The sequence below is a fragment of the Lissotriton vulgaris genome, chromosome 7, assembly GCF_964263255.1.
Source record: "Lissotriton vulgaris chromosome 7, aLisVul1.2, whole genome shotgun sequence".
NCBI classification, from domain to species: domain Eukaryota; kingdom Metazoa; phylum Chordata; class Amphibia; order Caudata; family Salamandridae; genus Lissotriton; species Lissotriton vulgaris.
Window position 1 is genome coordinate 1,593,758,341 of NC_141695.1, and position 72,089 is coordinate 1,593,830,429.

The window sequence follows — 72,089 nt, forward strand, 5'->3', positions numbered from 1 at the left end:
ACTGTTGCACTCACTGGAGTGGGAATTGTCATGTTTATGCCTATGCTATCCAACGCTTTCCCTACTGTTGCACTCTGTGGAGTGGGAATAGTAATTCTTACCCTTCCGCTATCCAACGCTTTCCCTACTGTTGCACTCACTGGCGTGAGAATAGTAATGTTTACTGCTACGCTATCCAATGTTTTTTCTACTGTTGCACTCACTGGAGTGGTAATAGTAAATTTAACACTCTCGCTATCCTATGGTAAATATATTGTATATTTTATTATTAATACTATGTTTATATATACATAGGTATATATATATATATATATAATATATACATTTTTTAAATTATATTAATTATCTATTAGTTTTAATGTTATTTAAGTATTTTAAGTATTTTAAGTTTGTTATATTTATTATTTTATTAATTTTAAATTAATTTTAAGTATTTAAAAAAGTCGATATTTTGACTATCTATATTTTTTACATCGATATTTTTGATTCAATATTTTTGTACTTACCTGTTTGGAGATAGGAAGTCGATATTTTAGCATTCTATATTTTTAACTCGATATTTTTATATATCGATATTTTTGACATCGATATTGTGTCAGTGATCCGCTGAGCATGTCTCGAAGAGACAGCGCAGGCGCTGCCTAGGCAAGACCTAAAAATACCTGGCTGTACAATGAGCAACAAGGATTCGTTACGAGCCTACAACCAATGCAATCAATAGTTTCCCAGACTTCTTGTTTACACTTCAGTTACAGCTAACCAAATAGGGGTTCAGCATTGTTTCCTGTGTCCTCATTCATCACCCTTCATTATTTATCTCAGTACAGTTGTAACAGACTTATGCTAATGTTTCCTAGTGCAATGAATACTGGATGCTAGTTATGAATTTGTGGAAGAGGAATCTAATAAAATATGTCTAGGCCATCTGATCTAATTTGCTTGCATCTTATTCAATGGCTTTCCTTCCTATACTTGTGTTTTTCCCTCTGTGGAGCATAGCTCCTTTACAATCCTTTGATTGAATGATTTACATCCTTTCTCTGCTCACATTCAGGAACCTTTTTTTTTTCTTTAGCACTTCGTGGCAATGCATGTATTTTCTTTCTTGCTATCTCAGCTGTGCGGCTTCCCTATCACATTTGCACCCCTCTGGTCTTCATATTGCCCTCTTCGACACAAGCTCGTCCGTTGCTTCCCTTTGTATCTGTTTTGACATTTATGTCATAATTTTTTTTTATTTAAACACCCACTTCCACCCTTGCTCCCTCCACCTTCTTCCCTTTTAATCTCGCATTTAATTTTCCCTCCACCCTGCCTGATGTACCATTGCTCCTCCCACCACCACCCAATGTGCTTTATGTTATTTTTCCTCCCTTAGAGGGCCTGGCGTGTGCAATTTGATTCTGGGCAGCTTTGTTTTTTAACTCACTTTAATACACATTTAACTTATTCTTTTTTATTAACTGCTCCAAGATTGGTGTCTGCCAACTTGGAATGGTAAATTAAAAACAAAATGTTGTTGCATCCATGATATCATACTGTATGTCTACAAATGCATGGTGATTCTATGTCAGGACCGGAGGCTCCGATTATGCTTTTCTTCCTTCGCTTTAATTTTTATATCCAATACACAGCAGCCAGAAAAGCAATAAAAATGACTTTTTTTCTCAACAACATTGAGAAAAACAGCATTTTCTTCTTAATCCAAACAAGCAAACTTGCTCAAAAACATCACCTCCCATGAGTCCATAGGGCAGTGCAGCAGCAGAGTTCTTCCACAATGTCCATAAGCCATAGAAAGCTCCTCCATCTTGAGAACTCCTCCTCTTTCTTCGCAGCTTCGCAGCCCAGATAAGTCACTCTTTCCTCTTGCTGTCTTTTTTTGCCAGATTTGTGCATATTTGGTTACCGCCTGGTCCTGGTTTGTTAAGGGCGGGGCCCGGATTCGTTGTGGGGATTAGTTGTGTGGTTTTGCTTTTTCAGATTCCCCTGGCCATGGGAGCGTTTTGCTCCCTTCGCGGCTGTACCAGTTTGTTTGTTTGCGGTCCTTTGATCTGGCCGCTAGGGGGAGCACCAGCGTCTCGTTCGTCTTGCGGCGCGTCTCTTCAGAAAGGGAGATGAGCGGTCCTGCGAGCCTTGTCCCCACACTGCCACACCTTGAACTCCCCTTTGGGGGTCCTTATTTTCCCACACTCTTGTTACTTCTACGCCCCGGTGGGGGTCCGTATTTGCGGCGCAACCGCAGTGAGTGCCTGTGGGTGTGTCTGCATTTAGTAGTAGCTGTTCGCGCCCGCTGGGTGGCGGTCTACGCCCCTCAGGCATCGGAGGGCCTGCGCGCGCGTGAGGTGTTTCTCTGCGGCCTCTAATTGCGATTTTTGTACCGTGTTCACAAATTTTGCGGTATTTTGAGGGCCGCCCATAGCCTTGCCTGCACTTTACCCCCCAAAAGCAGGTTTTCGCCTTGTCAAGTATAAGAGGCTCTGTAGCACTTTGTTGAGAAGTTCCCCTAGGAGCCTGCCTGAGTGTACTGTCTTGTTGGTCTGTGTAAGGCCCCCCCCCAACGCCAAAATGAGCCAGTCAGAGTTTGTTTTTGAAGCAGTAGACAAGTCCATCTTCAGATGGTCAAAGGACGTTGTGGGCCCATGGAGGAGCGTCTGTCGAACCGCATTATCGTGGAGTGCGCAAAGTTGGCGTTTGCACATTCAGATCCTTTGGGGGTCAGTTGCTGCGGCCCCCCAGGAGGGGCCCCCAGTACCTAAGAAGAGTCTCATGGAGGGGGATTTTGGGGGGTCGCAGGGGGTAGACATGGACGCTTTTGATCGCCTGAAAAGTGCTTTCCTTGCAAATACGTCTGTGCCGCCACCTGCCCCAGCCCTGGATCCTGCGGGATCTGGGGCCCTGGACCCTCCGTCGCTGGAGGTGGATTCTCCAGGGGATCCTGATGATGATGGTGAAGGGTCTTCTCGGTCTTGGCGCCTGTCCTGTTCTGCTACTGAGTTGACCCAGGATTCCTCAGGCATGCTTGACCCGGATGAAATTATTCATCCGCGGTCGACAGCCTGGCCCCCTGTGGACACAGTGGCGAAATTTGTGGCGGGACGCCTTTGGAAGCCTTTGGAGGAAGAGGCAACGGGGTGTCTATGAGCAGAGTGTCCCCACCCGACTTTGGATGGGAAGGTGGCCCCCACTCCGGGCTGGACTCCAAGATGGCCACCTCCTTGGCCGGTAAGGGCATAGACCGCTCCTGGCGTTCCTGCCAGGATAAGCTGTTGGATGCGGTCGGGCCATTAACAACAATTTTAGACTTGGCGGAAGAGGCCAAGGTTACAGGGTCCACCATCTCACCTAATGTTCTTTCGAACTGGTCATGCCAACTGTTCCCTCTCGACGGAGCGGTGGTGTTCCCTGTTAATTAAGTTGGACCCCAAGCTGGGTGACCTGGTGTCATCTAAAGCGGGGGCAGTGGCACAAAGGGGGCTCTTCGAGGACGCCTTTGTGAAAGAATTAGGGAAGTTTGTGGCCCCTTTCACGAGTTTGGACAAGGCCCAGTCCAACATTAAACTCGTGTTTCAGTCTCCTTTTTCTGGCGGGGCAGGTCGTGGCAGGGGCCGCGCAACCGGCCGTGGCAGTTAGCAAAACCCCGGCAGGGGACAAGGCTCTGGGAGAGGGCAGTATAACTCTACGGCCAACTTTACCAACATTTATCCGACCACAGGTCAGAAATTTCGGGGCCGCAGAGGATACAGAAACAACGCAGGAGGGCCTGCTTCCAACAGTAAGTCTCATTCCTCCCTCTCAAGTCCAGATTGGGGGTCAGTTGGCGGCCTTTCACGAGACCTGGCGGGCTATCACAAGCGATGCTTGGGTTCTTCAAACAATTTGGGGGTTCCACATAGAGTTCTATGATTCACCCCGACAAACAGGTTCCCCTCGTCCTATCAGTTTCTCAGAGGCCGATGCGCGTCTCGTAGATGAGGAGATTTCCGAGCTCCTACGCAAAGGGGCAGTCTGTCGGTCGGACCTGCACCCCAGTGGCTTTTTGAGCAATATATTCCTGGTGGAGAAATCGGATGTGGGCGGCGTCCGGTCATCAACTTGAAGGAGGGGATAAATCTCCTTAGGGATGTTCTCCTTCCGAACGACTGGATGGTACGGTTGGATCTCAAGGACTCATATCTGGTGGTCCCGATCCATCCTCCCTATCGCCGTTTTTGCAGTTTAAATGGAAGCAGCAGGTGTACGAGTTTACCGTCCTTCTGTTCGGTCTAAGCTCGACTCCCTGGTGCTTCACAAAGGTCCTCCACCCAGCGGTGGAGTTCTTACGAAGCCAGGGTGTTCGGATGATCGTCTATTTGGACGACATTCTTCTCATGGCCCAATGCCCTCACAAGTTGACCTTTCAATTACAGCAGACAGTTTCCCTTTTACAGGGCTTGGGGTTCATTATCAACGGCTACAAGTCGATACTACTCCAGACTCAGAGGATAGTCCTTGTAGGCTTTGTGTTGGACTCGGTCCACGCGGCTCTGAGTCCTCCTTCTGGGAAGATTGCCAAGATTCACACCTGCCAGATTGCCCGGGTGGTGGGCCTTCTCTCCTCTTCCATCCAGGCAATCTTTCCAGGGCCCCTGCATTTTCGCCTTGCTGCAACGCCTGAAGGCGCATCATCTCTGGAGAGGTTTGACCTACGACCAGATGGTCCCTCTCTCGAAGGAGGTCAGGGAGAAAATGTCCTGGTGGCTCTCCCATATGGACGCCTGTAATGGCAGTGCCATTTTCAGGACTGCCCCCGACATTGTGATAGAATCCGACGCCAGCAGATCGGGGTGGGGAGCCCTCTGCAGTGCTTTCTCTACTGGCGGCGCTTGGTCGTTAGAAGAGCAAGCACTGCATATCAATTGTTTAGAACTTCTGGCGAGTTCTTTCGCGGTCTTGTGTTGGACCAGGGACAGAGTTCGGTCCTGCATCCTTTTGTAGATGGACAATGTCTCGGTGGTGCGTTACATCAACTGCCTGGGTGGTCCTCGGTCTAAAGCCTTGGCGAACTTGGCGAAGGAGTTTTGGAGTTTTTGCCTGGAACACCACATATCTGTGACGGCAGAGTACCTTCTGGGCCAGGCCAATCAGGTTGCCGACTGGCATTCCGTCACCTTCGGGATTCCAGCCTGTGGAAGCTGGACGTTCAGGTTTTCCGGTGGCTGGACAGCCTCTGGGGCCCATTCTCGGTGGATCTGTTTACATCCAGGCTGGACCATCAGCTTCCGAGGTTTGTCAGTTGGAGGCCGGACCCTCTTGCACAGGCAACGGATGCCTTTCTGCAGGAGTGGGGGAAGGAGCAGAGTTAATTTGTTTCCCCCATTCTTCGTGATTGTGCGATTAGCGGCCCAGGTTTGCCATCAGAAGGCAGAGGTGGTGTTGATAACACCGGTTTGAAGGTACCAAGTTTGGTTTCCTCACCTTCTTCTGAATCTGTTTAGGGAGCAGCATCACCTGATCACCCAGGTTCTCTCCACCTCATGGCTTGGCGGTTTCAGGCGACGCTGGTCGCTCCCAGGTCTTTCACACTCGGCTGAGTCCCTCTTATCTAAGGTCTGGGTCTCAAGTACCTCCAAGTGGTATCGAGCCGCCTGGACGAAGTGGCTACATTGGTGTCTTCGACGGGACTTGGATCCCATGGTCGCGGGCGTCATTCCCATACTAAATTTTAGGACGGAATTGGCGATGGGACGGTTTGGCATACCTAACCATTAATGCTATGCGTTCGGCTATTTCAGCGGCCCACTGTCCGGTGGACGGTTCCCCGGTGGGCGAGCACCCTTTTGTTTGTCAGCTCTTGAGGGGTATTCAGTTGCCTTTGCCTCCAGGTCTTGTGGGACGTCAATGTGGTTCTCAATTTATTCCTATCCTGGCAACCAAATAAATATCTTTCCCTGAAGGAAATTTCGGCTAAGTTAGCCATGTTGCTATGTCTAGTTTCTTGTCGCAGGGTCTCTGATGTGCATGCCCTGCACATCACTGCGAGGGTGTTTTTTTTACCCGGATGGTTTTCCCCGGAGGGAGTGAAGTTTACGATTGGCCACCGGACAAAATCAGCTTTGAGAGCGATTTCTTACCCGGCTTTTGTGGATGTGCCCAAGCTTTGTGTTGTGCATTGTCTGAAAGTCTATGAAGAATTAACCTCTGAGTTACGCCCTCCGGGCGAGAGACAACTTCTTATTGCTTTATGGAAACCGCACAAGACAGTCTCTTCCCTCACCATTGCTAGGTGGGTGCGTTGGGTCATGCAGGAGGCGGGTATAGACACTAAGCAGTTTGGTGCTCACTCCGCTAGGGGAGCTATGTGCTCGAAGGCTTTTTCCCTGGGAGCTCGCTTGGAGGATCTCATGCGAGCTGAGGACTGGATTCCACCTTTAAGCGTTTTTATTTCAAGCCGGTGGTGGATGTTGCAAATTTGGTGGTAAGTAAGCTTTGAACATAATCGGAGCCTCCGGTCCAGACATAGAATTGAAATTTGCCTAGGTTAGTGACAGTAAGTTTCCATTCTATTAGGGACACGGCGGCGAGGATTATCCCTCCCGTTACACAACTGGTGCGAACCCACCCATATTTAAGTAAGTAATTTGGTTTTATGGCTTTACTGTTATATGCGTTTTTGTCCACGTTGATGGGCTTGCATTCACAAGATGTTGGTGCTTTATTCTTGAGTTGGGGTCCTGAGTAATCTCATGTAGTTTCCTTATATTACAGGAAATGATGGAGCCAAACAGGATCAGTAGCATTCAGGCGTGACTCGGGCGAAGAAAGAGGAGGGGTTCACAAGATGGAGGCGCTTTCTATGGCTCGTTTGGATTAAAAAAGAAAATGTTGTTTTTCTCTAAGTTGTTGAGAAAAAAGTCATTTTATTGCTTTTCTGGCTGCTGTGTATTGGATATATAAATTAAAGCGAATGAAGAAAAGCATAATCCTCGCCTCAGTGTCCTTATTAGAATTGAAACTTACCGTCACTAACCTAGGCAAATTTCGATTCATGCACACATATACGTCACCATGCTGGGCCACTGTAGCGTCATGACGCATATGTACACATGTGTGATGACACTTGCCATTATACTTTCTTTTTTTTTAGATTGTTCTTCTGCTCTGTTGTTTTTCAGAATCAACAAACTAGCTTTTATTTTCCTTTTGCCAATGCGGGTGGCCTCCCCTTAAAAAAAAGCTTGTGTGTTCTTTTCCCTTTTAGTTCGATTGCTGCAATTGATCCCTCAGAAGTCATACGGAAGGCTATATTTCTGGGTCATTGACAATTTACTTAAAAGTGAAATTTCAAAGTGTGCTTTTTCTTTACATTCTAGTCTATGTCCTTTGAAGCCCATAGTCTCACTGTTCCAGCCATACGATGGATTGGCATTCTTCCCTCAGACATAGTCAGGTACATGTTATTGTGAAATGTGGACACTTAAGTTGCTAAATAATTAAACCTTTGATATATGTTTGTACAAAGTAAGCATGTTTACCCATTGCTAAATCACATCAGTCCTATGTTTAATAGTTCAGATTCTGAACCTTTTGAAACAATGACATACTAAAATGTGCATCGTCCAAATGCATTGTTGAATAATCTATTTAGATTGTAATTGAAGTTACAAAGTTCCTGATAATAATTAGTGCTGAGATCCATCTAGTTTATGCTGATGTGTTTTCCTCCCTCAGCCTAACATATTGGGATTTACTCAGTACAGTTTGAGATGCACTACCTGCCTGCATTGCCCCTCCCTCTTCCTGGAAGCCCCGCTCCCCACTACGTTTTGACTTATGTTCTGTGTATCAGTGATGTAAACAGACTCCAATGCCAAGAGTTATACATCCTTTCTCATATTCCTCCAAGGACTATGAAGGGTTCAGAGGTTTAAGAATACTGGCCTCCTTTGTTGCTGCATTCAGTATTCTTCTGTGTAGGGTTTATTATATATTTATCTATTTATCAATCAATCAATCAGGGGTTTATAGAGCACGCTACTCACCCGTGAGGGTCTCAAGGTGCTCGGGGTGGCTCCGGATCAGTCGAAGAGCCAGGTCTTAATGTCCTTTCTGAACGTGTGCAGGGTCGGGGAGTGTCTGATGTTCACAGGGAGCAAGTTCTAGGTCTTGGCTGCGATGTAGGAGAAGGCTCTCCCTCCTGTTCTGTTTCTGCGGATGCAGGGGACCTCTTTATAGTATTTGTAAAGAGCAATTGTCACCAAACTTGCATCCTGGCACTGATAGCCTATGTGTATGCAGAGCACTTCTGGAATAAGACTCACTCATGGGCGGGCAGAAGAGATTCATTTGGGAAAAGTCAGGTCTTCAAGGCTTTTATGAACTGCAGCAGTTCAGTTGATGACCTGAGAGTAGATGGCAGCTTGTTCCAGAGCTCGGCCGCCTTGACTATAAAGACCACACTCATCTTGTCTCGTCATAACAATTTCTTTATACAAATAAGAGTCACAAAAGTTGAATGAAGACTTCTTCCAGGAGTTTGTCTTTTCAATCTTTCAGTTGTAGAAGCATAGGAGCCTTGACCTGTAAAGCTTTAAACACAATGCACATGGATGTAAAAGCAATCCTCTGTTTCAGTGGAAGTCAGTGAAGTTCCTTCAATGAACTGGATGCAGGGGGTTTTCAAGATCTATTTAGTGCCAGTTTAGCTGCTGCCACTTGGACTCTCTGTAGTCTGATGATCAGATAATATGAGCTCCAAGTAGTATGACACTGCGCACAATGAAAGATTTTGCTTGGGTAGGCAGTAGTGGTAGCAGCTTGCTGAGGCCACGGAGGAGTGCAAAGCAAGTACCTGCGATTTTTTTGACATGACTCTCCAGAGACAAGTTGTCGTCAAATATGACCCCAAAAATTGGAAGGAATTATCATGGGGATTTTATGTGCAGAGCAGCAAAGGAATTCCATCTTATTCCTGTTAAGTTTAAGGGAGTTTGAGTTCATCCAATTTACAATGTCCGACAAGTAATTCTGGAATGCAGCCACTATGTCCTGCTGGCTGCTCTAGCCAGAAGGATTTTGTGGTTCACTGTGTCGAAAGCACCTGCTAAGAGGAACAGAATCAGGACTGTTGACTAGCTGCTATCTACCTTCATCCATAGCTCGTCCTTTGCAACGAGTAGAGCTGATGTAGTGCAATGCCCTGGCTGGTCTGAAGTCAAGTTGTTCATCCTCTAAGAGAGAGTGAGTTTCCAGACATTGGAACAGCTTCCTGCTAACATAGCACACCAATATTTTCCCTGGTAAGGTAAGGAGCGATATGGGTTTGTAGTTCCTCAGGACCAAAAGGTCCACTGTAGATTTTTTCAAAAAGGTAGTTACTATGGCCCGCTTCCACATCCTTGGTACAACGTCCATCTCCAGGGATTGGTTACATAGCTGCAGTGTGTGGGGAGGTAAGTTGACCTACCATCTCTTCCCAAAACCTAGGGAAAAGGATCGAGGGGAGAACCTGATGAGGTTGACATGGCAATGGTTCAAAAGCATTCCTCAAAGATAGGTTCAAAGGTGTCAAACCTATGAACAAGACTCTTGAGGGGGTCCAACCTATTGTGTACCACAGTGATACATAGCACTGTTCTGGGATGAGTAGCTATTACTGTGGCTGTATTTCTTTTATGATGTGAATTATACCGACCTGAGGTTATCAGCTGAGAGGGAACTCCATTGTCCTCCGGAACCTCGCTGATCTTTTTCTGAAAGAAGTCAGATAGATTATCACAAAGCTCTTGCAAGGGTGTTTTTCCTGTTTCACACATTCTGGATTGGATAGTTCCCGAAGGATGTAAAAAACCTTTTTGGTGCTGTTTGTAGCTGCAAGGTTTAATATTGGCATAGTAGTCAGCCATTGCTTTGCAGACCTCTCTTTTATATTAGTTTAAAGAGTTATTTAAGCATTTTTCGGTCTGCTTCGGTGTGTACGCTATGCCATTTTTTTCAAGTTTCTTGCACGATAATTTAAGAGCTTTTAGTGATTCATTATACCAAGGTGCAGATGGTTTGTGGCAAGATTTTAGGTGAGAGGAATTTCTTTATCTAATGTTTCTAGGATCCCCTTCTCAAATGCAATATAGTTGGTCTCTACTGAATTTCTGAGGTCAAATGTATTAAAAAGGTTTTAAACCGGTCCCAGAGTTGGCTTGTTCAATTTATGCCTTTCACTTCCTTTTCTCTTTGTGAATGCAGCCTTCTTTATAAGGCAGAGTTCCTTTATGAGTAGATGAAAAGATATTAGAGCTTGACGGTCCAACAAAAGGTTGTGCTTTCTTTCATGGAGATCAGCCCATCAGGAGAAAAAATAAGATCCAGAGTATGGCCAGTCTGATGGTTGGGGCCTTGCAATAGTTGCTGCAATCCCAACATTTCACAGAAGCCCTGCAGTTCTTTAAATGGGAGTGATAGATCCCCCTTCGCCCACAGATTGCAGTCCCCCAGTATAAAGGAATTAGAATGTGCAAAAGCCACTTTGGGAAAGACTTCTATCAGTGGATGAAGATGTGGATTTGGGGAAGCTGGGGGTCTGTGACATAGATCTCCTGAATAAAACACATCCATTTTTGGTTTTCAAACTGAATCCCAACACTTCTGTGCCTCCTAGCTCATGGTACGGGATGGGCACAGACGGACTTCCCTTAGGCATGCTTTCAGCGTACCAACGCCGCAGTTGCATCAACTTTTGGCTTAAGCAGTCTCCTGAGGAAACTAGACCAGCAACAAAAATGTCAGTTGGAGAATATCCTGCTCTGACTGGCGAGGACAAAAGTTATCAAACAGAATAAGACACTGTAAAAACTGCTTTTGCTTCCTTATAAAAAAGAAATAAAAAAATGTGAAAACAGCTGTGTACAAAAGTTACACTCAGAGCAGCAACAATGCATCCGATAAGCTGAGCGGTTGCGTCAGCATTTGGCTTAAGTAGTCTCATGAAGTAACTAGATCAGCAATCAAAATGGCAGTAAAAGAATGTCTCGCTCTGACAGGCGAGGACAAAAGTTATAAAATACCCTAATACACAGTAAAACTGCTTGAACTTACTGTTAAAACCCTCTGAAACTTGCAAAAAGCTATGTCCAAAATTTCTGCTCAGAACAGCAGCCTTGCCTCTGATAATCGATGGAACCCTAACTACTGTCCTACCTTATGGGATAACTGTTAATGCATTTTCCCTACCTCAAATAATGGAGACAAATTTTGATTTTATTAAAGACACTGAAGCGAATATTATGCTTTCTCAATTTGTTACTTTTATTATATCAGCTTCGAAATTTAAAAAAACGCCATTCCCACCACTCGCTCACAAACTACAGGTTGAGGGGACGTGAAACCACCAATCAGCCATAAGCTTAGTCTATATATAGCAGTCACCAGAAAGTAAAAACCTCATTTGTAATTGTGAAGACAAATGAAATTCCATAAATGAAAGGGAACACCAGAAGAAATCCTACAGAAACATTAGAAAAACACTTTTTAAAATACCAAACAACTTGTTAGGAATATACTGGGAACTGTATGCCTGATATTCATATGTGCCCTCTTGAAGAAGAGCCAGGAGTTGTAGCAATCGAAGCAGAAAGAAATAATGAGGAATATGTCTAGAATTTAAAACTTAATGGGAAGAAAACAAAACAGCTGACATGTTATAAATAGTGGAGGGATTATATTTGCCTCTCTGAAAATCTGAACTTTCCTTCACTTTCTAACAAGGAAAATGTGCATGTTATTACAAGACCAGAGTCTTATAGTATGCTTCTTTAAAGCCTATCCACTACTACCAAATAGGCACACGCCACTAGTCTGTGATAAAACATCCTGAATATGGATACTCTGGACCAATCAGCAGGCCTCCACTAACTTTGTTTCAGCCAAAGAGGCTTATTGGAATAAGTCACAGAGGATGTTGTCATCTTTCTCAGCTAAAACCTTACCCTAGCCCATTTACCTAAAGTAAGAGACCATACAGAAGCATGTCTTTTTTTTAAAAAAAAAAGGGGGAGAGGAGAGGACTTTGTTAAATAGGTAGCCTTTGATTTTACATTTTAAGTCATAGTACACAAAACCTTGGATGTAAAGAAAATAAGAATACTCAACACTAGGGAAGTCACTCTTCATGCATCTAGTAACAGAAAAGAATACACCTGAAGGAGAATAATTGCTTATTAAAAACATCTGGATCCCCATCATTCAAACCTTTTACAAAAGAAAATCAAGCAGACAAAAGAAGGGAAAATGTGAATGTAACTAATCTTGCAAGAAAATTTCAATATTAAGCTGATTCTATAAACGTAGGGGTATTTGTGAGTTAGACTTGGGACAAAAATGTATTTGCAGCAGGCACCAATGACGAGTCAGTGTCTGGAAAACTATTGGATGAAGTTTCCTATCATTAATGTACCTAGGGTGCCAACTGACTGCCAAGCGAATGCCAGGTAGAAATCATCCCTAAATTACATTTGTTGATGGGGGACAGAATTCATAAAATGCCATAGGTAACCCTATCAGAGGTTTTGGATTGGCATCTTCAAATGTATTTATCAATTGGAGAACGAAAATGTTGTCCATCCTCAAAATTACAGTGAAACATACCTTGCCTTGGTAAAATGAAATGACAGAGGAGCCTGCAAAATATCTAGACAACTGATATGCATTGACAATTCCAATGCAGATCATGTCTCAACAGTACTGAATACTCCGAAGTCCTCATCCCTACAAACTGAAATGCAACTGAGACTATCTGTAGGCCTGATAAAGTTTGCAAGTTAAATCAATTTGTAATCAGTCTTACTCACTAAGACTTTGTGTCTTTCTAGGTAAATAGCCAGACTGGCCTTATCAGCAAAACACAAAGATCATTGAGCCCAGTTAGACCAGACTGTTTACTGAATGCCTAGACCCCTTGGTGAATGAATGAATGTATTTAAAATGTATATTGCGCTTGAATGCCCAAGGGCGTCTAGGCATGGTGTCTTCTGCGAGTTCTAAAATCTTAGGAAGGGGATTCACCACATCTAAATGATTGTGCTGTCAGGAGACCTTGGCCAGTTTAATACACATCTTTTGACCACAGAAACAAATTATCTTTTACTTGCGCCACTGAACCTTAAAAGTATTTGTAATGAAACACTCACATGACCATGGAGAAGCCAGGACTCAAACCTGTAACCTTCAGATTTAGAGTCTTACACCTTAACCATTAGGCCAAAGTGACCCTCCCACTTTTGGTGAAATACGTAGCCATTTGAGGATATGTAATACAAAGGCAGCTGTGGAAATGAGTAGCTGAATAAGAGATGGCTTAAATAGTGGATGAACTTTGGCATCTAGAGTGACTGGCACTGATTCTGGGACACCCCGCTCTTAGGGGGCAGGGCAGGGCATTGACAAGTCGGGACCCAAGCAACATTATTGGAATCAGTTAATTATCGTTGTCTGAGTCAGTGGTATCATAATTATCATAATCATAGTGTTGTTCATTCTCCATAACAACATAATGTTATCTATTCATCTTGCATTCTACCTCTAGATATGCGACATAAAGGATCAAATAAGTGTGCTGTTATATTTGGCTAGGTGAGAACCTCTCAATAACAAAAGTACTGGTACCCTCTCAGTTATCATTGTTTGAATCAGTGGAATCGTAATTATTGATATTATCCTTTTGTACATTCTCCAAAACAGCTTTAGGTAATTTCTTCATCTTGCATTCTACCTCTGGACATATCGCAATACAACAGAGCCAGAAATTCATTGCATAGAAAGCTCCTGTGCCGTATGAAAATGCACATGTTTAGATTTAAAGAACATTTATCTCTTTTGGTAGAAGCCTCAATTTCTATGGCTACAGAGCCAGACTCATCAAAAGAGTGCACACCTTCAGAATAGGAGGTACGCAGCCTTCTACTAGCCGAAGGTGAGGGTCAGGTTTTTAGTAGCTGCATAGGCCCAGGGCTACTTATCTTAAGCTTGAACTTTAAAGAGAAATGTCGTGGAAATAATGTATGTTATGTTCTTTCAGTCCTTCCTCTTCCAATTCAGAGTCATGTGAAGAATACTGGGACTTTCATAACTAAAAATTTGCATAAAACCAAACAGCAACAGTATTCACACAAATACATACATTTGAACCCAAAGTTCAGAGATCGGAGGTGGCGTACTTGTGCAAGCTGTAATCTTCAGTTTTACTGGTTATGCCATGCACCAATCAATCTGACTTCTATCTGAAAAGTACTATCAATTATTCCCCATTCAAATTTTTTTGCCAGTGCTTCCTCAAAAAGAAATGAACAGGTGTCCCAGGTGAAAGACAGACATTCATTAGAGTAGCCATGGGACCTATAATTAATAAATTACTCCAGTGCTGAATCTGTTCTACAATCGTAATGAATACTGGTCCTTTTAGTGTCCCTGTCATGTCTTAAAACAAAATGTGAATGCATGAAATACAGTGAACCTTTACTAGGAGCACTGTGGGAAAACAATACCCCAACATCTATCTAATTATATAGCAACAAATCTAATGAGCAGGACAATTGTAGAAAACACAGTCCAATTAAGCCCAATATTCAGATATGCTTTAGCAAACACATTTCAAACAAAATTGTAACAATAGAATACAGACAGGAGTGACATTGCCTCACCGCTGAGCAGCAAGAAATTAGTCTGTTACTATCTGGTGACTGTTTTACGTAGACTAAGCCTTTGACTGATTTGTAGCTTCACTTCCCCTCATCCTGTAGTTTTTGATCCAGAGTTTGCTGAATGTGATGTTTTTCTGATTTATGGCTGCTATGATAAAAGTAGTAAGTTAAGAAAGGATGTTATATTAAGAGTAGTGAAATAAGAAAGGGCAATCTGAGTCTTCCATCTCGTAATAACATTGTCTGATGATTACTAATATCAGGGCACGCAAAGGTAAACAAACTCGTGTCACATTTTTGAGCTGCCTGGCAGACTTATCTTGTGTGTTCCATGTGATTCACAATGTCATAACTCATAATTATTTCAAATTGCGAGCAGTTACAACTTGCATGCTTCTGAATGATTGCTGGGCTTCTCAGAGTTTTGACTTGCTCATGTGAACTTGTTAGTTCTTTGGCTTTTCTTGTGTGATTATTGGGTGTATGCGTAAATTAAACCCACATTCTATACTTGTGACAAGTATTAGCTGTCTGGCTGGCCTAAAGTGTGACTGCTATGTGATTATCATTTTCCTGCCTGAATTTGTTTTTTATTATGCAGGCCCTGATTACAGCCTTGGCAAACTTCCAAGTGCGGTGGTATTTGCAAATGTGCTAAATGCCCATGTGTAACTGCCCAATCTTCTGCAATTTGACTACAAGTATTCGAGATGGAAAACCTGATGGAAATCGTGTAGCGAATAAAATAAAATTCTGAGTCTCATATCAACCAACATGCAGGGGTGCACACATTTCAACACCCACGTGCATAGTTCCGGAGCATTCAAATTGAACTAAAAAAGACTCTATGCCGATAACCTGTAGGCAAATCGTGCAGGAGTAAACAATATGGACATTGGTAAATAGCAAATGTACAAATAATGCTGATTTGGACATTTGAACCTTAAAGGAAATTAGCACCAGGGGGGTCTTACTTAAATGATTACAATGTTGCTACCTTACGAACCATTTTGTATAGTCAAGCGGTTAGTAATGTCCTACATCAAAGATATGTTGTATGCTTGATGGTTATTATGTTCAAAGCACCAGTGTCAGGCATGGTTCATCTCTCTGCTTTATAAAGCATCAATTAAAAAATGTTCAGCTTGATGTACGAAGATCTGGTCGCAAACATCTGGTCACAATCTGCGGCCAGTATTTTTGTGAAAAGTAAAGTATTTAATGGATTGACATATATAGCAAGAGTCAATTCATTTAATTCTGAATTGGAGTGGGTCGTAATATGTTCTATCACATGTATATTACTGAGGTAGGTCTCAAATTACGACTCACATCAATTGGTGGCCATCACAGAGATGGTGGCTTGCTGGGGTAGACAGACCACCAGGGTGGTGGTTGGTTTTCAATATAATATACTTTTTTTAAATGCAACCTGTTTTACTTAAAGTGAACATTGCTACAATTGAATCAAAAACGTTACTTTTTAGAAAGTTGTCAGTGGTCCCCTGAACCAAAACTATTTCCCAACAAGCGTTTATTCACCCCAAGAGACCCCTTCCTTTTTGCGAATGAGTAACCACTCCAACATGTGAAGTGGTGTGGCTCACTGGTTAGAGGCGGCAGACCCGTAAGCGGAGGACGGCCCGGGACCAGGGTTCGATTCCCGACGCGGCAGGGTCGTGGACCATGGTCAGCGGGCTCGATAATTCTCACCTCGGTGCCTACTCCAGTCAGGGACCACACTCGGCAACTCTGGGCATTAGCTTGCCTCATCTTCACAATGGCCCCCCCAGACCACCGGGGATGCTTGGTCGCACCTTAGAGATACCCATTAGGGACCATCTCTCAGGGTGAGCCAGGACGGGTTCCCCAGCGGTCGAAGCATGGAGATACTCCTCGGGAGTCGATTCCTACCGCTATATAAACATACACTTACTTACAGTACATTTCAGTTTCTTGCTGACACTGGCCATTCTCTTCATTCCCTTTGTTTTGAGACCAGATTATGGTTGCAAAACGTTGATACATTGCACATCAAATCAATATTTGGAAGCAACACTTACAATATACCCCTTCCAAATACTGAGTGGTAGAGCCAAGGCCGCCCCTCTGTAGTTGAGTGTACGCTTCGTCTGATCCACTTGACTTTGCTGACTATCTCGTTAGGACCCTCATTTCTGACCCTACAAGTAATTACGGTCACTTACAATGGAATCTGCATTCTATCAGGAAATTCTCATCCTTCTGAACCATAATAAAAACCCCCCCTTCCAGGAATTGGAATTTAGCCCTTGCGGGTCCAAGTTATGTTATGCCATTTGTGATTATGTGTAGGGCTTGCATATCACCCAGTGGGTATTCTGGCGCCGCTCAAATGCGTGGCTTACACCCTGCACATGATGCATGGTTGGTCTGACTCACATAACACTGACGTACCAGGTTTGCCCTAGAAGTAGTGATGACAGAACTTAATAGCTGGGAAGTAGGTACTTCGCCCTACTGTCACAATCTAAAAGCAAACTTATGGGTGTCACCAGAAAAACACTGGAAAAGGCATTTTTGCCATAAGTTTCAACTGCAAAAGTAGGCTGAATTCTAGAGCGATGAAGGTTAACAGCAACCCACATAACATCTAGAGAGATTCATTCAAAAGGCTGTGTGAACAGTGCAATAATTGTCGCTTAGTTTTTCTTTCCACTTTAATGATTTTAATATGTATCTGCTGTTTAGGCTGAATATACCGAAGGATGTTTTAATTCCCTTGACTTCGTTGGATGAGAAAAAGCTTGCTAGCCTGCAGACGAGGCCTTATATTGCCTGTCAACCACTATGGAAGAAAGAAGTATGTATATGAGTATTTTAGCATACTATTTTGTTAAAATTTGCTTCTGAATTAAATCTTTTTTGGTATTGAACTCTTGTCACTGAGGGTTTTGCGATGATTTTCATTACTCTTAAAATGATGCCTTCAACATATATTTGGCCAAGTTAGAAAGATTTTTGCCCACATGCATCATTGCATCCGTTTGCGATTCCTAAATTGCGAAAATGAAGGAATCGCAATTTAGAAATCGCAAACGGCAATGCATGAAAAAATCACATTTATTTTTGCGATTCGGTATTTTTCCTTAATTGCGATTCACAATTTGCGAATCGCAATTAAGGAAAACCCTTCCCATTGATTCCTATGGGCCAAAAGGCCCATAGGAATGAATGGGAAGGCATTCACATTTTGCGAATTTCAAATTGCGGTTCGCAAAATGTCAATGCAATTTCCAGGGTGCGGGGGGGTGTCCAAAGAACCCCTCCCTGCACCCTTGAAATGTAACTTTGATTGCAATTTACACACACACATGCCCCAAGAGCATGTGTGTGTGTAAATTAAAACTTTCAAAAATGCAATTTGTGCATATTTGAAAGTTTTCGGTAAATTAGCATGAAGTTCAACTTCATGCTAATTTACCACTTCCAAATTGCGAATTCGCAAATAAAAAATGATCATGCATTGCATTTAAAAAATCTGAAATTGCTATTTCTTAAATGCAATCGCAATTTTAGAAATCGCAACATGGTTGCGATTCCTAAAATTGCGAAATGCATGATGCATTCCAAATTAGTCAATTGCATTCGCAAACGGCCGAAAATTGCGATTCGCACCGTTTGCGAATGCAATTGACGTTGATGCATGTGGGCATTTATCACTGATTAGCCTACATAGCTTGGATTGCTGCATTTATGAGACCAAACTATGACTGAACTGAGGGCTCAGAAACAAAGACTTTCCCTGCAGTCCCTCATAGTTCTCGACTCATCAGGATAAACTTTACAAGTATTTGCACGTTGTACCTCTGAAGCACTCTTCCCTAAGTAAAGAAAGGAATGTATAATTGCCGTAGGCCTATGCAATTGTGATAATAGTATGTAAGTAAAATACTGAATGAAATAATGCACTTGAACTTGAAACACATTTCAAAAAGTAAAGATACTTGTCTAGAATCTGCCTCGGTGATTCAGATTGTGAAGACGTGTCCTCTTATATTGACCTGCTAGGCATGACTTGAGCTGGAGGCGGTGTTACATTGTGTTATAGAGCAGAGACAGGAGGTGTTGGGCTACCAATGTTGCCCAATAAATCCTACTTGCTGTGTTAGCATTGAGCATACCTGTTATTATGCATGACGTGTTCTTAGGTAATTGTGCTTCCCCGATTGTTTCAGTTACTGTCTCAGCGCTCTATTCACTCTTTTAGACAGATTGATTAGTCTGATTCTCCCTTATTCTCGCACCTGTGTGTATGGAGGCTGTTCACACGGATGTATGACGGTACAACGCGTACCGTCACAACGCATCCCTTTACACCGCATCCCTTACAACGCAAGTCATTACCACGACTTGCGTTGGGGGCGCGGATTTCGAATAGTATGATTTACTATTCTAACACCAGTCCCTGTGGACCCTAGGGAAGGTGTTGGGATAGTAAATTTACTATTTTTAATCCTTTAGCGCCCTCCAGCGCAAGTCGTGGTAACGACTTGCGTTGTAACGGCCGCGTGGTAAAGGTACCACGTGGTAAAAACTTTGTGGTAAAGGATGTTTACCGTTCACACCAGCTGTGAGCTTTTACCTAAACGTTCTCTGCAGTCATGTTATCATGAAGCTTTCTATGTCAAAATGGCCTGCACTGCACCCAGAAGGAGAATTCAATATGAACCCGTTTGGCAATGTAGTCAGACGTGTGGAAGTTATTCATACTAAACTGTATTTCTGCATTAATGTGTTCAATTTTATACAAGGAATTCACACATATATACTAACGTAGAGCTATTTGAATGGGGTGTAAATCAGTATGAAGTGTTTTAGTGTGTTGTTCTAACTTAGGCTATCTTGCATTAGTTAGTCTTCGTCTCCATCTTTGCTAAAATGGCTGCTGAATTATGATGTGCATTTTTTGTCTATACTTTGTAGCTCAATACCACATGCAGCAAGATGTGCACTGCTATTGTGTATGACATATTATTGTTGAATAACTTGCTAGGGGAAGCCTTGTTATGGTCTGTCTGATACAGTGTAGTTATCACCAGGCATTTATGTGAGAATCACTAGGAGAGGAGCTTATCCCGCCCACATGTTGGGAGTCAGGAGAGCATGCTTTCATTTGGGCAGAAATTGTGTGCTTCCATATAAAAGTACTTGCACACCACTCAATTTATGATCATTTTGTTTATTTATCCAGCTTCCTGAGTTTGAACTTTCAGGGGCACACACATTACATTATAATGCTATTAAAGTGTTTAGATAACTAGATAACTATCTGTGTTTCTCTAGCAGCTCAGCTGGGTGGACAGTCATCATCATACATGGATTTTTCACCTGGTTTGACAGTGTAACTGTCACTTGACCTTTTAACCTACACCAATATTATTCTACAATTCTTTGCTTCCACACAAATACAGATTTATTCCCTGGTTTATTACTTGTAATGGTTCACATTACCATACTACATTCATTCACAGACAGGCCTAATATGCATTTACAATGCTTGTTGTTGCTTTCAGGGCTCTTCCTGCTAGCACACTATATTGCATTAATTCATAACTATTTTCTGTTGTTTATGTAACAAGTATGTTCTAACACATTAGGATGATATTAGGTCTGATGGGGTGAGTAAATATTCATGTAGTGGGTTAGTGTTTAGATGGTAGTGTTATATGACGTTTTAAAAATATGAATAGTGATTTGTTGTAATAATGCTCATGCCATGCAGTCTTTGCAGCTTCAATAATTTCCTATTCTGAAAACGGCCATATAAACCCTTGAATTTAGTGGGCAGTGAGATCTTTTGGGTCTCTACTAGAGGTGCTGCCCGATGTTTTATTGTGTTGCTTCTTATTTGAGACTTGGGGCCTAATTTAGATCTTGGTGTGACTACCACAGTCCCCCCACAGTGCCGGTTCCAAGTACTCTGTCAAGCTGATGGCAGTCCGCCCACCGTATTTAGATGTTGCACCAATAGACACTTGACCGCTGCTGCAGCAGTCTTTTCTGCTTGCTAACAGTACTTTGTTGCTGTCATGCCGGTGGGTTTGCGCCAAGCTGATTTAGATGTCACCGTTGTGCTGGCGGCATTCTGGCGACGGACTCCTGACGGAGTGAGGCTATGATGGCATGGAGACAGGTAAGTACTACTCATCAGTATCTTGCTACACATATATGTTGTGAATGTGTCATAATGTATATGTAGGTATTGTGTAATGCCCAGATTTGATAAATTCTTTAAACACTGGGTTACGTCCAATATTGGTGGCCAGAATGGACGTAGGAAATGTTTAAAAAAAAAATTAGATCCGGCCACCTTTTTTAGAGTACTGCTATTTATTTTAGTAGATTACGGACCAATAGACGTACTTTATCTTAGTCCTGGCTATTTCTTTGACATTTATTCAACCTTCTTTTTTACATATTTGCTAACATGTAGATGCATGCCAGAACATAAATCAATACATTTGTTAATCATACCAGATAAATACATAAGATGAAAACGATTATTTTTGGAAACAAATAGAATGAATCACAAAAAAACACTTAATCAACAAATACAATAAATCTAATTAATCAAAAGTGCAAAACTCGCATTACACCTACAATTTGTCAAAGTTCATATTTTATAGGAACTCTCTTTTAGGACCTATTTTCCAGAAATTTTTTTTAGTTCCTAAACCATGCATGTGTTCATTGTTGTCCATGCCTACTTGCTTGTGTTTTGACCATGTGGCCGGCGGGCATTTTGTGTAGCCAGCCAATGTGCTTTTGCCATAGGCCTGCATGTGTTCTTTGTTGTGTCCATGCCACTTTGCTTTTTTGACCATGTGGCTAGTGGCCATTTTGTGCAATCAGCCAGTGGGTTTTTGCACTGCAGAGAGGCAATCGTCAACACACCCACCTACCTCCTGTTCTTCGGGCATTGGTAGTGGCACACTGAAAATGTTCTCCTCCCCATTTTGGTACTTCTTTAGGATTAGCAAGCAGGAGGAAACATTGTAATATGCTTCATTTTCCACGTAGTGTGTGTCGAGGTAAGCCTGGTTTACACTGCGGTACTAAGGCCAAACGGCCCATATGAAAAAACATCACGCTATCTGGTGGGAGGAGCACCTCACAAAAAGTAATGAAGGTGGTGCTGGTGATGAGAGAGGGGAATTTTTTTTATGTTTATTATCAATTATTTATTTATTTAACACATTTGACCACAGGTGTTCTGTTGTGATGCTTCTTCTAACGCAGAAAGGACAACTCAGGAGACGTAGGCCTTTTCCAGGTAAGTTTTATTGCAGAAAGCAACCTGGCATCCGACCACCTCGAAAGCGCAGAACAACTGTCAGCTATCGAGTGTCGTGTACCAGATGTTCCACAAGGAACATAGAGAAAGAACAGAGCGTGCGGAGAATCTTACAAACTGGTAAGATTCCAACATAACACATCCTCTTTCCTAGGAGAAGAAAGGAACAAAAAAAAAAACCAGAGATTAACATTAACATGAAACAATACAGAATCCATCCCACTGCGCTGGGAAGAGAGAAAAAAAAAACTAAGAGTTGACATAATCATTGAGGTAGGCAGGAGACTTATGCGCTCTACGTCCAACAGGCAAACTCACACCCTGAGAAGGAAGAACCACAGAATCACACGCAGACTCTCGGGTACCAGAATCACTGAAACCAGAATCACACGCAGACTCTCGGGTACCAGGGTCCCTGAAAGCAGAGTCAGGCATGAACATCGCACCTGAGCAACCCTCACCCTTGGAAGCAGGGACATGAAGCGAACCACCCTTCTGATAAAGTGAGACATTTCTAAGGTTTCATCTATCACCACCTTCCAGAATGAGAGAGAACTTATTAAGAGAAACAACACGGAAAGGGCCTCTAAACTTATGCAGACCAGCCTTAGTTCTGCCAGACTTAACTTTGACCCAATCACCAACAGCAATCTTCCCAGTCACAACCACAGGAAAACTCTCACCATCGGAAAGTACCCAATCCTTCAACCAAGCAGGAACCATTCTGGAACCAGGAGATCGCCCACGCATAACTTGGAAAGGGGACAGATGAGTGACACTGTGAAGAGTGGTCCAGTACGACCAAACCATGTCCTGAACCAACCGTCTGAGATCTAAATCGTTGGCCAAAGCAAGTTGAATGGTACCTTTTATGAGTCGGTTGGACCTCTCGACCATACCATTTCCCATGGGATTGTACAAGGAGGTACGAGAGTGCTTGACACCACATTTCTCGAAGAAACATCTCATTTCATTAGAGGTTAACTGGGTGCCGTTGTCAGTTAAAACCATATTAGGGAAACCCTCTAAAGAAAACAGATTCTCAAGCACCTCAATGGTGGACTTAGTGGTGATATCTCTAAGAAACTCCACACAAAGCCACTTCGAGTGTACGTCAACAATGACAGCATGTCAGCAGGTAGGCCAGAAAGAGGGCCACTGAAATCCAAACAAAGATTATACCAGGGTTTTCCAGGATCCGAAATGTGCCCTTGATTGCCTTGTAGACCAACTTTCAACCTCTTTTCGCTCTCCTTGCAATAGCAACAATTTTCTACCCAACCGCGGATCACATCATCCATGCCTGGCCACCAAAATTCCTGCTTTATCCTCCTGATAGTCTTGCCCTGACCAAGATGTCCCAAGTGGGCTAGCTTGAAAATATGCAACCTCAGGCCGACAGGTGGTACAAAACGATCACCCCTCATTATGATCTCAGAACCTGAAAGGGACAATTCATCTAAGAGTTTCCAAAAGGGCCTGACAGCAACAGGCAACATACTCTCCCTGGGAGCACCTCTCCTAATAAGTAGAATCACTTCTTGCAGTGTAGAATCCTTCTTCATTTCAGACAACCACTGGTCTCGAGAAAAAGCACCCACAGAAGATTCACAAACATCCCCAACTACCGCAACGGCCTCATCCACGCTAGACTTCTCAAGATCCTGATCAACCAACTTCCAATCGACAGACAACCGAGATAAACAATCTGCCTGAACGTTTTTCCAACCTTGGATAAAAACAATCTCGTATAAGTACTCCTGCATTCTGGCTGCAAATCTGGCAAGTCGAGCTGAGCCTTTACCAGCACCACCACCCGACAAAATCTTTAACAAAGGCTTGTGGTCGGTTCTCAAAACAAACTTCACACCCCATAAATATACACAAAAATACTCCACACTCCATGCAGCAGCCAACGCTTCTCGTTCTATGACCGAGTAATTCCTCTCAGCTTGGGTTAGGGTCCTAGAAGCAAAAGCGATGGTTTTTTCAACTCCATGTTGAAGTTGTGAAAACACTACTCCAATTCCAGTTAAGCTAGCATCTACAGTCAGGAAGGATTTGCACACAGGATCAAAAGGGGCTAGAATACCTGCGTTGCAAATATTTTCCTTAATTTGTTGAAAGGAATCCTCTTGCACTTTTTCCCAGATAAATCTATTGCCCTTTCTCAGTAACAATCTTAAAGGTTCAGACAAACTTGCGAAACCCTTAACAAATTTCGAATAATATTCGACTAACCCTAAGAAGGATCGAAGCTGGTCTCTATCTTTAGGTGCTGGAGCCTGACTAATGGCAACTAGAAGGTTCTTTTTGGGAGCAATCCCACCAGCGGAGATAGTATGGCCTAAGTACTCAATACTTTCTGTTAAAAAGACACACTTATCTTTATTAACAGTCAAACCCGTATCTTCTAGTTTGAAGAGGACTTGACGTAATGCTAGATTGTGATCATTCACACTTTTCCCAGATACAAGAATGTCGTCCTGAAAGTAGACAACACCAGACAGACCCTTAAGCATGTTGGACATCATCCGTTGAAAAACACTTGCAGCCGAGGTGAGGCCAAACGGCATGCGAGTGAACTGAAACGTACCCTAGTGGTAATAAAGGCAGTCAGTGATTTGGAGTCAGGGTGTAATCTGATTTGGTGGTACGCGCTCCTCAAATCGATTTTGGAGAAAAATCTACCCCCCCCTACAGATTGTAACAACTCGTTGATATTGGGAAGGGGAAAAGTATCTGTTATAATCTCTTGGTTGAGGGACCTGAGGTCAATGCGAAATCTCAACCGACCTTCGGATTTCAACGTGATTACAACTGGAGAAATCCAGGGCGAAGCTTCGACAGGCTCAATGACTTTAGAAGCTAACATGTCATGCAATAAATCCTTCAGACCCTGTCTAACAGAAAGGGGTACTCTTCTGAGTTTATGTTGCACAGAAGAAGCATTGGGCTTCAAAACAATTTTGTGAAGATAATCCTTGACGCACCCTAATTTATCTACAAATACTCTATGGGCAGCATTCAAAATGTCTTTAACTTGAACATCACTTTCGATTACCATAACCACATCAGGTGAGCTGGGATTAATCACAATATTTAAATCAAACTGGTGCATCCAACCGAAGATTGGAGGACCTTCTCTGGCTATATAAACCTTACCATTGATACTCCTGGATTTAAATACAATGGCGCCAAACATGTACCCAAGAACATCAATGGGTTTACCTTGGTACCCAACTGGATCAATGTCTTTTTCAACCAGAGAAACATTGTGCCACAAAGAAGAAAAGGTTGATTCAGGAATTATGGTAAACAAGGAGCCAGAGACGACCATGAGTGAAACATTTTGACCACAGATGGTAAAAAGTGCGGAAGGTCTTGTTAATCTGGGAGAGTCATAGGTGGTACTAACCAGATCACATTCAAGTTGTTGAAACATTAAAACTCTGTTGCTTATTACATTCACCTTAGACTTGAGTTTGTCAATACTATCGGATGATTTGGCTTTATCATTACTCTCACCCTGTTTACACATTCTGAGATAATGGCCCTTGCAACCACATTTTCTGCAAGTTTGGTCTAAGGCATAACACTTTTTAAAATCACCTAAGTGTAATTGGCTTCCACAACGCCAACATTCTTTACTCTTGACCTTGGAAGGAAAATTTTTAGGGTTATTTCTGTTAAAACGTTTAGAAACAGCATTAATTTCATAACCTTCTACACAATCATCACATTCAACACTCCCAATTTGTGAAGAACTCTTGTCTCTGCGTTCTAACTCTTTGATACACTTCTGAGACTCTTCTATGACCTTTGCCATGTCTATTGCATCTTTTAAGGAGGGATCTTTGGCAGCCCATAACCTTTCCTGAATTTTCCTGTGTCGACATTGAACTATGAGCTGATCCCGAATTAGCTCATCAGCCATGTTACCAAAGCGACATTTGATAGACAGTTCACGTAATCTGGAAACAAATTCATCAATACTCTCATTTTCAGCTTGCGGATGAGTATAAAAACGGTATCTTGCCATAACTAAGTTGACCTCTTTGGCAAATCTAGTCTCAAGCCTTTTAAGGGCCTCTTTGTAAGCGTCATCCATAGGTTGCCCATTGGGACCTAAAGCAACAGGTAAATACTTAAACACTCTCTGACCTTCATTACCAAGTGTGCTTAGTAAAAGTGCTTTTTTCCTTTCAGGGTGAAAGTTTTTCCCATCTAGGGCAACGATGTAGTTATCCAACATCTCAACCCAGTCCTCCCAATCTATCAATGGTGTGCCTGGAGAGGATAGAAACATTGGAGGCATAACAATATTTGAGGCCATAACAGAGAAAGAAACGAAAACAAATATAAGCGTTTTTAAAATAAAGAAAATAAGTTAAACTGCAAACTTGAAAAGAGAGGTGTGCAAATCACAGTGAAAGTGTCTGCAAAATAGGTGAGCAGATCACCGTAGAAATGCTGTGAAGGTACCACTCGAAGAAAAGCCACTCAAAGTCAGGCAAACCACTCGAAGTCAGGCTGACGTCACAAAAGGAGAGTGGAATGCGGAGAAGAGCTGTGGTGAAGAGCTGAGGAGAATGACGTGAACAATAGACAATGCGTAGGAGGCAGCAGAGCGTTCACTTCCCCAAAACGTAATAAAGCAGAATGAAGATGCGTTTCAGTGACGAGGAGAGGGGCGTCACAAAGCGTAACAGCGTCAATACGCAGAGCGTCAAATGCGTTCCACGCACGTCAAGTGCGGTGCAGTGACGTGCAATAACCGAAGGGCTTAGAACACTGGGAGTTCAACAAGCGCGAGGGATAAAACTTAAACGACAGTACCTTAAATGTAGGTAAATCACTCGAAAACGCAAAGAGTCAAACACAGGAACAGCAGAAGACACACAGCGCTGAAGAGGATGACGAGTGATCACCAGGTTGCTTTTCAAACGGAAGGTCGAGCAGCTTGTCAGACGGTGTGCCGAGTCAGATGAGTCCAAGCATCAAGAAAGCGTCGCCAAAAATGTTGTGATGCTTCTTCCAACGCAGAAAGGACAACTCAGGAGACGTAGGCCTTTTCCAGGTAAGTTTTATTGCAGAAAGCAACCTGGCATCCGACCACCTCGAAAGCGCAGAACAACTGTCAGCTATCGAGTGTCGTGTACCAGATGTTCCACAAGGAACATAGAGAAAGAACAGAGCGTGCGGAGAATCTTACAAACAGGTAAGATTCCAACATAACATGTTCCATCACTGGTCTGAGCACCATGGTGAAAACACCAAGGTGCTGATGACAGGCCAAACGGAAGTGACGTGAATTTGTATTTACATTTAAAGTGAGTCCTCCATTCGAATTGGAGAAACTGGTGGTGCAAGGATATATGGGGACCATTAGATATTCGTCCTTGAGGTCAAGGTGAGGCATCCAAACGCATAGCTAGAGTAAGTTCCTCAGAAGGGGAGTGCCTTCCATCTTGGAGTAGTAGAATACTGGCCACTCATTGAACTCTAAAAGGTTGATTAAGAAATGGTATCCCAGTCTCATTTGCCGACCAAAAAGCTCCTGGGATGGAAGACAGACTGGAAAATGCTGTTGGACCTCTCCGCGGCATTTGATACCGTGTGTCATGAACAACTTTTGTCGCGGTTGATGGACTTCGGCATTCAGGGCACGGCACATGCCTGGTTCTCCTCTTTCCTCCAGGGGATGTCACAGAGAGTGCAGCTTGGTGATCTTCTTTCCAACACTACATCGATCACCTGCGGAGTGCCGCAGGGGTCTGCCCTGTCACCCCTCCTTTTTAACATCTATCTACAGCCTCTGATTAGACTGCTTAACCAGATGGACTGCCAGGTGTACAATTATGCGGACGACACCCAGATCGTGATCCAACTGGAGGATGGTCCGGGTGCTTTCGCAAGATTGCAAAACATCTTGAAGTACACAGCCAATTGGATGTCCATGAACTCGCTAAAGATCAACCCGGATAAGACCGAGGTATTGCCTATCACCATCGCGGGCAACCCTTGGAACAACCAATTTTGGCCAAAAGAACTAGGGTCTCCGCCGGAACCTGCGGCCGTGGTAAAAAGCTTGGGCATCCATGTGGATGGCAAGCTATCCATGCAGAAACAAGTTATGGCTGTCGTGGGGACCTGTGTTGGTCTCCTTCGACAACTCAGGAAAGTTTCCCCGCTGTTGTCTTTTTCCACCCTGAGGCATGCCGTCTCTGCCTTGATCTTAGCCAGGCTGGACTATGGCAACTCGCTATACATAGGGCTGCCACAAAAACCTCTGAATAAAATGCAAGTGGTCATGAACGACGCAGCCAGGCTTGTTTTAAAAAAGTCAAGGAACACCCATTCATCCCCCCTCATGCGAGAACTGCACTGGTTGCCAGTTAAGCAGAGGGTGATGTTCAAGGGGCTATGTATTGTACACAAAGCCCTCTATGGTAAGGCGCCAATTTACATGAAATCTCGCCTAACTCCCTATAGGCTAGCTAGGGCGCTTTGATCTGCAGATGCCACTCTTCTCACTCAGCCACGTTGTAGATTGGCCACAGTGGGTGGTCGTGCTTTCTCCCATACACTCCCTGCAGCTTGGAATAAGTTGCCAATGGCCTTGCGGAAGGAAACCAATTTATTGTCCTTCCGAAAGAAATTAAAAACAGTACTTTTTCAGCAAGCGTGGGGTGGCCTGTAATTTTATGACTAGTTGTGCTCCACTGCACTCGTTGTTCGATCCTGACAAAGCGCTTAGAGACCCCTGGGTTATAACGCGCTATATAAATTAAATAAATAAATAAATAAATACATAGCCCCCTTCCTGAGTAGGAATTTGACTTCCTCGTTGATAAGGGTGGCATCCAGATTCAAGAAGACTAGGGGGCGTGACTTTGTTATCTGTGTCGACGGCCCATAGAACTTTGTTTGGAAGCCCCAAACTATCTACAGTACACATGCATCTGAGTTTAACTCGGCCCAGTTGTGGGTAAAACTAGGCAAACTTTCTCCCATCTTTAGCTGGGAAAAATGTATCACACTCACTGTTGCCTCTAGTCTGGGAGCTGCCATTGTGGAAGTGGCCTCTGGTAGTCCGGTGCCAAGGGTAGCCTCTGGACGGAAAGAAGCCTCCGAATATAGCAGCATCCTACCAATGTCCACGTTTTGCAGTTTGATCCCTGAGATGGGCTTGGCTGGCCGTGTGCCCCATGCCACACCCCGCCCCAGGGAAAACCATTGGTGTGAATATACTTTTGATGGAGGCTCGTACTTTGTTGAGGGAAAGGAATGTATCCATGAACTTCCCTAACTATTATGAAAGCAACTGCTCTGCTTCCTGATGCAGCTAAGACCCCCAGTTTGGGGTCAATCTTGATCAGAAGGGAATGGCGTCTTTCAGCAGAGAGCACACAATTTGCATTCCCCAGGAATATCACTGCCCACTTGCTCAGTTCAGTATGTTGGGCAATATCTGCTCCAACTCTTCCACCTCCTCAACCACATCCAGAACTTTCATCAGGTGGCCGATGCCATCCAGGAGCTTATCCTGGCAGGAGCGTCAGGAGTGTTTGTTTCCCTTCTTGGGGTCTTGAATATCTTTGGCTAGAAAAGTTGCCATCTTGGCATCTATTTCAGGAGTGAGGGCTACCCTCCACTCAAGGGAGGGATGGGGGCATTCCACCCAAAGACGGTTGCAAATCTTTTTGTTCAGGGATTTTCGCAGCCTGTCAATGACATATGCCACTACTTTGTCTGCAGACATGGGGCTGTAGGATATCCTCTTGATTCAACATATCTGAGACCTTTGTCTGGTCCCTGTCAACCTTGTCGGGAGCTCCCTGCACAGGGACAGGTTGTCATGGTTAGGGTGTCACAGCCTTTCTCTCCCCCATTCTTCCTCCGAATCTCAAGGGGAATCACTTCCCTTCATGGATTACGAAGTGTGTGACCGGGAAATTTCCGGTGCTCCCCCTTTGCACCTATAGCTCTCAGGGGATAACTGCTTTTAGGATCATCCGGTTGGGTGTCCAAAAATGCATTCTTTAGCTTATCAGAATCTTTTAGGTCCACACTGTCCTCACATCTCCTTTTTCCCCTGGCCTAGTGAGGTGGAGGCTCTCCCTTGGTGGGACTGTGGGGCCAGGAACCTCCTCCCTGTCAAGCAGGCGTAGGTGGCAGTTCAGTTCCAATTACAGGACCTTCTTCTTGAGGGGAGTCACCACATATAACATTGCCTTATGAAATGATGGATCCACTGCCTCTTAGAAATCATCCCACAAAGGCAAAAAATAAGGAGAGGGTCTCCTCCTTTGTTTATGACTCAGAGCCACAACAATTAAGTTGGGTACTACAGCCCATGGGAGTGGTGTTTCTGCACAAAACAGACCCCCAGCACCAGTGTCAGCACCAGTGTCAGACTGCGGGGCAACAGGACACTAAAATCTCCCCGATCAGCGCGTTTCCCCTCGTTTTCACTGAGAGACAAAAACTAACATGCCAATTGTGGCCAGCAGAGTATTGTGCTCCGGAAAGGCAGGAGCACCCCGTGCGGTTGGAGGACTGTGTCACACTCTGCTGTCCTGTCGATATAACTATGCAAGTACAGCCATGTTAGACTTGCATTAGGCATTCCTTTGGCCCTGCGGAAGGAATCCGAAAGCAATTAAGAAAGAAATATCCACAGTAAATGGAGGAAAAAATCCTCATTCTGAGGGAGCCAGGTAGCACTTAACTGGCAGCTGCTGGAGCAGCGAAGAAAGAGGAGTGGTGAAGAGCGGCAAACTATTGTACCCATCTGGGGATTCTTATTGGTTGACTGAAAATCCTACATAAAAAAGAAGGGCATACTCCTCGTCTCCTGTCCTGACATAGAATTTAGATATTACTTCGTGTTGCATATGAATTCTGGTGTGAGCGCTAATTCGAATTTTGGGGCACAAGGAGTGCAAGGAGCTGGAGTGAGGAGTGATATGATGCTGGTACAAGTTAGGGATAGAGGTTTTGTGAACAATTCCAGAAGGAATGTGAATGCCAGTTTGTTAAACAAGAGCTCTACCTGTTATTTCTGTGGGATAATTGTTCACTGGAAGTGTGAATGTAGACAGGAACCCAGATCAAATCCAAAATGATTTTGCACCTCTGATGCAATAGAAGGTAAGTCAGTCATAGATTAAGTTAATTGTCTCACCACAACATACTTCTATGCAAAATTCCCCAAATTAGGGGCAATTCCATATTAATAGGCATGTAACTCCGGTGTTGCAGCAAACATGAGAAAAATAAAATGTCGTACAACCCAGGGCTTCGACAGAATTGATTGAATCTTAGCAATGATGTTCCCAACTTTCAAAGGATGTGACACATTTTCAATGCTAGTGACTGAGGAGGAGGAGGCTTGCATGATTGGTATAGAAGATAGAGGTAGACCAGAGTGCCCCATACATAGATGGTGAGGTGAAAGTCCACCCTGTACCATTTTTAATCGATACTGGGGCTACCTGCTCCATCATTCATTCCATCCCCTCTCGGGAAAAGAAGCCAATATGTGGGAATAAGCAATAACCAGATATCCAATCAGGTTTTCAGCAAATGTCCCAGTTAAAATATGATCCAGGGAAAATGATCATTAATTATGTGATTCAAGTCCTCTCAATGTACTTGGCACAGACTTGCATTGGGAGATGAAATGTGTGATCTGTTGCACACTGTATGGTGCTGCAATTGAAACCCAAGATGAAGTTTCAGTGTTTAAAATAAAATCACAAGAAAGAAGGAAGAAGGACTAGCTTTCCTCCACATACACTTATGGAATGAGTTCTGTTTTACTTGCCGTTATTTCAGTGACTCGTGGATTTTTCAAGCAGTTTGAAGCAGAAGAGCTACTGATGTTTTCCTCTCATGAACCATGTAATTGTATTTCATTACTCACACGATTAATGAGCATCTTTTCAATATGGCTAACAACTTTTCAGCATATGGCACATTACCATTAGTCCTTCTTCCATTGTTTAAGACCATGCTTCTTTAAGCATCTGTTCCATGGGGGTCTTCTACATGACACAAAGCTTCGGATCCGGTCCAAACACTTCAGGTCAGTCTGGGGAGAAAACTTGTTTGCATTGGGGATGCGCTACTGTGGCAGCACACTAGTGTGCAACTATGCCAGACCATTGTTTTTTAGTTTTTAATGTTTATTTTCAAGTTATCCTGGTTACTAACCTCACACGATGAGGGATCGGCTATAAATGTGTCTGTTAGGATAGCAGTACACATTAATAAAAGGAAGGAATAGCTTATGCATCGCATCTGTTTTGGTGAGAAACAAATACTTGGTGTCTTTCTTTCTGGGTACATTTCTCTTTCCTTTTTATTTCTTGGATGAAATAAGATGGGCACCGTGTTCTTGAGAGGTACATTTAGGGACATCATCGATTTTTGTCGAAATATATTATATGTGTTTTACTTATTACAGCCTGGAAAAAGTCTGTACCAGACGAAACATGTGCCAGCTGTTAGTTGTGTGTACTTATTTGAAAAACTGGAATCCTTGGAAATAAACAGAAAAGAAGACACATTAATTTGTCGGTATTTTATTCAAGACAAGGATTGCTATTGTTTGCATTTACTGTTTTGTTGTGCTCTGGTGTTGCACTGTAATTTTGGATTTGATTGTAACCCATCTTGGGGTAACAATGTAGGTGACACCCTATGGGTAGTGGGCAGCAGAGTGTTGGACACAATTTATATATGAGGGATGTGCGATTGATTTTGACTACTGTTACCTCTCTGTATTCCTGTCAATATTTTAAGAGAAATGTTTAGTAGTCCTTTCAGCTCAACTGTGATTGGCATTACAAAACTAAGTAAACTGTGGAGGATAGTCCAAGATCTTAGGAAAATAAATACAATTATAGTTCCCTGTTGTCCTGTGGTACCGAATCCTGCTTTGATTTTGTTATAGAGTCTTCTGGATGCAGAATGATATAAAGCCATTGAATTAAGCTAAGGGTTCTTTTCCATTCCTGTTCATGAGGATAGCCAATATCTCTGCTCATTTTGATTCCTTAATTAAGTGCTTGAATCCCATACAAGGGTTTGCAGAGAGTCCCTTAATCTTTAGTCTGGTATTAAAGAAGTATTTGGAATGTTTGCAACTGCCCAGTTGCTCAGTGCTGGTGCATTACATTGATGACCTTTTGTTAGCATAAAAAAACAAAGAAAGATTACAAGTTTGATACAGGTGTACTCCTGAACCATCTTGCTGTCAATGGTCCCAAGGTATCTCCTACAAAGATGCTGTACTGTAAAAAAAAAAGTGATTTATTGTGGTCAACAAATTGAGAAAGGGGAAAGGAAAGTGTCCAAAGAACATGAAAATTAATCTGCCGAGTACCCAGAGGAAAGTAGTATGTTCTTGGGATTGGTTGGCTACTGTCGTCAGAGGGTTCCAAACTTTTCCCTGATTACATAGCCTTTACTGAGGCTCACTCGCAGCAATATAAAAGATCTGGTGCCATTTTATGTGAAATGCATTAAGGCTTTTCTTCAGTGCGCCCACCCTGGGAATGCCCAATCATGGCCAGGAATTTTGACTCTTTTGCCATGAAAAAGAAGGGTACGTTCTTTCAGTATTAGTTTGAAAGCATGGTGAGGCCTGTCACTTACGTTTCTGCCACATTAGATCCAGTAGCTGCAACAATTCCTGATTGTTTGAAATTCCATGCAGCTGTTTGCTTAGCAATTAAACAAAGTGAAGGAATTGTCAAGGACAGTACACTCATTGTGTTTGTCCCCCATTCCGTCGAGATTTTGAATGAAATGAAATTAAATGAAAATTACATTTATATAGCGCATATACTACCCTGAGGCCTCGCAGCGCTGACATTTTGCTGACATGTACTCAAAATCTGTACCTAATAAACCCCCCTTACTATGAAACCTGAATCTGCTAAGTTGCCATGTGCCTCACCATCTTTGTAACTACAGCGTCCATTTCACCTCTGTCCCACTGACCACGTACAGGTCAACCTGCACTCGAGCTGACCTTTCTCCGCACCCATGCTAAAATGTTCTAGGAATGTTGAGATGGCAGATGACCTCGCCAGGGGGTTCCATTACTGTTCAAACTACACAACAAGAGGCAGGTGATGTGCCTAAGGCTTAGACTGCCCCATTCCAGCACCAAGCTCCGTGACAAAGAGCAGGTGATCCGTATCTCAATCTTGAAAGCTATATCAACTTTCTGCATTCCTTCTCTGCGAAGGGAGTGTCCACTTCCTATAAAGGATGCTGCGTGCTCCTTGCAAATTGAACAGTCTCCCATTACCTACCTCCAGTGGGTCACGGACACTTTTCCATCTCTAGAGATTCCTGTGTCAGATTAATAAACCTGTGTTTCTTCACTCCCAGTGGTGTGGTCTCCCATTTTTTAACGTACTTGGAGGAAGCTGTGGACTTGGGTGTTTCCTGCACCGCTGGGTGGTCTACTTCTAAGACCCCCAGTGCTACAATTGGCGCATCAACGTGGAGCTCCATCAGAGACTTGGTGGTCTCAGCTTGACGACCCAGGAAAAGAAGATCGTTAACTGAGGAGTGCCCCTGCGGAAAGCAGACTTGAGTCCCCGCAGCCAACGTTGCCTGGATTTTCTTCCCTCAGCGGTGTCCTTGACTACAGTGGCCCCAGTCCCTGACTGGGATCTTTTCTGGTCCGTCTAGCCTGTCTGGAGAATAAGGAGGAGAACCACTCGCGAGTGGAGAAACACATCGGGTATTCTGGTAGATTCGCTTTAAGCGACATAAAAATAAGTCTTATATACTGATTCAGTTACGTATGCATGTGTCTGTTTTTCTGTTTTATGGTTTCTGATTCGATCTTTGCAAAGACCGAAGGACAGGTAATGTGTTCCTGATTGGAAACTGTCTGGTTTCTGAGAGAAATATTATTTAAGTACAGTGAACATGCCTGTTTTTAGTAAGTTTTGTAAACTCTGTTGTTGTTGCTCGAACAGTCAGGATGTGTTAGAAGAAAGCCAGCCAGCGCCTCCAGAGGGAACCCCTAATAAAGAGATGTACATCAAATATGGTATTTCCAGTATAACTTATACCAAATTATGGCAGAAATACACAATAAATAATGCTGAGTTACAATGGCCAGAATTCGGTTCTTTTGAGGTACCTAAACTTACATATTTGGAAGAGCAGTTGCATTGACGGAAGGTGCGAACAAGTATGTTTGATTCCTTTGGTCTATGGCGGAAAGAAATTAATGAAAGAAAGAGAAGAGCTCAAGCTAGAGAGAATAAGACACTCAGAAAAACTGCTCAACAGGAAATGGCAGCCCTTAGAGGGTGAGAAATAGAGAGAAATATAGAAGGATGTGATAGGGAACACCGACTTAAAACAACAGGACAGTACCCCTTACTGCCCCCAAAAATTGACAAAGATGATGCTATGTTGCTTTTTAGAACTCCCGCTTATCATGAGACACAGCAATTGATACAGCCGCAGCCAGCACCTTCCCAGAACGCTCCCATTTCTGATGCGCAAACCCCACCGGCTCAGGTGGAGGGACCTGACCCAGAGACTGAAACCCTTGCCCCTGTAGTTATTCCTAAAATTGTAAAGAAATATGACAAAAAGGGACTCCTAAAGGAGGTTAGAGATTCAGACAGCTTTTATGATTCCGACCCGGGCGAGTATAAAAGGTCACATTCTCCTAGACTCAGGGATAAGGAAAAGAAAAAATAGATCGCATAGCTTACAAACTAATTACAGACTGTGCCTCCCCTTCAGACATCCACACCGCAGCAGAGGGCCAGGTACATTCGACAAGAAAGAGCTATTTGTTTTAGAAAGAATGGCTTACCACCTTATGGCCAAACAGGATGACCAAAGGGTGGAATTACCACTTGATTTCCCGAAAATATATAGGCGTTTGCACGATGGTGAATCTACAGAAAATGACAGAAATGCATTACTAGCAATAATAAAAAATACTCTACATTCCGGTAGTCAGATAGAGGGTATTGTTGAGATGCCAGTCAAAGAGGCTGCCCCCAGCTATGTCCCTCCGCGGGGTACTGGAACAGTCCTGAATAACCCAGATGACCCGAATGCCTGCTCCAGATTAATGTTTAGCTTTGTATATACTCCTTGGACAAAGGCTGAGATGTAACAGTTACAAAAAGATATACCTTACATCAGAAAGAATCCTACCGGATTCTATGAGAGTGTCCAGCAGATACTGAGCACTTATACCTTGACCCTAATTGACATCACTCAATTGTTTGGCCTTATATTGCCAGCTTAGCTTTGGAAACCGCTCAGATATGTTAACGATCAGGCAGCTTTCTATGGTACGTGGGAAGACCTGGAAACAAGGGAAAAAGAGAGAAAACCTGGTGAAAAGCCACATGAAGATATATTAGCACTGACGAAAAGACTGTTGGCCAAACTAAAAACTCTCGCTCCAGAGAGAAAGGTAGATTGGACTCTTCTCAATGCTTGCAGACAGAATAGTCTCTGACTATTTTACTAGACTAGGAAAGGCATATACCAATTTCAGTGGTCAGGATGTAGCGACTGAAACTGGCTGCCACTTACTCATCCAAACTTTTGTTAAAGGGCTCTTACCAGCAGTGGGAACCAGGATTATGGCCAGTGAAAGTAGTTGGCCAGCAGCAACACCAGCGACAATACTGACTATGGCACAATATTATGAGAGCCTATACAAAAACGCAGAAGAAGAAAAGGAAACTAAGAAAAAGAAGTTGAAGGAGCAAGTATTGCTCAGTCAGCTAGACACCCACATCCACCCCCGTGGTCAAAACAATGCCCGTTAGCAAACTGTCAGGTTTTCCCAGCAACCCCAGATCCCTCCAGCACCAAACCAGCAACTCTATAGGCCGGGCCCCCAATCCTCTGATATTTGCACTTACTGTAAAAAACCAGGACATTGGAAGAAAGATTGTACAATATTAGCAGCCAACATTGCCGCTGGGAAGAAGCAACTGCGACAGTCCAACACCCCCTCCCGACCTCAATACCAATATAGAGGCAACAGGTTTGATAATAATTCAGAACACCAGGCTACCCTTCAGGATTATGACGATGACGATACTGAGATGAGCCCAGTATATTGGTCAGCCTAGGGAGGTCAAGGATGGGGGAAGGAACCAGTGGCGGTACCTGTAGATCAACAGGGACCCTATGTTACAGCATCGGTGGCTGACGCTAAAGGATGTTTCCTTGTGGATACAGGAGCATCCCGCAGCACCTTGGCCACCCCACTGATTCCGAGGGCTCCTCCATCCAGCAAACTAATTACATCGACTGGGTTCGATGGTAAGCCCTCTGTGAACCCCCTTTCCAAACCTACGCCGTTCTCTATCAATGGTGCTGACACTTCTGCAACATTCTTGCTATCACCAGATGGTCCTGAGAATCTCGTGGGATTGGATCTGTTGAAACATTACCGTGTCACTATCAGATGTTCCCCAGATAATGTTAGAGTCATTCTGTATGACAATGTTTCCCCGTGCCAACTGTCTATACAGCTACTCCAACTTCCCGACATTCAGGAAGATTTAGCTACCATCCCAAACACCTTATGGGCAACTTCTGATACTGATGTTGGTACTATCCAGATGCCACCAGTTCACATCACTGTCAGGGAAGGTGCACACTTGCCTAGATTACCACAGTATAAAATATCTAAAGAGGGAGAGCTCGCACTACAAAAAATTGTAACAGACCTCATTCAGGCTGGCGTGGTGGAACAGGTTCCTTCCAGCGTCTGCAACAGCCCCATTTTGCTGGTATTAAAACGATTGGCTACACACCAAAAGGTGTACAGATTTGTGATTGACTTACGGGCCATTAATAAGATAGTAGTACCACAATTTCCTGTAGCTTCAGACATAACTACTATCCTCACCATGATTCCACCTACAGCTAAAGCCTTTACACTGATAGATTTAAAAAACACATTATTTTCCATCCCCATTCATGAAGACTCACGTTTTCTTTTTGGCTACACCCTAATGAACAGATCATATAGATTCTGTCGCGCCGCTCAGGGCTATACAGAAAGTCCGAGCATTTACAGCCAAGCATTGAAAAAACAACTTGACCAGGTCCATCTCCCAGAGGGAGTGGCTCTTATTCAATGTGTAGATGACATTTTGTTAGCAGCAGATACTATCCAATTGGCTCGACAGGCATCATTACTGACCCTCACATTCCTTGCTGAACATGGCCACAAGGTATCCAAAGATAAGTTGCAGTATTGTAGGAAACAGGTGACCTACTTAGGTCACCTGTTGTCTAAGGAGGGTCGCACTCTTACACCAGACAGGATTCAGACTATTTTGAACTTCCCTACTCCAACCACCCAATGAGACGTGAGAGCACTAATAGGTCTCACCTCCTTCTGTAGACATTGGGTCCCAAGCCATGTATACTATGCTCAAGGAAGTATGAGACCATCCCAAATTGAGACCCCTGGCCGAGCGATTTGTCAAGCACTGTCTGACCTGTTGAAAATACAATGTGGGAAAGGGAACAAAGGTTCCGACAGCTGGATCTGCACTTCCCTCTGCCCCTTTTGAAGTCCTTCAGATGGATTATACCCAAATGAACAGAGTTAACAGTTACAAGTATGTCTTGGCGGTGGTCACTGCATCCAGTAAATGGGTAGAAAAATACCCCACCAAGGATAATACTGCCATTACTACAGCTAAAGTACTCCTGAAGGAATTCTTTCCCTGGTATGGCCTTTGTAGATTGATGCAAAGTGATCGAGGATCACATTTTATCAGCCAGACAGTCAAACATATCTTAGAGGGACTGGGGGTCGAACAAAAATTCCACGCTGCATTTCACCCCCAGGCAGCAGGATTAGTGGAACGTCATAATGGAATCCTGAAGGAGAAATTTGCTAAAATAACAACTGAGACAGGATTGAATTGGGTAAATGCTCTACCTCTAGTTCTGCTGTCTATATGATCAGTCCCACATTCTAAGTCGCACCTTACGCCCTACGAGACAGTTTTTGGTAGACCTATGAATATTTGTAATGCCCCATCTCCGAAATCCCTTACTGACCTTCCCCAGGAAGTGTTGACTGATTATCTGTATGTACTCACTAAAACAATGTCTTTACTCCATGAACAGGTCCGGGCCTCCGTCACAGACAGATCTCAGGGCCCTGGCCATGATATCAAACCCGGAGACTTCGTCCTGGTAAAGAACTTTGCACGCACCCAGTCTCTGTAGCCTCGCTGGAAGGATCCCTTGCAGGTGCTGCTGGGAACCAGAACGGCCTTACAGGTAGAGGGAAAGAAATCCTGGGTACATGTCTCCCACTGCAGAAAAATGGATCCCATAACTGAAGACAAATTGAAAGTACACAAAGAAGTTCTGGCCCACAACAGACAAATAGACTGTGACTCAGATTCTGAACCTGAACTAGAACTTTGTGACGAGGGAACAGACGGATACTACCTCCGATCCAAGGCTAAGCTGAAGAACCAGCCCAGCTCAAGGGCCGTTAGTACTCCTTTGTCCATTGCTGCAGGGTGGTAGTAAAACCTGACTGAGGGTCCTGGGTACCCCAAGTAGTGGGTTACCGGGGCAAATATTGGTCAGTGAAGCATTAACTATCGGCCGCTATTTGGGGCATTGCGGTACTCTCGGGACGCTTGTAGAGCTATCATGGCTGGAGGTTACGATAATGTGGGACCAATGTCCCCAAAACCCGGATATGTCATGATCCGTCCTATTCATGAGTACCAAAGACTATACAACCCCTTGAACAATGATTACCAACAAGGGCCATCATCCAGGTCTGCCAGTGTTCCCCCCGATGAAGAAAAGTCAACGACACAGAAACGGTATGAACCCAGAGGCCACATGCACCCGCGGTACTACCACCACGCTGAAGAAAGTTAGAATGAGAGTTTGCAGTACCAAGACAATAGTACTGTTTGTCCTGACTACGCTTGCTGTTCTGTTCAGTGTAATGTTCTGGATTATTGAAAAAACAGCTCCAGCCCATCACACTGTCCTGCCTCACACCCCACAACCATCTGAAGTTCCTGAACATTCGCATGTTCCGTGGCCTGATTCCCACTTGAACAGACATTCTGAATTCAGTAATAATACTTTCATCCAAATGCGGCATCAGTTTAATCAAGTTGCGGATGCAACTGACTGTTATGTTTGTGGACTTATACCTCATGCAACTCAACACACTATACAGTTCCTAGTGTTCCCTGCCTCGTCTGCTTATACTTGCACTCTGACGTACAACCTGACAAACGTCTTTCGCTCACGTGGCGACGCTGGCAACCTTACCATATTCCAGACCTTTCTTTGGACATTCCATGCCCACAACAATACCATCTGTAATGCCTCTGACTCAGCACCAATGCGTGCCATCAGGTCCACCCCTATGCGAGGTACGTGGGGTTACACTTTCATTACCATTCGAGCTAAAACAGTTGCCATTTCTGTCACGCCACGCCCTGGTACATTATGTCTGCAAGGCCGAGGAAAAATACCTGTAGGAGTCAGTCTATGCAATACTTCAATGACTTATGACAATTTCACCCCATATCTCCGCCTTCCTACAGGATTGCATTTTGTGTGTGGAAACAAAGCTTACACCTGGTTACCTCCCGACTGGAGTGGTACCTGCTACATTGCTTTCCTCTTACCACCCGCTTTCAACAGAGACAATATGTACCACTGCCAAAGGAGACAATTGCCAGATGTGGACCAGACAGACACAAAAGTAGAAGAACAGAGGGAGAAGGAGGATAAACAGAACTAGGTCGGCCTCCAAGTAAACCTAGCAAAAACTCAGGAACCCAAAGTACTGGATTCAGAGACCTAGTTTGTATGTTATGGTCACTGCACAAATTATGTCAGTGCATACCAGAAGAAGAAAGAAAAATTTCTTTCTAGAGTCCCCTCACACACCGGGGTTTCCCCACGGTGACATGCTTCATCATTGGGGCCATCCCAGTTCTCTACGAAAAGGGGCGTGCTGCGACTAGCGGACTACGCAGGAGCACTGTTATTGTGAATAGACTATGTGTGGTGTAAAGTGATGTGGTGGTGGAGTGGGTGTAAGTGAATTAAAAATACCGTGCTAGTGGGCCTCAACAAATTTATTTCGCTCCTAGTTTGGTATAATAAAATGGGGGTGACACTGCTATTTAACCTTAAATAGGGCTAAATCAGTGTGTGGTCAAAATGTTTCAAGCTCCCCAGGCTTTTCGTCAGGACCATACAGGGACCAGCCCCGTATATACCACTCCTATATTCAAATGAATAGGATGAATAAAATTACCGTACTACTTCTAACGCTGTTAATTTTTAAACATGGGTGTTATACATACGATTGTACTTTCTCGTTGTTTCTGTGAAGAGAGAATGACACATGATTAGTGGCAAGAGTCCCCTCCTTAAGAGGAAGGGTATCACACATGTAATTCACGCCTTTTCTTAGGGTAATGGTGTTCCTTTTGCACCTTAATGGTGCATGCAGGCTTTCCAGTCCAGTGCATTCATAAATAAAATGGTGTGAGACTTGTGGTTTTGTGAATTCACACATAGAAACAACACAGGACTTAATGTGACTATAGACAAGACACACAACACATATATATTTCATCATGGTAAAAGCAGCATATTTACATGTATTGGTGCTTAATAGCACTTCATGGTCTCTGGTGGGGGCAGGATCACCTCATGGAAACATTGCTGTTGGTTTCAATGGAAGTTATTAAAAATAGCGTGGCGCGAAAACATTTGCGTGCATTGGGTGAGTGTGGGACCATCGTTTCATCAGAAACGCGATCATCCCACCTTTCTGTTTGCGCAAAAGTACTTACTTCCTTATCGGCGAAACCGCACCGTGTTACCTACTCGTTCCCCTCCGGACCGCATATTGAAGACGGTACGGTGAACGGTATATTTAAGGTTGCCGCGTTTCCGGGTTTGGTATTGTGAAGCTATACCACTCGATGTGTAGCGGCCATCTTGGAAGGACGTTACGGGCACGGACAATAAAGACATTGAAAACATTACTTAATGTGAACGGTTATGAACAAAAGTTTGTGTAGTTTCTCCTGAGTTGGTTTGTTAATAAAATTAATTCAGAACGGCTTCTTGATATTTTACTCTTATTTTTTACCGATTCTAAATTCATGCAGCAAAAGCAAACATATTGGTCTTTTTTTGTTGGGGGTTTTGTTATCGTAAGTCCTGCACACCAGTGATGGTACGAGCACTCGGTACCTTCTTAAACAATGAAAAAAGCTTATTTTTAGGGCGGTATTCAACCAGTTGTTAGGTTAGAAAAACGGGCTTCTTCCTTCGGTGAAAAGATTGTGATGTTATCACTCAACTTTATTTATACTTCTGTTGGTGGTTAGTATGGGGAAAAAAGTACATCTTCCTTTGTTGAGAGGATGTTTTCACTCAACTTTATTTATAGTATTGTGAACACCCAATTTTCAATAGTCAGAATGTGCTTCCTATCTTGTGTTAGGCAGAAGTAAATTGGTTCGTTTGGCAGTATAGACTGTGTTTGTATTAGTTTTAATTGCCTCCTGTGACTGACAGGTCCATGATGGTACCTTGATGGTAGGTATATGAGGGGGCAATTTAAATCGATTTCAGTTCAAGATCATAGTTAGTCTTTAAATGCACCCCAGGGAATATCATCGTTTAACCCATGGGTGTCTGTGTGCAATTTGAAAACCCATCTTTGTTCACGCTCGTGTAGAATCTTCTCTTGGTTGTCTTTGTTTTTTACATTCTCCAGCACCACCCACGTTAAATCATTGGGTGTGTAGTTGTGCTCAATGAAATGGCTCGTCATCCTGGTTGTTGCTCGTTTGCAGCGGATGTTACTCCTGTGTTCCACTATGCGGGTGCTGACCTTCCTGGTGGTCATACCTACATAGTGTAAATTGCAGGCGCATGTTATTAGATAGACCACCCCGCAGGTATTGCAATTTGAAAAACTCCTTAGTTCCCATTTGGTATTGTTGTTGAAAGTGACCGATTTCGTCACTGATGTTAAATGGCAGACGCTGCAATTGTTGCAGGGAAAATGCCCACTTGGTAATGGTTGTAGTCTCATTGTGGGGATTGTAGGTGTTAGGCGGGTGTGAACCAAAAGGTCTTTTAGGTTTTTTCCCCGGCGATGGCTGAACATAGGGGTTGGTATGTTTAATCCACCACTGTTGATCATAGGCCAATGTTTCTTGACTATTTTGGTTACTGCGTCAGATACTTGATTGAATGTTGTCATGCAGATTGGTCTTTTGTTTTCTGTTTCGGATTTCTCCTTTGGTTCCAATAAAGCATCTCTGTCATTGTTGCCAGCTCGTTTTTTTGCATCCTTCACTAGTTTCTTAGGATATTTTCTGGATTGTAGCTTGTTACTCAGATTTTCTGCTTGTATGATGTAGTCTTTTTTGTGGCTCCAATTTCTCCGTAGTCGTAGGAATTGACCAAAGGGAAGGTTTTGTCTGCGGTGTCGTGGATGGAAGCTATCATAAGTTAACAGACAATTTTGGGCTGTTTCCTTGAAAGGGGTTGTTGTAATGAGGCTCCCTGATTCTGCCCATATGTTCAAATCTAAGAACACTAGATGTGATCTGCTCATAGAGCTAGTAAATTTCAAGAATTGGTCTTGTTCATTTAACCAGGTCAGGAAGGATCCTGCTTCTTCTTCCGTTCCCTGCCAAATTAAAAGGACATCGTCTATGTAGCGCTCCCATGTTAGTATTTGATGTCTGTATGGGTTGGTGTTGTTCAGAATTTTGGTTTTCTCCAACTGATAGACATACAGACCGGCTACGCTCGGCGCAAATGAGCTGCCCATGCTGGTCCCGTGTTGTTGTTTATATAACGTGTCCTCAAATCGGAAAAAATTCTCAGTGAGTGCTAGTTGACAACACTTAATCACCACATGTCGTGGGGTATGGTATTTCCATTCATTTTCTAACAGGACTTCTTCCAGTATCTGTAGAGTTTCTCTATGTGGGAGACTCGTGTATAGACTCTCCACATCCAGGCTGATGAGGACACTGGATGTGGGGTCAAAGTTTAGTTCCTTCAGTAAGCAGAGAGCGTCCTTAGTATCTTTCAGGTACGTATTGGTGTTTTGTACAAGGGGTCTCAAGAAGGCGTCCGCAAATCTTGATAGCGGTTCCAGGATTGATCCAATCCCCGAGACGATAGGTCTGCCCGGTGGGTTCTCAAGTCTCTTATGGATTTTTGGGATTGTATAAAAATAGGGGGTTGTTGGTTTTTTGTTTACCAAAAAGTCTGCTTCCTTTTTGCTTAGCCAGTCATTGGCAAGGCATTCCTCAATGAGATATGCAATAGAAATTCTCAGGCGTTCCGTGGGATCCTCTTTTAGGATGACATAGTTTCTTGTGTCTGCTAGAAGGCGTAAGCATTCCTTCCTGTAATCTGCAGTGTTTTGTAGAACTATTGCCCCGCCTTTATCGGCTAGTTTGATTGTGATTTTATCATTTTTGGATAGTTCATGTATAGCTGTTAATTCCGCCTTGCTTGTGTTATGGAAGACTTTGACTGTGCGTGGGTCCAGATCTTGTACTTCCTTCATTATTGCTTTTTCAAAAGCCAGTAGTTCCACTGGTAAATTATTAGTTGGTGGTACAAAGGTTGATTTCTTCTTTAGTCCCGTGTCACCTGTTGTCTGTTCATTCGGTTCTTTATCTTGGAAGAATACCTGAAGTTTTAGTTTCCTAAGGAATTCCTTCAACTCGCAACAGAGTTTGAACTTGTCAGTGAGGGGAGTTGGTACGAAACCCAAACCCTTGTTAAGAACTTGTGTTTGTATTTCTGAAAGGATCAGAGAGGACAAATTGACTACTAGATTGGGTTGTTGCTCGTTGTTGGTTCCGATGGCCCCTTGCTCCGTGTGTGGCGTCCTGTTGTCACCACTGGTTCGGCCCATTGCACACTCTGGTTCGATTTGTTTCTTGTTCTTTGTGCTGATCGGCCTCTCCCTAAAAAAGGCCTCCCTTGATTTCCTTGGTTGTTGCCCCAATTTTGGTAATTTTGTTGATGATACATGGGTTGACCATAGAAGAAAGGTGGTGGTGGTGGACCATAGGTGTAAGGGTCCTGATACATTGGCCACATGGGTGCTGGATTTTCTCTATGGTTCCCCATATTGCCTCTTCCTCTTCTAGGTCTTTTATTGGGGGTGGTGTTGTAATTACCGGAGGCTCCTGAACTATCAGATCCTGAATCTGAGCCATCACTGTCAGTGTTGTATCCCGGATTTCTGCTGCTGGATTTGTAGTTGTCCTTGATGTACGGATACACCTTTTCATGAGAAAACGATTTCTTGTCTTTTGAAAGTTTGATATATTTTGAATCTTTCAGACTTATTTCAAAATCAGTCATACTTTTATTTAGCTCTTCCAATCTTTTCTTAAGTTCAGCAGGGTTTGGAAGGGTTTTAGACGTACCTCCATAGAGTGGATCTCATCCTTTAAGGAATCCACTAGTCGTGACGCTGTCTTGATTAATCAGAACTAACCAATCTCGGGTACAATGCCACGAGATTAGTGACCAATCCTTCTTAAATTGTTTGTCATGTTGGAATATAAAAGGTTCATTTCTGACTATCAAACCCCTTGGTGCTGTACTGGCTTGTAAGTACTCTTCCATTATGACTCCATGTATCAATGTCTTAATCTGTGTCCTTTTGAGCTCCGTCAGTTCATCCCAACATTGACTTGCATCGCTGTTTTCTCTGTTGAGTGCCCCTGCATGTGGTAGCATTGAGGCAATTACTCTGTCTACTTTTTCCTCTGAAAAGGATAGACCTGTGGTTTCCGCCATGATTACTTTATATCTGCTATGTGTGTTGCTTTCTACAGTCACTTGGTCATCTGGGATCAGTCGATCCGGTGACCTCTTTAGATATTATCAAATCTCCCGCAGCTCTGTAGCTGCTGAATATAAAAGTAGAAGAACAGAGGGAGAAGGAGGATAAACAGAACTAGGTCGGCCTCCAAGTAAGTACTTTTGCGCAAGCAGAAAGGTGGGATGATCGCGTTTCTGATGAAACGATGGTCCCACACTCCCCCAATGCACGCAAATTTTTTCGCGCCACTCTATTTTTAATAACTTCCATTGAAACCAACAGCAATGTTTCCATGAGGTTATCCTGCCCCCACCAGAGACCATGAAGTGCTATTAAGCACCAATACATGTAAATATGCTGCTTTTACCATGATGAAATATATATGTGTTGTGTGTCTTGTCTATAGTCACATTAAGTCCTGTGTTGTTTCTATGTGTGAATTCACAAAACCACAAGTCTCACACCATTTTATTTATGAATGCACTGGACTGGAAAGCCTGCACGCACCATTAAGGTGCAAAAGGGACACCATTACCCTAAGAAAAGGCGTGAATTACATGTGTGATACCCTTCCTCTTAAGGAGGGGACTCTTGCCACTAATCATGTGTCATTCTCTCTTCACAGAAACAACGAGAAAGTACAATCGTATGTATAACACGCATGTTTAAAAATTAACAGCGTTAGAAGTAGTATGGTAATTTTATTCATCCTATTCATTTGAATATAGGAGTGGTATATGCGGGGCTGGTCCCTGTATGGTCCTGACGAAAAGCCTGAGGAGCTTGAAACATGTTGACCACACACTGATATAGCCCTATTTAAGGTTAAATAGCAGTGTCACCCCCATTTTAATATACCAAACTAGGAGCGAAATAAATTTGTTGAGGCCCACTAGCACGGTATTTTTAATTCACTTACACCCACTCCACCACCACATCACTTTACACCACACATAGTCTATTCACAATAGCAGTGCTCCTGAGTAGTCCGCTAGTCGCAGCACGCCCCTTTTCTTAGAGAACTGGGATGGCCCCAATGATAAAGCATGTCACCGTGGGGAAACCCCGGTGAGTGAGGGGACTCTAGAAAGAAATTTTTCTTTCTTCTTCTGGTATGCACTGACATTTGTGCAGTGACCATAACATACAAACTAGGTCTCTGAATCCAGTACTTTGGGTTTCTGATTTTTTGACCAGACAGACACCACAGGTCAACAGTGCTATGATGCTATGAAAGGTCTGTTGCTGTACTGGGGTCCTATGTCCAACAGCCTCCAAATCAGAAGACTAACCAGAGTCCTTGAAGCAACAATTAATGTGACTGCAGGAATACTGACCAACTATTCTGCCGTACTTGATGCTGGTGCTAGACGTCATCTTAGCGGATAGGGGAGGAGCCTGCCGCATAATCGGCGCAAGCTGTTGTGGGTATATTCCTGATTCGTCACCGTCAGTATATTATGCTATCTCCAAACTTCACCGAATTGCCTCCGAAATCCATCAAGAAACTGAAACTCCCTGGTCTTGGAGCTCTGGATTCTGGCAACTACTCATCTCCTGGGTTTGGAAAATGATAACAATCTTACTGATTCCACTAGCTCTCCTGTTCTTCTGCTGTCTCTGCATCCACATCACCTACCACGCTGCCTCAATGGACCAAAGATAGAAAAATACTGTATCAACAAGCTGTAGACGAGCTTATGCGGATCTATGTTGACTGAGGTGTTGCCCATGGCAAAAGGAGGGACTGTGAAACCTGAATCTGCTAAGTTGCCATGTGCCCTACCATCTTTGTAACTACAGTGTCCATTTCACCTCTGCCTCACTGACCACGTACAGGTCAACCTGCACTCAAGCTGACCTTTTCTCCGCACCCATGCTAAAATGTTCCAGGAATGTTGAGATGGCAGATGACCTCGCCCGGGGGTTCCATTCCTGTTCAAACTACACGGCAAGAGGCAGGTGATGTGCCTAAGGCTTAGACTGCCCCATTCCAGCATCCAGCTCTGTGACAAAGGGCTGGTGATCTGTATCTCCATTCCGCAAGCTATATGAACTTTCTGCATTCCTTCTCTGCGAAGGGAGTGTCCACGTCCTATAAAGGATGCTGCGTGCTCCTTGCAAATTGAACAGTCTGCCATTACCTACCTCCAGTGGGTCACGGACACTTTTTCATCTCCAGAGATTCCTGTGTCAGATTAATAAACCTGTGTTTCTTCACTCCCAGTGGTGTGGTCTCCCATTTTTGAACGTACTTGGAGGAAGCTGTGGACTTGGGTGTTTCCTGCACCGCTGGGTGGTCTACTTCTAAGACCCCCCGGTTCTACATTACAAAGTATGAACAAACAATACTGCCAGCTGAGAACATTTCAATTAGAACGTGTAATGCCTTAAATCCTACAATGAAATGAAATGAAATGAAAATGATTTTTGTAAAGCGCACATAGCTGCCCTGAGGCGTCCAAGCGCTGAGACTGATAGAGAGTACGGATTTGATTGAGACAGTGAGGGCCCAGGGGAAATCCTACTTATTGAACAGGAATCTTTTTAATTGCTTACGAAAAGAGGTCAGTTCCGAATTGGATCTTAAGTATTGTGGAAGGGCATTCCACAGTTTGGCCACATTAAAAGAGAAGGAGCGGCCTCCAGCTCTCGTTCTCTTTATTTTGGGCACTGTGGCCAGAATGGCATGGGTTGAGCGCAGCAGTCTGCTAGGGTGATACGGGGTGATTAGGGAGAGATTGATTGCTGGGCCAGTAGCCCAGAATGCCTGATGAGCGAGACAGAGAGATTTGAAACTGATTCTCTCCCTAATGGGGAGCCAATATAGGCTTTTCAGTCATGATTTAACAGATAACCTGCGAGGAATTTGCAATAGTGTCGGGGCAGCATAGTTTTGAATTGTTTGCAATTTACGCATGGTAAAGTCGGGTGCTCCTAGATACAGGGCATTCCCAAAGTCCAGATGGGATTGGATCAGGCCCTGTATCACAGTCTGTTTTGCTTTGAAAGGTAGCAAGGGAAGGATCTTTCTAATAATTCTGAGGAGACAAAAGCAGATGGCAGATAGTCTGGTTGCTTGATAGTCAAATGTCAAAGAACTAGCTAATCAGATTCCGAGGCTCTTGATAGTATCCTTGGGTGCCGGTGGTGGGCCCAGACAGGCAGGCCAGATCGAATCGATGGAGGCTGGAGCGAGCCGACCCAGCAACATGAGCTCAGTCTTGTCTCCATTGAGTTTCAGACAAGACTTGGTCATCCAGCTTTTGACTCTCTCCAGACAACCCGCTTAATCCACCCTGGCCGAGGGGCCGTTCTCTTGGGCCAGAGAGACCACCAGCTGAGTATCGTCAGCGTTGGTAATGATCTTAATCCCATATGGACGGACGATCTCAGCCAGCGGTCTCATGTAGACGTTAAATAACGTCGGGCTCAGCGATGAGCCCTGAGGGACACCGCAGCCCAGGGGTTTGCTGGAGGAAATGGCATTATCTTCATATACCTGGAAGGTTCTGTTACTCAAATAAGATTTAAACCATTCCAGAGCTCTGCCAGATATTCCTATATCCAGAAGACGTTGCAATAAGGTACTGTGATTAACAGTGTCAAATGCAGTGCTCAGATCGAGGAGGATGACTGCCACCGATCCTCCTCGATCTAAGATTTTTCTGGATTCCTCCGTGACCCCCAGCAGAGCGGTCTCCGTCCCATGTTTGGGGCGGAAACCTGTCTGTGAGGGGTCCAGCAGCTGGTTGTTCTCAAGAAAGGATGTTAGTAGGCCTTTTACATATTTTTCTAAGATTTAGCCAGCCCAAGGAAGCAAAGAAATCGGGTGATAATTGTTGAAATTATTGGTGTCCAGATTAGGTTTTTTAACAAGAGCCCGCACCATGGCCTGTTTCCACGCCAATGGAACGATACTTGAGGAAATTGATATGTTGAGTACTTTCAACATAGTAGGAAGAATGGTACGGGTAACAGCGACCAGGGTACGGGGAGGAGCAGGATCACTGGGTGAGCCTGATTTCACCTGCGTCATTAGAGTGGCAAGTAGTTCGGAACTCAACGGGGGAAATTCGTCTAATAAAGGCGATCAATTGCAATTAGCTTCCTGTGAGGAAGAGAAAGATAGGTCCCCAGGAATGATCAGATCTGTGGTCGAAAATGAGGAGTATATGAGATCGATTTTACGGAAGAAAAATTCCGCCAGATCCTCACACCGGGATTGGGGGTTGTGGTCAATTAATGGCGGTGGTGGAAGTTTAGTGAGGCATTTCACGATCTGATAGATCTCTTTGGAGTTGGAACCAGCTGCAGAGATTTTATGTGTGTAATATATCGATTGGGCAGTCTTTATATCATTTTTATAGGCTCTGATAGCCTCTCTGTAAATGGTTTTGTCCAACTCAGCATACCCCAAACGCCATTTCCTTTCAAGTCTTTTGAATTGACACTTTTTCTCCCGGAGCTCAGCCGAGTACCAGGGGGCGGTGATCCTAGATCGTTTTAGGGCAGTTTTCCTAATAGGGAGGATGGCATTGAGAGAGTTCTTTATCCATTTATTAAATGTGTCATTAGCTATCAGCGGGTCCTGATTGATTGATGGAGTTGACATTTCTAACTTGTGTGTCCATTGGTCCAGCGGCAGTTTTGACCAGTTGCGTGCTTCCCGCACTCCAGTGTTAGAGCCGGAATTTTATGAGTCTCCCACACGAGGGGAATCAGCAAATGATCTGTCCAAGGAAGGGCAATCGGGGGATATGCCTTCAGATTAGGACAGTTGCTGAACACCGGATCTAACAGGTGTCCTTTCGTGTGTGTAGGGGATAAAACAAGCTGGGTCATCTGTAAAGCAGAAAAGTCTCAGATTAACTCTCTGGCGATGTTGTCAGTTAAGTCATCGAAATGAATATTCAAATCTCCTAGTAGCGTATAGTTGGCTGGAGAGGAGGCAAGATCTGTGACCGTTGGAGACAGTGAGGCATAAAACTGTTTGGCAGGGCCTGGTGGACGATAGATGAGTGCCCCAGTGAAACTCACGTTGGGAGAAAACTCGTCAGAAAGACATGCTTTCACAATCCGTGAAGGGGTTAGGAAGGCATCGGCAGGCATAGTGATCCCTAAATATGACTGCTAAGCCGCCTCCCTTCTCGTTGGGTCGATCATGCCTTACTATTTGATAACCTTGCCCCAAGGCTTGAACTAACTCAGGTTCCGAATACGGGGATAGCCACGTTTCGGTAAGAAAGACTACGTCCGGTTTAAGTTCATTGAGTAGCAAAGATATTTCTATACAGTGCTTAGGTAGGGACCTACAGTTTAGAAGGTACATTTTAAATATTTGTTGTTTATCCAAAGTGGGCACAGGATTAAGCTGGGCGTTACAATGCAAGCACTGCATAGGCATATCTGAGGGATAGTAAAGATGTTGACAAATCGCTTTAGCCTGTGTTTTTAACCTTCTCAATTCAATTGAAGTGTAGCTCTTAACAGTCCCAGTAAAAGTACAGGGGTTCTGCCCCCGGCCGGATGCGGACGGGTGCAGACGGGCGCGCCGCCGGCGCGCCCGCTGCGCCCGTCCGCTGCGCCTCCGAAATGGGGGTACCATTTTATAGTGACGAGGGCGGGAGTGGCCGAGCACTGGTCTGCTCGCCGTGCTCCTCACTCAAGATGGCGGCCGCTGGGCAATTATGCCGATTTCAGTTGGTCAGGCACCGTAGGTAAGGGAGGTAGCCCAATATTTGGTCAGGGTGTCGAAGGGATAGCCAAAAGTTAATTAAAAACAAGTAAGTGCAATTTTTAAAATCAATCGCAACGTTCTACTCAAGGTCCCAGCTTCCGCCTCAAGACCACACAATTCTCGCACACGTACACACTGTCAATGATGCTGCCAATTCAAAATAATGATGAACATAGTGATGAAGATACTGATCATATTTGTATTAATGTGTCAGTTATGTACCAAACTAAGAACAGATATTAAAGATATTCCCCTTGAAATTAACTATCTGACGTTGTAGATGGTTCTCGTCTGAGAGACCATCAATGAATACTGAGAGCAATTTATAGAGCCTGTTCTTTGTCTGAAATTGTTAAGGCATCATACTTGTCTGATACATGTTCAGCACAAGGAGCAAAACTGATTGCCCTGACAAGAGAATGATGGCTAGCCAATTACTTGAGTGTGACTATTTTACACCGACAGCCAATATGGATTTGGGGTGTTATATGACTTTAGACATTTATGGTCACAAAGGGGCTTAATGGCATCCTCTGGTACTTGTGTGTGCAACGGAGAATACTTTCTAAATGTGTTGGAAGACAATACAGAAACCTAGAGAGATATTGGTTATAAAGTTCATTGCTCAAAAGTCTGGTGATGACATGGTCACCAATGGGCAATTACTATGTAGATCAAGTCACGAAGTACTGCTCAGGAAAATGCAACTATCAAAGCAAATGAGCAAGAGTCAGAGCAATGTGAAACTGATGCAAAAAGTGGTGATGTAGATAATGTGAATTGTTTTTTGATGAACCCAATACTAACAATGTTAAGCAAACTCAGAGAACTGCAAGAGCAGTGTTGAACCTGGCCATTTTTGCAAGTGCTTCCCCAGCTTTTTGCCTTCTGTTGCTGAACCTGTTTTTGTTGGCATTAGGACTTTGTGTACATTTTCCCCTGCTAAACAGTGGTAAAGCGCTAGCGTTCTATCCCTAAAACATAGTCAAATTGGCACACACCGAATTGGCACATCTAATTTACTTGTAAGACCCTAGTAAATAGTACTACATCTACACAGGGTTTTTAAAGTAAATCCCACCAGTGGGCTTGCAGCACTCATTGTGCCACCCACTATAGTTGCCTTTTTAAACTTGTCTCAGGCCTGCCACTGTAGCCTGTAGTGCAGATTTAAACTGCAATTTAGACCTGACAAAACTAACCTTTTGCAAGGCCTAAACCTTCATTTTTAATAATTACAAATAAGGCTCCCTGTTTTCCGTTTTTTACTGATTTTTATTCAGTTTTTACTGATTTTTACAGATAAATACACACAGAAAACCTTTATTTTCCTGTTTGTATTTATTTTTAAATGTGACTAAAACGGATATTGGGTTGTTTTTAGAGTGATTCAAAATACTGTCAATCCTGACTGATAGCCAATTGATGTGCAGATTGACAGGTAAGGGGGTTAAGGAATAAGGAATTTTATTAAAGAGCCTTAAAAAGCAATAGCTAAGCTCAGCCTTGATACTTAAATGTGAATCTTTTCTTAAAATTGCATATGTTATCAGCTAAGTGTGTTTATATCACTGAAACCTGTCTGCTGTTCAGGCATAAATCCAATTTTTGCAGGTAAATAAATGTAGAAATATACTTCTTACAGGTACATTTTTCCACAGAACCCAAAAAAAATATTTATAAATACAGATAAAATTAGCAAAAAATAAATATGGATAAATAGAGATGGCAAAGTCTAAAAAATAAATACCATAAGACTAGAAGCCTTGCTTAAAAGTCACCCCAAGGTAGGCCCTAGAGACTCGTGGGGCAGGGTGCATTGTACTTAAAAAGTAGGACATGTGCACTTAAGTTTTACATGTCCTGGAAGTGGGAAACTCCTAAAACCATTTCCCAATCTTGCAAGGCCTAAATTCCCATTGACTTGCACTGGGTTACCACATAACATTTAATAAGGGCTACTTTTGGATTGGGAGCACAGAGAGAATGTATGTTTACATTTAAATGAATGTTAGAAAGTTAGCTTTTTCCTGTCCATACCATTTTTGCCTTCTCCCAGTGACCTGGGTCACATGACTGTGAATTGGTCTGCTGTTGGGGTGTGTATATTCCTTCCAGGGATATTAGATGTTTGACAGGATGGCCATCCTGGCAGGATGACTGGGCAGTGGCTGTACCCAGCCCCACTTACACTCCAAAGAGTGTTGCCTCCTGTACAAACAAAGGAACCTGACACCATCACTGCCCTGCCATTTGTCACCCCCAGACAGGTTGAAACCTTGACAGGGAAAGGTGAAGAACTTTCCGGAGCTAGACGTGGGCCACCAGGGATAAATATTGGACCTCTAGAGTCCCTCATCAGAACTCGCCTAGACCTGTGGAAGTTACAAAAGGACTATCCTGCTGCCACAGAACCACCCTGCTGCTTGAAGGACTGCCTTGCTGCCTGAGAAGGAAGTTGGACATGCTTGCCTTCATCCCAGACTAGCCAGAGTGACTCCAAGATCATTTGACTGACCTCATGTATGAGCCACAAAAACACAACAAGACTCAAGAGTCCTCCCTGAAAATTCCCATATGGTCTGCTGCAACTGGGTCTACCTGAACCCTGCTGGCCTCTGCTAGAGTGAGTCCCTGATCCTCAAGATGTGCCTCACCAGGCCCTGGACCCTTGACTGGAATCATAGTCTACTCCTCCTAAAAAACAGTGAAAATCCTGAAATTTGGGCTTCTAGCGCCGCAAATGGGCCAGTTCGCACCAAGGCTCTACCGCCTGCGATGGCTGCCAACATAAATCTCTGGTGAGATCTGCTCTTCGCGTCAACAGTGACAGCCGAAAACGCGATACCTGCGCTCCGTGCCACAGCATGACAGCCCGTGACGACTGCCAATGCAATGCTTCAGCAACGACTGTCCTCAATGCTTAACGTGCTATAGAGGCAACCGTCCATACGAATGCAAATGGTAGTCTTTAGGCTGGGCTTAGCAGGTAACTTTTCAGCAGGACTAACTAGGTCCCTGTATTCGGCACGCACTCCATTGTGGTTTGCCTGAATGTGTGACTTTCCCCAAGTCTAATGCAACCAGATGACCATGAGTGGTGATTTGTACTTTTAGATGCCATTTTCACTTAAAATTTAGAAATTAAATATCTCTGGTTCTACTGATTGCATCTTTGCCATTCTGGTAACATTTTATGTATTTTCATTTACTCTATTTTTCTAAATTGGTTTGGAAATGTTCTTGTGTTGTATATTCATGTTATTACTGTTAGTGTGCTGCATAAATACTTTATACATTGTTTTCATGCCAATCTACCAGAGGGTTAAACAAAAGTTGATTTTGTGAATTGTGGTTCACCCTGACAAGAATGGGGGTTGCTTCTTGAGTGAGGCTTCCAACCCTGTCAACCACTAACCTATTATATTACAAGGCGGTACCAGAGGATGAAGAGAAAATGAGGGAAACATTAGGTTGTCAGAGGGATTATAATGACCTATGGGTCACTCCAGATCATCAGTATGTTCTTCCAGATTCATTGTTGGAGGGCATGGCCAGATTCCCCTATAGACATAATCACAGACTAATGTAAGGAGATATATGATAATATGATTAGGATATTTAAAAAGTACTGATACAGCACAAAGTTCAGAAGTGTAGCAGTAGATTTAGGGCAGAGGTGTACTACTTATCAGAGAATTAACCAGGGTAAATGCACATTAGTTAATATGAGTCACATAGGCAAACCAAATTACCATTTACTAGAGGTCAAGCAGAATTCATAGAGATGCCTGTTTATAATGATCCCAGATATATTCTTGTGATTGCCTGTTTTCTAAATGGATTTAAGCCTACCCATTGAGGAAATGTGACAGTGTGACTGTAGCCAAACTATTGTTGAGAGAGTTAGCACTGAGGTTCGGCATGCCAGCTTCTAATGAGACAGGTCATAGAACTCTTTTTAAAAATGAGGTTCTAAACATTTTTGTGTACAGCCTTACAAATTGAGCAAACGTTCTACCATAGTTACAGACCAGAGACATCAGGTCTGGTTGTGAAGATAGTTTTAAGTCCAAAATTGCCAAAGTGTGTTCCTTGGCAACTTTAAAATGACCAAATGCTCTTCCTCTTGTTTTGATGACATTAGAAATATTATGAACAGAAAGACTGATCTCTCATCTCATGAAATCCTCATAGACAGAACTATGCAAATCCTGTATATTTGTTCAGCAGCTCTTGTATCAAAAACTGATGACATTATATTGGATTACTGTAAAAGTCTGTCTCTCATCAAGTGAATCTGGTAACACCGTCAACAAAAAAAGTCCAGTGACGCACACTGCAACCAAGAGACCGGGTCCTGGTGAAGAAGCACATCCGCAAGAACAGCCTAAAGCCACGGTGGAAATGGCCACATCAAGTCATACTTGTGACTTTCACTGCTGTGAAGGGCTCTAGAATCCCATAGCAAATCCATGCAGCTCACATGCAGAGAGTTAAGACTGCAGATTAAGAAGTGATGACAACAACCACTGATTCAATGTCAAGCTTAAGTTAACTGCATGGATCCAGAGGGGGGAGGAGAAGCCTCAGTCGATTGATTTTGTTTGGTACAATAGGTATGCAGATGAAGATAATAATGAATAATGAATCTCATGAACTGAAAATAAGTGGCTTTATTCCTGATCTTGTGTCCTGGAATTTGTGTACTTTATTTTGTACCTCCTTTTTTATCTTTTTTATTTTTCTCAGTAGAAGATGGCATACAGCCGAAGCTCTAATTTTTTGTGTGTATTTTCCTTCCTTGATAATGATTCTAGTTGGATTTGATGTAATGCCTAACTTCTCCGTTTGGATATGTCTCTACTTCACTAGGGGCCAGATGTTGAGATGTAGGGGGCCTAAATTTTACAGAATCGGTAAATTTACCGATTCGGTAAATTTAACGATTCTGTAAAATACCGATTCGGTAAATTTACCGAATCTGTAAATCTATATGTAGGTGGCACTGCAAACAGTGCCACAGGCCCCTAAGAATTCGTTATTTACCATGTAATACTATTGCATGATAAATAACGAAATCCTGTGTACATGCACATCTGTGCATGTACACCTGTGCCATGTGGCACACAGACATGCCCTAAGGGCATGTATGTGTGTCACATGGCACACAAGCCTGAATCAGGGGTGCAACAGGGTGTCAAAGTGACACCCTGTCCCCCTTGTCAATTCGGTAATTTGACCGAATCGGTATTTACCGATTCAGTAATTGCCATTGGTTCCTATGGGCCTCAAGACCCATAAGAATCAATGGCAATTACCAAATAGGTAAATACCAATTCGGTAATTACTGAATTCTACGGATTCGGTAAATTAATCGGTAAAAATACCTACATAGCATTTACCAATTTGTAAATTCCGAATCGGTAAAATTCGGTATTTACGAATCGGTAAATGCCATTTACCTACATCTGGCCCCAGGTGAATTAACTACCATACATACTACCATACATAATGAAATAGAACAAATTAGATTAACATATAAGGATTGATTAGTAGGAAATTAGAAGGTTCACCTTTATTCAAATCTGTTAGTGGAGTACGTTAGAACAATGGATATTTGAGCTTGTTGTTTGTACATATCTTCTTCATTGGCTGAAAAAGGCGCAATATCTTTCTAATTACCTTTTTCAAATAGTTTATCCTGTAATGTTATGTTGGTATTTTGCATTAGCAAGAGTTTTTGTCTTCGTATATTTTGAATTTCAACATTTCACTACAAGAACTTCCTAAATGTGAAGACTCTGGGAAGTGTATCACAAATTTGAAATATTTAATGAAGATTGTACAGCCTAACTTAAAAATGAGTTAAACTAAAAATGTGCATGTTTCTAGTCTAAGTCCAAAAGAGCATCAGTTTGTTAAGGAATATAATGAAAGGAGCATGAGAATCCTGGGAAATTGGGAAGATGAGGGTGAAATTAAAGAAAAAAATCAAAGCTGAAGACAAATTTAGAAATTTGAATGTACATCGGAGATTGAGAGTGGAATATGATAGGAAGAGAGAGTTGTATACGGTGCGTCAGAAATCTCAAAAGAATAGGTCAGTAAAGGTTGTTTGAGAAAGTAAGTGTGAAAGAGCTATGTGGTTGTTAATGAGTTTTGGGGTGTTGAAGAACCGATATTTAGAATAATCTATTATGTGTGTAATAAGACTTCTTATTTTAACCTGCCTCGTAATTGAGTTTTAAGTTGTTACTTGCTTTGGAATTCCCTTGGGTTTACCATGTGAAGGGGATTAATTATGTTGGTGGTTTAAAGAGAGTGAAGGTGGATTTGGAAAAATTATGTTAGATGTGTTGGGTGCTTTGATACCACTCACTGGAATGGGTATGAATGATGTGGAAATTGGAAAATACTTATGCTTGTAGATTGCCTTGCTTCTAATTCTGCTGGAGCATTACCATAAGTAAGTCTAGCTAATGGCAATGCCTGCTATGATTAAGCAGTACCATCTAGTGCTAGATATCCTTCTCACAAAGGAGGGTGGATTCTGTTGGGTTTTGAGGGTGCAAGAGTACTGTACCTTGATACCACATAACAGTAAGCTTATTAATGATCATATGACAAATGTCACTAATATCTCTTGTGAAACAAAAGCACTCGGAGAACACGGTTTGTGTAAATTGATTGATTGCTGGTTTGGTGAAACTGAAAAGCAATTTAGGAAGGTTGGTGAATGGTGTGATAGTGTGGGTGCGGGCATACTATGTGTAATATTAACACCTATATTGTGTTAACTTGTCCATTCGTTCTGTTCCTTTTTTTTTTAAACTCCCTAAAAACACATTTTCTCAAAGATGGGACTAAATTGTGGGTGTAAAAAGAAGGGTTCAATGATGCCATATAAGAGGAAGAAAGATCAAATGGTTTTTGAAGACGATAACTCATGAGTATATGACTGACTTAAAATGTTGGAAGGGTTGTGGTGCAAGAAACAGAAAGTGATGCATAGTGTATTATAAATAGTTTGTTGTTTATTGACAATGTAATCATCGAAGAACATTTTGTGGAAGTTTTCAACATTAAACTGTATTGTGCATTAACACTTTTCATTCTATAAATTGCATGCAAATGTGTAATCTAACATTGAGCTGTTGCAATTGAAACAAAATCATTATGATGTGTTCTAGAGTGTTTTTTTTGTTGCTTAGGCTAACTAGGCCTAAATTAGGCCTGTCTCCATCTTTGTTAAAAATATTTGCTGAATCATTATGTTCAATCTCTGTCCACATTTTCTAGCTTGATCCAACATGCAGCCAGACATTCACTGTTATTTTTCATGACGTATTATTAGAGAAGAACTGGCTGGAGGAAGCCTCTCTGTCTGTTACCAAAAGGCTTGTCCTGCTAGCACACTGTCTTGCATTCATTCACAATTGTTTTCTGTTGTTTATGTAAGTAATTCATTCTGATTCTTTTGGATGACATTAGATCAGAGTCAGAATGTTCAAGTTGTGGGTTAGTTTTGAGATAGTAGGGTTATGTAAGATTTTTAAATTATGAATTGTGATTCCTCATAATGCCAGTACCATGCTGCCTTTGAAGTTACAATAATGCACTTTGTTGAAAATGTCTATATAAACCCTTAAATTTGGATGCAAGTCAGATCTTGTGGATCTCTACTAGAGATGGTTCCCGATTTTGTATTGATTTGCTACACATTTTAAACCTTGTCTATTTGCTGGATTTTTGCTCATTAATGCATTATTTCAGAGCCTTCATGGCAATTGACTTCTATGTACTTACTCAGATTCAATGAGATTGCAGTTGTATTTTTTTCATATTCTGTATTGCAATTTAATATTAATAAACCTTCATTGTTTTTGCTAAATGTTTGATCTTGGACTGACTTTTTGGGCCAGTCCTTTATTATTGACTGTATTTTGAAATACTGATTTGAATTTTGTCTCAGTGAGACATTGCCTCATAGACTTTGAGTTTATCACCGTCCGTGACCCCCACAATACAGGGGTGTGCCACTCTCGTAATAGAGCAATAGAGTATCACACATTTTCTCCTTTAGGAGATCTTCAATAACAGTTATAGGTGCTCAATATTCCTGCCCACCCATGGGATCCTGGAGCACATTTTATTAAATAGATATTTTCTTTAGAAATGCAATTTCTGAAGCATAACATAATTTTAGCAGCCTGCCAATTATTATCCTTTTTTCTTAACAAATAAGCCAATTGTGATTCAAAGAAGCCACCGATTAAGTGACTAGAAAAACCTTTTTAAATGAATTATGGAAGAAATCAGTGTATCCAGATACTGTCAGCCTTTATAGGGCGATGCTGCTCTTCTCAAAATGCACACAACACTGGTATTTCATCATGCCTTGTCAGTGGCAGTTACCTCCTTTCTTTTTTTCTCACTACTAAAAACAGGCAAAATCATTGCCTGCGGTGGAATGCTGAACTTTCCGTTGATCTGTAGACCTGATTTCGGGTCTGCAAGCCTCACGAAAGGTCCAACACACCCATGAAGCTTACAGGGTTGCAGCCTTGGCCATGAAACTTGTTTGGGAACTGTAGTCCCTTGGCAAGGGTTCATAGACATTAGGGCCCCACTGGAGGCAGTGAACCCAGCCAGGATCTGTAAACCCCATAGCAAAATTGACACGTTTATTTTACATTGTTTTTCACCTGAACAGGGGAGGGCATAGACCACTCTTCCAGCCACTTTGTGACTCATCTGTTTTTTCAGGACTTGGGGACCAAATCCTTGCTTTCTGTAATGGTGGCTGCAACATGTCTTTGGAAGTTGTGGCCAGCCAATCAGAGAGCATTGGGTCTGTCAAGCCAGTTTTGGGTTTGTAGTCCCAAAATGACTGGCAGAAGAAAACCTTTCTTGGCCAATCAGAGTTGCATAATTGTTTTATTTTGATACTGTGGAAGGTTCGCAAACTCAGGTTTTCAGACCTATGAGGAGGAATAGTCCACATAATTCTGTAATGTAACCTCTTTATTCCTACCCAAACAACATCAATCAATCCTTAAATTTGATTAAGCAAACGAATACTGCTGCATTCCCCTTTCATCCATGAGCAGGTTGCAATGAATCCAGAATTCAACAGCAAGACTACTTCTAAATGTAAATATATGAACCCATATCTCTCTAGTCCTGAAGGTTCTACACTGCATCCATTTGCAAGAATATCCTCGTTCAAGCTACTTTGCATCACTCAGAATGAGACACATCAAAGGACTAAAATCCCTTCAATCAAAAATCAGCAAATACTCCTTATTAAGGAATATATGTTCCAGGCTGACACTGTGTTTAATAATTCCTACTTCAAGAAAGAAATCTATTAGTGGCAGTAAGTTCTCTGTTATAGAAAATATACAACCTGTGAGCCTCTGTCAACCAAATGCACAACAAAATGATGGATGCAGAATCCCTATTGTGGCAAGAAGTGTATGCTCTTTTGGCCAAAGGAACCACAAAGTGGAGAGACTGGAAGTTATTCCTACTATTTCCTGGTGCCAAAAAAGGACGGAGGTGCCCATCCTATCTTGGATCTCCACCCCCTCAATGCTTCCTACAAAACAATAAATTCAAGATGCTGAACTTGTCTCAGGTCTTGTTTGCCCTCAACCCTGGATATTGGATGGTGGCATTGGACCTGCAGGATGTGTATGTCCACATCTCCTTCCTGAAGGCCCACAGATGATACCTGCAGTTTGCTGTGGGCCAGGGGCATGTTCAGGTCACTGTGCTCCCCTTTGGCCTCCCCTTTGGCCTCACCAGTGCCCTTTAGGTGTTCATGAAAGTGATGATGGTGGCTTAGGCTCACCTTTGGAAGGCAGCTTCCTATCTTCCCCTACCTTGATGACTTACTGTTGAAGGCAAGCTTGCCCCAGGTAGTCGTCACCTACCTCCAGACTACTACAACACTCCTAACATCGTTGGGGTTTACTACCAATGTGCCAAAGTAACAGCTGACTCCTTTGAGGACGCTCCCCTTCATCAGAGGTATTCTGGACACAGTGCACTTTCGTGCCTATCCCATGGAGCGAAGAGTCCAAGGCATTTGGGCTATGATCCTAATGTTTTAACCTCTGTCTTGGATCTCAGCAAGAATTACTCTAAGGCTTCTGGAACGGATGCCTCCTGCATCCTGCTGGTCAAGCATGTCAGATGGTATATGCGGGCCCCACAGTGGGATTTGAAATCCCGGTGGGCACAGCACTAGGGTGTTCAGATTTCAGAGGAGACTGCAAAAGATTTGCAGTGGTGGCTATGGAATCGCGATTGGGTGAGCAGCAAACCCCTCTCCCTACTTCGCCCAGCACTCACAGTAGTGACCTATGAATCACTTCTGGATTGCGGAGGCCATATCGGGATGTGGAGATCCGAGGTATCTGGTCTCTGGAGGAGGCCCAGCTCCTTAGCAACCTTCTGAAGTTAAAAGTCTTTCTACCATCGATCAAAGGATAGCTGATGCAGCTACCCAGGGACAACAACACTGCCATGCGGCAATGCAACACGCAGGTTGGGGTGGACCGGGTGCCAGAATGCTTTGCGTCTCTGGACGTTTCTAGACCACAAAGGAATTTGTCTGGTGATGCACTACCTGGTGGGTTCCCTGAATGGCAGAGCACGTGAACTAACCCATTGACACTTTGTGGATCATGAATGGCAGTTATCCAGATGTGCGCAGGGTCTTTTGCACAAATCAGGAGAACACTGACTTGATCTTTGTGCCACTGCTGAGAAAGTGAAATATCAGAACTTTTGCTTGTTTAAGTTTCCAACGCTTCTCTCACTCTAAAATGTGTTCCACATTGAGCGGGTCTTGGCACACCAATCATGCCTTCCTCCTGATCCCTTTACTATCTGAGTTCTGAAGAAGATCAAGACTGATCATGCTCAAGTCATCCTAGAGGCTTCGGATTGGGTACAGATAGACTGGTATCCTGAACTCCTGAGAATGAGCATCTGCCCTCTGATCAGGCTTTCTCTTCAGGGGATCCTGTGTTGCAGCAGCAGGGGACGGGTTCTGCACTCCAACTTGTGAAACCTACAACTCAATCCTTGGAGATTGAGTGGTGACAGTTGAGTGCTTTTGACCTTCCTCTCAAAGTTGTTGATGTCATCTTGGCAGCTAGGCATCCGCATTCTTCACCTGACTGTGTATATGCCTGCCGTTGGAATACGTTTATGGCCTGGTGCACTTCTAAACAGGTCAACCCACTCCATAACAAGCTGATTAACTTAACTTTTTTGTGTTCTTTGTAGCCCAGCAAGGCCTTGCTTTTGTGCACCATTAAAGGGCTCCTGTTGGCTCTGTTGGCCTTTTTATGGTTGCCAAGCAGCCCTCATTCTTCAAGTTACAGTTGCGATGCGTTTCCTCATGGGGCTACAATATATGTTTCCCCCTCTCTGTTATGCCCACACATTCCTCATGTGTGCGCCATTTGAGTCTCTACATAGTTGCTCTCTCCGGCACCTTATCCTCTAGTCGACCTAACATTGACATGGTGGGTGATTAAATTATGAGCGCTGTAGGTCAACCCGTCCTACACTACTTTCTACCCAGTCAAGCTAGTTCTGCAGGCAGGAGTCTCCTTCCTTCTGTAGTTAGTGACTCATGTTCGTGTCAGTCAGAGCCTCACTCTTTGGGCAAGGAGGAGAGACTTCACTGGCTGGATCCGACAAGGACTCGCAGCTTTTACACTGAGCATACCAAAGACCACAGGGTAGACAATCAGCGATCTTTATCAGATTCACTAGAGCAAAGAGAGTCAAGGCTGTATAGAAAAGGGTCATTTTGCGCTGGATCCTACTCTGCATTAAGATTTGCTACACGCTCGCCCAAAAGCAGCCCCCTGAAGGTTTACGGGCTCATCCTACCAGAGCCAAGGCTCATACCATTGCATTGGTGTGCGAGGGGGGTGTTCTGAACATTTGTTAGGCTGCAATGTGTGCACCTCTCCATACGTTCACGAGGCACTATTCTCTAGACAGCCAGGTCTGCCGAGATGGTCATTTTGCTTGCCAGTCCTTGAATACTTTTTGGTTTCAGCCAGTTTACAGATCTGCCTCCTGGAAGGTACTGCTTTGGTATCTATTGAAAAGGTGAAGAATCTGCAGTAAGAAGTGTCGATCAGAAGAACTTACCTATCTTTGGTAACCTTTCTGGTAGAGACTCAATCTAACTACGGATTCCTCACCAACCCTCCCCCCCTTGTGTGAAATTGGTTCTTTCATCTAATAAGATTCCAACTTAGACATCTGCAGACTAGTCATGGTTTATCTTATTTTGGCTCTGTGCCTGTGGGCGTGGATGGTTAGAAAGCAGCTGATGTCAGAGTGCATTGGTGGCTCATATATAGGCCTGCGCTTGTCACGTGACGTCTGGTGCAGAACAACATTGATGCGTAGTCGTCTGTGCCACCTGTCAACATGCAGGGGACTACTGAAAGTTTTCCAGATCCGGTCTGATGCCTGTGGAATGTTCAAAGGTGAGGATTCTGCAGTTTGATAGTCTCTACAAGAAAGAGTTTTACAGAAGGTAAGTAACATGTTCAATAATGTATTGTATTAAGTAGCGTGCACATAATAAAAAACGTTTCATTTTTATAAGTAAAAACACTGATAGGACAAAGATTTATTGGGTGGTGTTTGTTGTGTGCCTGGGGTACTAGCCCACGCCATCTCCCTTATGTAGGCCTTGGACTGCTCTGCCTCGCTAACCTGTGAGAGTCAAGTGCTTTAAGTGGATACTTGGGGCCTCATTTATGAGGCTGTGCATCACATTTACGCCGTTGGTGCGTCACTTTTTGTGACGCACCAGTGGCGTAAAAAATGCACCTTGTTGCGCTATATTTACAAAGTGACGCATCTAGGTAGATGCGTCACTTTGTAAACCCCTGCGCCACATTATACCTGCGCCAGGTATAATGCATGCAAGGGGGGCGTTTTGACGCAAGGAAGGGTCGTAGAAGTGACGCAGTGAAATCTATGAGATTTCACTGCGTCACTTTTAGGACCCGGTGCGTCAAAATCTTGCGCCTGCCTCACAGCAGGTGTAAGACTGACGCAGGCCCTTTCACATGGGGCTTGCCCCATGTGAAAGGACGCATTGCTGGAGTTGCGTCACTTTTGTAACACACTCCAGCAATGCGTCACTTTTGCGCTTACAGATACATCAGAAATACTGATGTATCTGTAACTCCTTGCGACATGATACGTCATACATTAAATATGACGCATCAGGAATGTCGCAAGGAGTGCGCACTGAGAAGTGACGCATCGCTGCTGTCACGCAGCGATGTGCCATTTCTCATAAATGATGCCCTTGATTCTCAGTAGATAGAAGATTTGAAGTTATTACTTGCGAAGGACCCATATCCTTTGCAAAGAACAACCTGATAACCTGGTTTATTTCAGGTAGGGACTATTAGATGAGAGTAGACTTGTATCCGGGATCTATTAATACTGAGATCACGTGGTACATTTCTGGATTATCATTAATGATAGAGAAGTTTTATTCTGAGTGGTGAAAATCAAGGATACATTTTTTATATTTAATAACTGTGATTAATATGATGAGCAAAATCTGAAGAACCCTTGTATTTGTGACTCTGCAACAGTGTAGGACATTTTTGTCCTTGTCATTGAAAAACTGGAACCTGAAAGCAACAGGATTTGGTGCCACACACAAAAGATAAGGAACAGTAAGCTCTTTCATAGATCTGTATATCCATAGAAAGTCAATGACATTGGAAAATTTAATACATGGGACGTTGAGGTTGACTCAATGTTGGCTGCAGCACAAAACCTAAGAAGATCAGAAATACACAAGAGCCTTGCTTCATCTCATCTCCAACCCTTGCCACACAAGCTTATTAATGTCAAACAGTTTCACACACAAAATAACTTGGTACCCAATGTACAATACCATTAACTATATCTATAATGATTCAATATGGATAAATCCAAATTTTGAAGGACAACATCATGAAATGCCACAATGACATACCCAAAGTACTATCAGACGCTGGCATCTAAAGAGTATGGTATAGCACCCGGTACTGCTACCTCCAGAATACACTGTTAACAATGTAAAACATGTTTTACACAGAAAATACCACATTACAGAATCTCGAGAAATAAAATGTCATCTGTGATTATTATATATGGATGGAAACCAAATATGGAACGACTAAAGTACGTAATACATGCAATGCACAGTGTACTATAATATACCCAGTCAGGTAAATAGGAAGTGATAACGTACGATAACAACTGCTGACCACGTAGGGGGATAGTCTCAAGGAAGTGGCGGTGAGAGGCATTAGCCTCCTTGGCTTAACGCCTCTCACCACCACTTCGGAAACGCAAAGCTGCACCCTATTCTCCAGAATGTGGTGCAGCCTGGCGTTTCCCCCTGCGATGGCGCTACATTTCATGACTTAGCGCCAACGCAGACATCCTTGCACCAGAGTGCAATGATGTCTGTGTGTATTGGAGGGTTGTTCATGTACAGGAAGGCACCCCTTCCTGCACATAAAAAATCCTAAAATACAATTTTGTAACTTTTATGTGTGCTGCTTCGTGCAGCACACATGAAAGTTACAAAATTGCATTTTTGAAAAGGTTTGTTCATGTACAGGAAGGGACACCTTCCTGTACATGAGCTAACCATGCCATTTTGCTTTTTTTCATGTGTGCTGCACAAGGCAGCACACATGGAAAAAGCAAAAACGAGGAGAAATAAAGCACCTCTCCTCGTTTTGCCAACTTAAGAACAGGATTTTTCTGGTCTCAAGTTCGGCGATGCCACCTATTATCGCCGCCCTTGAAAACAGGTGGCAGTGTCGATCACAATGGGTGTTGCGATGGAACGCCGACCGCAACACCCACTGCACGCCACATTCACGCTAAATTTAGCATGAAATGGGCCTTATTCTCAAGGCAGCGTTAAGCTACTTAACGTGGCTTAAAGCCACGTTAAGTGGGTTAGTGCTGCCTTGAGAATAAGGCGCTGACCCTATCTCCACTGGAACTTCAGAAAAAATGACGTTCCCGTGGTGATAGGGGCTTGAAAATAAGACCCATAGTATTTTGAAGACCCGTGTTGTCAAGGGCGGCGATAATAGGTGGCAGCGCCGAACTTAAGACCAGAAAAATCCTGGTCTTAAGTTGGCGAAACGAGGAGATATGCTTTATGTCTCCTCGTTTTTGCTTTTTCGATGTGTGCTGCCTTGTGCAGCACACATGGAAAAAGCAAAATACCATGGTTTGTTTATGTACAGGAAGGTGTCCCTTCCTGTACATAATCAACCCTCCCCTGCACACAGACACCCTTGCACTCTGGTGCAAGGATGTCTGCGTTGGCGCTAAGTCGTGAAACTTTGCGCCATCGCAGGGGGAAACTCTAGGCTGCACCACATTCTTGAGAATAGGGCGCAGTCTCGCGTTTCCAAAGTGGCGTTGAGAGGTGTTAAGCCAAGGAGGCTAATGCCTCTCACCGCCACTTCCTTGAGAATATCCCCCGTACATTTGTACCCAATGAAAAACAATTCTGCAATTACCATTACTACTCAGTGTGATTCTAATAACTAATAATCATGTATACTTTTACACTCTCATGAAAATCCTCAATAAGTCTCTCATTCGCATCTCGTTTCTTTTATAAGTGATGCCCAGAACAGGGGTGAGGGGTTAGGTTAGGTTAATATGGATGGGGTGGGAAATGAGAAGGTTGAACCCTAACTTAGGAAATTCTGGTCTTTATAACTACTACTGATTCTTCGGTATTTTTTACTTACCTTTAACTTTAGTTTTTCAACGCAGTTTGGTACTGTCTTTATTTCAATGCACTGTCATGCCGAGCGATTGAGACGAAATCCTTATTTGATAGAGATTACGTACTAATCAGGCTTCAAGTGGATAAAATACGTTTTTCCAATAAACACGTCATATCCACGAACCAACATCCTTTGTGTATGGAACGTAGTTTTTAAACAAGTGTTTTTGTGCAACTAAAGCGGCCAAAAATGTCATATAATACGCACACAAGCATTCTGACAAAGATGGTTGTGTGGTAAAAATCACAAATAAATAAATATAACTATGATAGGAGGAGAAACAAGGAAAATAAATGCTACAATACAATTTAACGTGCTGCTGTTTTTTTCTTGTCTTTTTAAACACTAACTAGTATGACTACCATTCCAAGGCAAGAAGAGGTCCCAATCAGCCTCTGTATTAAGAGTCATGTAATTTCACACACTGCCCACTAGATGATGGTATTGTTCTTGAAATTCGCCATTCTTCTTTAATAGCCCTGAGAACTGTTAAATTCTGAAGGCTTAGTTTTCGATTTCTCAGCTATCAGAAAACAGCAGGGCGTGCTCTTCTTTTTTCAAAGAAAAATAAACCAGCTGTTATTCTAGTGTACAGCGCTATCCTAGCCCCCCACTGGAACATCATTTCATTTAACCAGTTCGATGCTGATGACGGAACCGCTCCGTCATCAGCTGCGGGTGCGCTGTGCTGATGACGGAGCGGTTCCGTCATGGCCCGGCCGCCGCGCGGCGCGTTCTATTAGGCGGGCGGGGCCATGACGGAACCGCTCCGTCACGAGCACAGCGCAACCGCGGCTGGTGACGGAGCGGTTCTGTCACCAGCAAGCGGCTGCCGTGCGGCCGCCCCGCCCGTTTAGCGCTGCGGCGGAATAGCCACCGCAGCAATGTGGTTAACAGATATTTTAGAACACAGCAACTGGATTTGTTGATAGAGCAGAGAGTTTCTGAAAGGGTTATGAATAAAAGCTCCATGCAGAACAAAGCAATTACCTATAGCATTAAATAGAATTTCTCAGGTGAAGGCAAACTTTCCATTATCATTTCCCAGAGACACTGAGGACATTTGGAAACACTTTGCACGTGTGGAGACACCAAAAGACATGTATTTAAGGTGGAGGGTTACGAGTCGATGAATGCCTCTTCGGAATTTCATTCCACAAGGCCGTCCCAAGAATCATTTTAGTAGTCTCATTAAAGTAGTGTTACTGGACGGCACTGGTCAAATATCTCAATCTGATAGTTCTCTTATGCCCACTCCTGGAGTTCTGATTGCCCACAAAACTCAATCCTTGGTAAATGCTTACACAGCTGGGTCTGTTTTAAATGTGATGGAATTGAATACTTAATAAAAAGAACTTAATGGAAAAAGACACCAACATCTGGAAATTCATTGAAAAACGAGATATGGAAAGTAATTGAAAACAAAACAGTGCTTACAGATACATGCAATTCGAATTGGAAAGTTCAATGTGAACAAGGGAATTAGGTTGCCCTCCTAATATTGTGAAAGCATCTACTGAGTATACTGTAGTGTTGTGTGATCATGTGCAGTGGGACCCTTTGTGATCTTTGCCAAACGCCTTATAAAGTTACGTAATCAGTTGGGAGGTATCTGGGTGTTTCTGGATGAGGTCAATAAAGTTTAGTGACTGTTGTTCCTGTTTGAGGGCATTTTCTTTAAACGCCGGAGGCTGCCCTTATTCAAATAGAGGCATGCCAGGGACTGTCTCATTTGATCGCGGGCCGGCCCACTGGAAGTACTGAGTTTGAGGGCATTCCCAATAGCGGACATCAAGGACAATTTAAAAGCTGAATCTCCACATTTGGCCCTGCGCAACACATTTCTTTGAGAGCCTAGACGCCTTACCATCCCGCATTTTACGCGCATTGCCTACTCCTGCAGTAAAGCACTCACAGCTGCATAATTTCTTTGTATTGGATATTGGGAAGAGTTTCGTGGCTTCAGAGGGAGCACCTTTCACCTGTATAAAGGTGACAACGCCTCCAGGGACTCAGCAGCATAACTTACACCAGGACAAATAGCTGGAGAGGTCCTGCGTGCTAGGGACAGCGCTGACATTAAAAGACCTCATGATTTTAGCCCACAACTCATTTCCCACAGGACTTTTAACCCCTACACATATCAGAGACTGAACCAGTGCCCACAAAGCGGGCCTAAAAGACTGAACTGGTGACTCTTTCCCTATGAACAGTGTATTTTACCAAAGACTCACCTAAACCGGCACGGCCATGATTATACCGCACAAGGAAAAGTCTCTGCATATGTGAAATCCTGTTGATGATCTTGCCTGAAACTTGAGATAAAGATATTTTATATTTTTATAAGCAACTGGTGTAGTGTTTGTTGGTGGTGTTCCACTGTGTTATGGTGGGTGGGTGTTGCACGATCACCTTACATATTGCCTGTGAAGTTTAGCCTTCCTGCACTGCTTCAAGCTACCCTGGCGGAAGCAGTGGTCCCTACTTGGACTAGGATGCATATCCCGGCCAACTAGAGACCCCGGCTCTAACACTGGTGGCATTCAGCACAACCCAAAAGGTCTTCCAGAAATGGGAGTTCTCCAATGGCTATAGAAAGGAGCGCCAAATATGGTGCAGCCTTGTTTCTGAAACCGCCACCACCATTCAACACCACCAAAAAGCAGAATATTGGCACCAGATGGACTGCATGGATCGAAACGTTTGATTACTTCATAGAGGCTCTAGAAGAAGTAGACGACAAAAAGATCATCCAATACTTCAATAACCCTTAAAATGATGGAGTGAAAGACGTGATAAAAAAATGTCACCAGCTGATAAAGTATCATACTGTCAAATCAAAGAAACGTTGGAAGCCAAGCTCGATCCAATGCCGAATGTCAACTATGAAAGATATATTTTCAACCAAGCAAAACAGCAAGCTGGTGAAATAATCATGAGTTTATCGAAAGACTTGATACACTCATCAAGCACAGTAAGATCAGTAAATTTAATGCCGAAGAAGCCATGCATCTCAGAATCATTGATGGTTGCCTAGCTGATTCATTCAGACGACACAAGCACAGAAAGACACATTTATCTAGAAAAGGTACTCAAGGCTGAGAGAGCTGAGGAATGTGCAGATCGACAGGCTGCTGATTTGAAAGCTCAAACAGCCCAGATTGAATCCGCAGTGGTCATGAAAAGTAAGAAGAAACACAAAGTGGAGGCCCAGAAGACACTGTCTCCAAAGAAAAATAAATTGTGTTTCTGATGTGGATTCTCATTTCCACACAAAGGTGAATGACCCGCCATTGTACAGATATGAAAAAGCTGTGGGAAAGAAAAAAAAAACATTTCATAACGGTCTGCAAAGTAAAAGAGAAACTAAGTAAGTCATAACGAGAAGAGAAAACGGGCGCCAAAAAGTTCCAGAAGCATTCTAGTCACAACCACAAGGCCACCTGTAACATGAATTGAGGCAAGTAGAGACTAAACAAAGTAAATTGTCATAAAATTCATCTTTCAAAGGTTCATCAACATCATCATTAAGCGACAGTGAAGAAGATAAATGTGCAATCGTGATGTTGACCGCAGAACAACGTGCACATGTAGGATTTGCCGCTTACAATGAAGAACACTAGTCGAAGAGAGATTGCCACGTGAAGCAGCCAAAAATATTTGGCCACTGCCCCACGATCATACTAAAGAGGAATGGCTGCCCTATAATTTCTATTATAGTCCTTAGTGAATCGATCAATATCATGCCGGGAGAAGCACACAACACTCCGATATCATGTCTAACCCCATCGAAAACACAGGTGTTCACATGGGGTGCTTCTATGCCATTGGAAGGTCAAGGGTCATTTGTAGTGACCATGAGGTATACGAAAATGACAGTACAAGAGCTGATTCATGTCATCCAAGGTACTTCGTCAAATGCATTTCTATTCAGTTTCGGCACTGCTACTGACATGGAACAGATATCCATCAATTACACCCTCAATGCACATATTCGAAATAGTAAGTCAATTCCAGTCATTGTTTCATGGACTAGAGAAACTAAAGACAACGAAGGTGCAACTTCACAATAATTAGGACATTCGCCCTGTTGCTCAGCGACACAGTTGAATTGCTTTTCATTTACAGGAGGCCGTTGAGAAAGAATTAGAAACATTATCAGAGCATTACATCATTGACCACTCTACTGGTGCGACGCCATGGGTTTCACTCATCGTGGTAGTGACAAAAAAGGACAGTGGTTGTGCAGTGGCATTTGTATTGATATTCACCAGGGCAACGAAGCAATCAAGAGAGTAAGACATCCAGGTCCACACATAGGGGACATGATTACAAAACTGAATAGCGCCAACGTTTTCTTCAGTCTTGATTTCAGCATTAGATGCCCTCAACTCGAGCTCGAAGGGAACTGTAGGTACATGACTACTTTTTCAACTCATGATGGTGTGTCCAGATACAAAAGATTTAGCTTTGGTGTGTTGTTGGCTTAAAAAATCTTTCAGGATGGCATTCGCCGAGTAATTCAAACTGTCAT

The 72,089-nt window shown here is 43.2% G+C and overlaps 1 pseudogene; it reads left to right on the forward strand.

The window, feature by feature from the left end:
- The first annotated feature begins 39,720 nt into the window (after positions 1 to 39,720).
- Positions 39,721 to 47,600, forward strand: LOC147706045 (syncytin-1-like; annotated as a pseudogene).
- The last annotated feature ends 24,489 nt before the right edge of the window (positions 47,601 to 72,089 follow it).